Genomic DNA, 68,527 nt, shown 5'->3' with positions numbered 1-68,527 from the left:
CAGTCCTCCATCTTTGTCCCTTCGTTTATGTTCATTAATGTGAAGAGCCGCCATTGTTCCATGGATAATTCATTGACATGCATGGCAGCAGCTCCCATGTGTTTGTTTGCGCGCGCGTGTGTGTGTGTGTGTGTGTGTGTGTGTGTGTGTGTGTGTGTGTGTGTGTGTTCGCCATGGCGGGCAAACAGATGCAAAAGAGGCATGATAAGAAAATAACCTTCCCTCCCTCCCTCGTCTGTTGCGATGACGAGATGCCTCTCTCTTTCTCGCCCCCTCTATTTTTATCATCTTTACCCCCCTCCGCCATCTCTCTCTCTCTCTCTCTCTCTCTCTCTCTCTCTCTCTCTCTCTCTCTCTCTCTCTCTTTATTTCACTTTCTCTCTCTCTCTCTCTGTCTGTCTCTCACTCTTTCGGCCTCTCTGTCCTTGGGTGTCTGCAGCCAGCTGTGTCTTCGGGCCATTAGTGCCCCCCCCCCCCCCCCTCCATCCATTTTCCCCATCACTGATTCCTCCAGCAGACTTCACCCCCTCCCCCATCTCGCTCTTCGTCCTCCTCTCTCTCTCCTCTCCTCTCCTCTCCTCCTCCTTCTTCCCTCGTACTCCTCAGTCCCCGTGACCACTGGGGCTTCATTGTCACAGCAACCGCTGATAATAGTCCCGTCCTCAGTCCGGCATTCCGTTACGCCACTGCACCAAAATCCGACGGCAGATGTTTGTGCCGACACATCTGTAAATATCTTCACTCAGAGACATATATGAACACACACTGATTATAGGAGAGAGAAAAAACACTCACATCCAATAAATAAAAACATCAGTAACCACATGTCTAATTTTCGTATCGCACATTGTACCATTGCAACATGCACACACCCACACAACGCACACACGGCACCAAATCTACACAGTCAGCATCCTCCCCTTTCTGTTTATGTAAACATCTTGTTGTGCTGCGAGCCTCTTCTGCCTGCCGCCCGTTATGAAAAGTTATTGCGCTGCATAATGTAGTGCCATTTACTTCTCGACACACCAACCTCTAACCCACTCATCATAAGACAACCGTGATTGATTGACTTTCCCCTGTGGCATGCTGACGCTAATATATGTCTTCGGACATACAGCGGAGGAGAAAGAGCAGGTTTGCCTTTGAGAAAGTGGGCCACGGGTATCGTGTCCCTGCAGTATCTGTGCGGTAAGCAGAAGAGAGCTGCCCCTGTGATGCAGACCATCAGAACCGTGTTAGCTCGGATTCCTATTTCACCGTCGGGAAACTGGGAAAAGTGGCAAGGCCTTAGTGCACTTAAAATATGTCTGTGAATGACCATGCTTAGTAAGTTTAGTATGCAACACATCATAACAGCTTGCAAAGGTGGAGAGAATCTTCGTCTGGCCACCCCTCATATTTATCTTGTGACCTCCCAGGTTGAGAACCACTGGACTACAATCAGTTCAGGCAATAGGCTGGAATTAGGTGCGGGTAAAATTATCTCATTTTAAATCAAGGTATTGAGATATGTGATACGGTAGATTCTGCAAGAGTTCAAGTCGAGAAGATGTCACATTTTGGTATACTTCATCACATCGGTTCAACATTGCAACGTTGCCCACAACAGCCTGATACAACCACAACTATTGAAGAAGATTAGGAAGATTGAGGTATTGCATTCACACAGCTCTCAGCGTGGCAATGGCTGAGCCGCCAGCTAGCCTCTAACAGGGCAAACAGCACAGTGTTGACAGAGCTAACAGTGATAACCAAAGGGTGGGCGTTAATCTTTGAGCACCTTTATTAAAGGCAAAACTGTGTGTTAACGTTACAGCAAATTTATATCGTCTTCTAGCATAGAACATCCAACCTGTGCTCCAATAGATGAGGCAAGCTAAAGTTTTGGGGGAAAAGGACAACAATCCTGTGTGTGTGTGTGTGTGTGTGTGTGTGTGTGTGTGTGTGTGTGTGTGTGTGTGTGTGTGTGTGTGTGTGTGATGTGGTGCTTGAAGTGTTGTGGGGGCATGAATCCTGACAGCCCCCCCCCCCCCCCCCCCCCCCCCACACACACACACACACACACACACACACACACACACACACACTGTCTCGCGCAACCCATTTAGATCCCTTTTAAACCACTGGAGGACAATAAAAATGGGTCATCCAAAAAAAGGGGGGGGTGGGGGGGGCACTTAAACACAGAGACATATACACAAAATGATGGCATTGCAACATCTGCATCCCCCTTCCTGTCAGCTAACACCGCATCTCCTTTCATCCCTTCTCCTTCTGCCCATCCTTCCTTCCTTCCTTCCTTCTGCCCATCCTTCCTTCCTTCCTTCTGCCCATCCATCCATCACCGCCGCCCTATCTCTCCCTCCACCCCTCCAACCACTCTATTGATTGAGCCATTCAATTTCCGGCTGTAATTCAACTACCCTGTTGCACTTGAATATGTAAATGAGCCCACAGGGGTTGCCGGTGCTGTTGTTGTCATGGCAACCTCTCATCAAACAGAGAAACACACACACACACACACAGGACGCTCTCACAAAACGGCCTCCTTTGGCTTTAGGAAGGAGAGACAAGGTGAACTATGTGTGTGTGTGTGTGTGTGTGTGTGTGTGTGTGTGTGTGTGTGTGTGTGTGTGTGTGTGTGTGTGTGTGTGTGTGTTTGCGTGAGTGTGTGCGTGCACGCGTGCTGTGCTCATGTGAAACAGAAACTTTGACAGTGGCATGAGAATTGACCAGGGCTAAAATGACCTCACTGTACCCTTGTGTGTGTGTGTGTGTGTGTGTGTGTGTGTGTGTGTGTGTGTGTATGTGTGTGTGTGTGTGTGTGTGTGTGAGTGTGTGTGTGTGTGTGTGTGTGTGTATGTGTGTGTGTTGTGTGTTGTGTGTATGTGTGTGTGTTGTGTGTTGTGTGAGTGTGTGCGTGAGAGAGAGAGGGAGAGAGAGAGAGAAATACTCCATTGCCTGGCCTTGTGCTCTTTGAAGACTCCCTCTCTCACTTCCCTCCACCTCTCCCCCACCCCAGCCCACCCGACCCCCTCACACACACACACACACACACACCATGCATGTGCAGCCCTTTAATCGCACTGACAGGAGAGCAGCACTCTGTGTAGCTTCTGCCACCACGCATGCACAGAAACACACAGGGAGCATGAAGACATGCAGAATTAATACACTCACCATGTTTTTTACTTTCTCACACGTGCACACCAGCGAACTCCCACCAAAACGAACAAACAGTCACGCACTCACACACACACGTCCTGCTTCACTTGGAGCCAATGCTGCTAATGCGCTCCTCTCCCTCTGTGCCACTGTCTGTCCCTGTATGTTGCTTTGGGGACATTTTTAGGTCACGAGGATGTTGCAAAGATCTATGCGTGCGTGCGTGCGTGCGTGCGTGCGTGCGTGCGTGCGTGCGTAATGTGCGTGCGTGCGTAATGTGTATGCGTCCGTAATGTGCGTGCGTGCGTAATGTGTATGCGTGCGTAATGTGCGTGCGTGCGTAATGTGTATGCGTGCGTAATGTGCGTGCGTGCGTAATGTACTGCAATATGCAATTGCATCTGCGAATGTGTTTATAGCATGTGTTTGTGGTTTCAGTCAGTCTTTCTGTGCAGGCAGAATATTTTGGGCTTATATTTTTACGTTTTTTATAAATATATATTCAGTAACAATCAACGTTAAACTTCGCACACATCCGCCATTATCATTTTTTTATGTAGGGCTGTGTGTAATTTCTTTGACCGAAACTAGACAATCCCCAAACTATCATTCTGTTTTAATGTTGCAAAACAGCACGCACACTCTCAAGTGACAAAACCAAAACTGTTCAAACTCTTCATGGAGAAAAATCTAAAGTTTTCAGTGCCTCTACTTTCCTCAACATCGTGACGATAACAGCATCAAAGCGATTGTTTAAAATCACTTTCTCTCCATCTCCCTCAACAGATAAATTATGAACGCAACGCATTGAAGCGCGGGTGTTTATCTGAACAATAATACGTTATTTGATGATGTGGTTGGGTTAAAGCGTTCAGCTGGCAGCCGGGCTCCATCCCTCTCATGAACAATGACACTTCAATTTGGGTATGAATCAAGAAGGAAACATTTTCTCTCCCCTGCAAGAAACAAATGTCTCACATAGTGGTTTTGTTTTAGCTCAATTTTGGGAGAAAGTGGAAGGCCTCCTGGGCATATCAGAGTGAGTGCATGTACGTGTATGTATGTATGTGTATATGTGTGTGTGTGTGTGTGTGTGTGTGTGTGTGTGTGTGTGTGTGTGTGTGTGTGCGCTCACTGCTAGGCAAATGAGCTTGTCAGTATGCAGCGCAGGCTTCTCTCTGGTGGCAGGCAGATGACAGTGCAGTGATTGGGCTGATTTCACCGAGGACGTGAGGGGAAATCTGAAGGCTGCCTCGGGGCTCAGGTGCTTATCGCGTCCCCACACACTCACGCGCACAGATCTGGATACGTGTACGTACACACACAGACATCTACTATACTTCTAACTTTTGCAGTCCACCTCAAACAAACACAAATGCACGGACAGCATGCATACATGCACGCTCCAGCATCTCCTCCACTTTATTACAAGGTTAATTATCAGCAGTCTCTCGTGAGTCTGCGAGCCATGTTGTCTGCCTGGTCACCCAATGCCAGTGGTGCGTGTGTGTGTGTGTGTGTGTGTGTGTGTGTGTGTGTGTGTGTGTGTGTGTGTGTGTGTGTGTGTGTGTGTGTGTGTGTGTCAGATCAATTATTAGCAGGGCAGGTGGGTTAGGAGAAATTATAGTTTGTCTAAAAGTCTACATGCACATCCTAAGACAATCATTGACAATGAATCACAGCATAAGTGGCATTTAGTACATCACACAAACACAAGGTTTTGGATTAGGGCTTTTAGGAATTTGTCACAATAACAGTTGATATTATTACCGTTTCAAATCTCTTATTGGAGACATTTTTCTCAAATTCTGCTCCAGCCATTGTGGCGCCTTGAACATGACATGTGATTCGGTATAGAGTGGCATCTGCATACTCATCAAGCATCTGTGAGGTTAAAATAGGGCCGCTATGAGATATAGTTCCTGAGATATATGTTTTCAGAAAGGTTGTTCAACAAGGAAGACAAATTAGCTGTTATTTCATCTAATCCAACATTCAGATAATACTTTAGGCTGAACATCACTTATTTACACAAAGAGTTTTGTTCCAAACTGCACTCTTTCGTCGAATGGAATTTAGTTTACTAACTAATTTACAGCTTTGAGCTAGCAGAGGAAATGAACTTTTAAGTTTGAAAACACCAGTGGCAGGCCGTGCATTTCCTACCTAGGCCTGCTGTCTGGTATCGTATACATAAATACGCGCATGACGGGATGCTGTTCGGCGCGCACCCCTATCACATTGTGTCCTCCTCCGGTGTCGGCTGATGACTGCGGTTGATTTTCATCCTGCTCCAGGCGCCATACAGCACTTGTAATCGCATGCCAGACCAATGCAGCGATGCAGTTTCACTTCGGTTCACGACACTGCAGCAATTTAAAATAAATTACCTTTGATGGTTCACAATAGATTGAAATGGGGACTGTGAAAACAGCTAGAAAAAAAAAATTGACAAATGACAAAAGATAGATGGAGGGTTAAGAGACTGTGAAAAGTCTTTGGTATCGCTCCATTTGGTAAAAAGGGACTCAATAGCTGCTGTCGGATAGAAAGAGAGTTAGACGACCTGCCTATTTTCCGTCTGTCTGCCTGCCTGCCCTCTGTCTCCTTGTACATGTTGCTGTCAGTTTATCTCTGTCTGTTTGTCTGTGTTTCTCCAATGGCACACATCTGTCTGCAGCAGGAAAGACTGTAAATTAAACATCTAAGATTATCTCTCTCCCTCTGTCCTTGGCTCTTATATCCCCTTGCTCTGTTCCTTTCACCCTCCTCCCCTGTCTTGTGCGCTCACTCAGCCCTCCCTGGCTCGCCCCCGACTGTATTTCTTCTTCCGCCTTTCATCTCCGTCCTTCCCCTCTTTCCTCTTTGGGCAAGATAGAAAGAGAGAGAGAAAGGAGAGAGAGAAAGAGAGAGCGAGAGAGAGATGGTGTGAGGAGGCGGAGGACTGGGGGGGTGGAGATCATAGAGGAGATGAGGCCGTGTGGTGCGAACGGATAGACAGATGCATTGATAAGGGCTGCCGACTCCACAGCACGCTCGCTGCATATCCAATCTCTCTCCCTCCGTCTCTCTCCCTCCGTCTCTCATCTCTCTTTCTCATTTCAGGACTAATGCTCCTGTAGCCTTCAAATGTCAGTCCAGTATGGCAACCTATTAGATGGTTAGCCAGAGTGGCTGACAGCTCTCTCTCCCTCTCTCTCTCTCTCTCTCTCTCTCTCTCTCTCTCTCTCTCTCTCTCTCTCTCTCTCTCTCTCACACACACACCTTCTTGCACACATTCAGGACAGAATGATTGTCTGAGGCGTTTTGCCGTCATTCAGAACAGTGAGAGACACAGCAGGAGCCTTGCAGCAAAGGACTCTCTCACATCTCCTTTTAGAGAACACCACTCCACCTTGTAACCGACTACATTTACTCAAGCAGGCTACTGTAACGCTTTATTGCTTCCATCAATATTTAATTATCAACATGACTACTTGTGTGATGTGTGAAAGGGGTTGCTCGTTATGAGGAATCCGAAGAAATACATCATCTGACTGTGCAGTTCCCCTCGGCTCTCTGAAATCTAAAGCACTTTAAAGTAATTTTCTCCAGCTCATTGTTTTGGTTTTGCAGGCCGCAACTTTACAGTTTTGGTTCACTCTCACAGCGTTCAGCAACCAACGCTCTAAAAACCAACTGCACACTACCAGCTGAGCACCAAACAGCAGAGAGACACAGTTAACGACGAGCTGGTGAGCATTTAGCTATTAAAGAGACCAAAAAGAGAGTGAATATTGGACAAGGTGACCAGAAACACATCAAACGTACACACTTAAGTCGCTTTGGATAAAAGAGTCAGCTAAATGAAATGTAATGTAATGTAAATGAATGCTAATGGTGCTCCATGTCTACTGGATGTCTAAATTAACAAGAGTCTACTCACAAGGTATTTTATTGTATTAACTTCAACAGGAATCCAATGTTATCTAATAAAATGGACAGGCCATTCCACACGCATATTGAGTATACGTTATATACCCCTATATATATATATATATATATATATATATATATATATATACATACATGCATATGAATAAACAGAGAGACACAGAGAGAACGGCATGAAACAGAGGATTAGGGGCTTAGTTAGCTTGCATGAAATCCTCTTTTCCTCTTGCACCATACAAAGGGAAGACGATAATTGTCCACATTATACAAAAAGAGGAAGAGAGGGAGGCATGGGGGGAAGGGGGAGAGATGGAGGAGGATGGCAAAAAAACACACTGAATCTATCGTTGTTTTTTTATGTTTCCCCCGCGCTGCTCTGCATGGCTGCCGCCCCACCTATGACATCACATTTATCAACACAGGAAGCTGTTTTTTTTCTTCTTTCCTTGTTTGACAAAAGAGGGAGGGAGGGAGAGAAAAGTGACATTGGCCTTGAAACCTGCTATTGTCTTGCCTCCAGGACAGCCAGCCAACCAGGCAGCTCAGTCAGCGAGAAAGATGAGAGCGAGGGGGAGAGACAGAGAGAGAGGAAGGGAGAGACGGTTGCCATGGTTACTTCCCGGGAGATGCGAGCACACTTGTTTATCTGTTGGCCGAGGGAGCGTGCGCGGCGGGCCCTCTCGCTGAGCAGGTGTGTGTGTGTGTGTGTGTGTGTGTGTGTGTGTGTGTGTGTGTGTGTGCGTGTCTGTGCGTACAAGTGTGTTCATCAGTGTGTGTGTGCGTGACTAACACCAGGACTCATAAACTGAACCTTCCACGCCTTTCTTTGTAAACAAATCTGTACGCACACACAAACACACACACAATCACACACCTGACTCCAGCTTACCTACTCGGTATTATTGAGCCAACAGAAGTGGACTGGTGCAAGCTAAATGGCCTGGTGTGAGATGAGCACCAGAAGAAGAGTAGAGAGACAAAAAGAGAATTAAAAAGGGGAATAGAAAGATAGAAACAGACAAAAGAGAGGAAGGAGAGAGAGACATTGCATGCTGTGTGATGACAGAGAGGGGGGAAAGGAAATGAGAACAGAATGAGAAAAAGTTGGACAAAAACAAGCCAGCGAGAATGAGATGTGACACAGAAGATGTGGTGGAGAAAAGACGGAGAGGAAATTAGATGGGTGGGGAAGAAAAAAAGGGTAAGCGAGAGAAAGAAAGAGGCAGAAGCTCGGATAAAGGGCAAAGCAGAAGGAAAAAGAGAAAATGACAGCATTGTAAAGAAATAAAACGCGAGAGAGAAATTGAGACCGAAATAAGAAGGAATACCTAGCGAGAGAAGCGAGAAAAAAAAAGTAGACGGAAACCACAAGACAACGAGAAGATGATAAACCAAAAAAAGAAAATATCTGAAAAGGAGAGAGGGAAATGTGACGTGATGAGATGACTGATGCGAAGCGACGAGTGCAAGCCGAGGCGTGCTGCCACGTTAGCAGAGAGCAGCCCCGGTCCGATAAAGCAAGACACTGCAGGCTCTGGAGTATGTCAAATGCCACAGACCCAAAGTCACAAGGCTGCACCGCCGCTGCTCCCGCACGCGCACACGTCATCACACGTCATCACACGCAGACGCACAAAGGCACAGAGACTGCTTACATGTTTATGGAATTGCAGCACATGGGATTGATTTTGTTTCTTTTTTTAAAAACTTTTTTACTCACAAGATGAGATTCTGGAAGTAAAGGAAAAAAATGCTGATAAAAAGTGGAAATGAATACATCATTTTGACGTTCTATCTCATCATTTCTACTTTCTCATAATTATGACTTTTTATCTTTTTTTTTGTTAGTGGCGGAAACAGGCTTCCATATTAGGTCGCACAAAAAATAGAAAAAACAGAACAGGACCCCTCACATACAGTATTGGTTCCCATGGGCTCTGTGCACCAGCGGTGTCGTCTCCAGGCTCATACGATGAGGAGAACGCACACAAGGCGGTGTTGCGCTCGCCCATTACCCGAGACGGATAGACCTCTAAGGCTCATGCTGTCAGCTTCATTTGCACAGAGGCAACTTGTGTAGGTGTGTGCCTCTGTGTGCGCGTGTGTCCCTATTTCTTTCGTACACGAGGTGAGCACCACTAAAATAACAAGCTGGGCCTTTCCCTTAGGACAGCAGACAACCATCCTACAAGCTGCCCGATCCTGGGCCGCCCCAGTTCACTGCTCAATCCATCTCCCTCTTTCTCCTTCTGTCTCTCTCACTTTCACTTCATGTCTTTATCTCGCTCACTCTCCATGAATCACACACATAGTCAGCCTAATAAGCAGGGTTTCTTTTTGTGACTTTTGCCCAGCTTGTTCTACTGAAATGATCAAACATACAGAAATGCAGAATATCGGATATATTTGACACACACACACACACACACACACACACACACACAGGATACCACCTCCAGCTAAGCTTAATGAGCTCTCCTCCGGCTACCTGGCCTGCAAATGGCAGCGGTCAGCAGCCCAAAGCCCATCTATCCAACAAGCTCTAATTTTGATCAGCCTCTGCACTTCAGGAACAGATCCCTCAGCTCCTTCTCACTAGCTGTGCAGGGAGGCTGCGAGAGACGAGGCCTCATTCCCTCAATTAATAGCTTTCTGTGTGTATGAAACAACGCTGAAATACATGCAGTGCCAAAATTGGAAAGAGTGAATAAATGAAAGCGGCAAATGGTGTTAAGGACTTAGCAGTGTCTAATTTGTCACTAAAATGGCTTTTATTGCATATATAAAAAATGATTGTAAGCACATTTGTGAAGATATTGCTCAGAAGATGGAGAGAAGAATGCAGTCGGGACAAAATCTCATTATACCCAGGATGAATGCGTGTCTGCATCAGTGTGATTGTTTGAGACAACGACCGCATGAATTCTTCATGTGCTTATCTGGCTTGACCTGTATGTTTCTGGATCCAGGAATGTATGTGCATGCCTGGATTTTAAGGTGTATTTGCTTATAAACCTCTGTGTGTGTGTGTGTGTGTGTGTGTGTGTGTGTGTGTGTGTGTGTGTGTGTGTGTGTGTATGTGTGTGTGTGTGTGTGTGTGTGTGTGTGTGTATGTGTGTGTGTGTGTGTGTGTGTGTGTGTGTGTGTGTGTGTGTGTGTGTGCACGCGCATTTTCCTCTTAGTAGGTGAAGATACGAGGCAGGCAGGCCTGCAGGCATCTGGGCTGTATGGAAATTAGAAGAAACACCGCTGAGAAGCAGGTGATGGAGGAGACAGGGGGAGGAGAGGAAAGAGCGAAGGGAAGGAAGGAAGGAAGGAAGAAGAGGAGAGCAGTGGAAGGGAGTTAGATAATGAGGTTTCTGATGAGAAGGATGGAGAGCCCTGAATAGAGACATCCCAGAGATGGAAGAGTGGTAAAAAAGAGAGGGGGAAGACGGAGTGGTGGAGAGGGGTTATGAATGGGTGGGAGAATGGGAAACAGCTGCCACTAGTGGCGGCTGTGGAAATAAATAATGGATGTAGAGGAGGAGGAGGAGGAGAAGGAGGGGAAAAGATGAAAGGAGCATAGCAAAGTGAACAACAGAGAGAAAAAGGTTTATTCTGAGGTGAAGGCAAAAATGGTGATTAAGTAAAATAACAAAAAGGCTGTGAGGAAATGTGTTTCAATAAGATGAATGAACCACGGGAGACATGGTCAGGGATGTGAGATATTAGAGGAGGAGGGCAGGTGGAGCTTCAACTATTAAAAAGATGTGAGGATGAGAAGGCTGGGCAGAGTGGTCACAGGCATTAAATGAGAGGAAAGAAGAAGAAAAAACTGCACACTGGGGAGACAGAGCTAAAGATGGAGCAATTTAGACAAAACAGAGGAAAAGAGAGATGGGAGAAGAGCGTGAGCAGAGAGAGAAATAAATGAAAAGGGGATGAGAAGGGAGGAGGAGGGGGAGGCCAACCGACTGATACAGAGAGAGCAGAGACGGAGATGGTTGGGAGGAAGAGGAGGGTGGCGCTGGCAGTGGCAGGACACGGGTGCAGGCGTGGAGACTGTGGCATGCAGCTCAAGTTGGCATGGACTCTATCACTCACTCTCAGGCCTGGGCACGGGGCCCTCGGTGGCAAAAACACACACACACACACACACACACACACACACACACATAGATGTACGAGCACAAGCAGATCAAACACAAGGACATTCGCTTTTTCGCTAAATCTCTCTATTACACACACACACATACACGCACACAGCAGACAGAGACGGAGAGAAAAACATTGAGCTCAGACACAGCCTGACGCACGCACACACTCAATTAGTCTCAGCCACACACACACAAGGAGGAAAAAGACGGATGGATGAGCGTGTGCATGAAGGTGTGTGCATGTGTGTGTGTCTAATTGTGCCAGTGCTGCCCGAGCAGAATGAGGGATGGTGTCTCAGAGCTGCTGCTGCCGCTAATAGCCACTGACTGGAGGTGACAGGCTCTCGCTCTCTCTCTCTCTCTCGTTCACTCTCGCCCTCCCTCCCTCTCACATCCTTCTTTCTCTCTCTTTCTCTCTCTCTCCTCTTGTTTTCCATCCAATCAGCAGTCAGCACATCTGTCCTTCCCTCTTTTCCTCAACCCAATTCTGCTCATCCTCTCCCCTTTGTTTCTCCCTTCCCCTTCTCCCTCTCACATCACTCTTTTGCCCTTTTACCCTCACACCCCCAGCCATCCTCCTCCTCCTCCTCCCCCACCATGCTTTCATCTCCTCTCCTTACCCCCTGCCACCTTTCATCACTTTCTCCCTCCTTCCCCCCCCCCGGGTCCTCTCCACCCGGTCCTGATGATACACAGGAGATGGCTCACGCATGAGTGATCGCATACGTGGGTGTGCACACGCAGACACACACACACACACACACACACACACATATACATATATATAAAGACTGTTGTCAGCAAGTGAATGGTGTGTGTGTTGCAGGTAGGAAAGTTATTATTCCTGAAATAATTTCAGACCCCCACAAAAAGATCAAACAAAGACTAGAGGACGAACACACAAACATACACACACACACACACACACACACACACACACACACATACACACACACACAAACACATGCACACGCATATCCAATATCTTGCTGCCTTTTCATATCCCTGGCTTCTGCAGTTGCCTCACGTCTGGACTCTGTCCACGGAGACACGAGTGAGCACTGTTCTGTTTTCTATCTGCACCAGGTTATTAGACATTTGTAATTAGCGGGCTTGCGCAGGATAAATATGCCTGTTTATGTGTGTGTGTGTGTGTGTGTGTGTGTGTGTGTGTGTGTGTGTGTGTGTGTGTGTGTGTGTGTGTGTTTAGGGGGTTGGAGTATTTGTGTGCAATCAGGGACAGATTGTAAGGGATGCATCTGCGTTGGCCTTATGTGGAGACAAGGAGGGGGGTTGAGGGTTGTTAATATTACATAGGCTGCTGTGTGTGTGTGTGTGTGTGTGTGTGTGTGTGTGTGTGTGTGTGTGTGTGTGTGTGTGTGTGTGTGTGTGTGTGTGTGTGTGTGTGTGTGTGTGTGCGTGCGTGTGTGTGTGTGTGTGTGTGTGTGTGTGCCCATTTGAACTGGTCTATATAGTTCCTGAGCAGTACGCATAAATCATATCAGAACCTTGTTTATCTGTGTTTGATGTGCGTGTGTGTGTGTGTGTGTGTGTGTGTGTGTGAGGTCATCGCTGTGCACGGAGGTCCTCAAGACAAGTGGATGCGTGGGGAAGTGTTGTTGTTGTACCTTCAGTGTCGTTTAATGTTTGTGTGTGCGTGCGTGCATGTGTGTGTGTGTGTGTGTGTGTGTGTGTATGTGTGTGTGTGTGTGTGTGTGTGCATGGGTGAGGGGCATGCCGTGTGCCGTCCTTCCTAGAGGGGAAGGGGAGGGGGGGTTACTTCACAGCCAATCGGTTTTGCTCTGCTGAGGCAACCATCCATCGCCACCACGGCAACAACAACACCGCAGGAACACAGAAGCCCGGCTGCTGCAGGGGATAGATGTGCGATGTGTACGAGCTCCTTTGTTTTATTTATCTTTGTTTTCACCCCGCTTTTTCCTGATGTTTCTTTCTCCCATTTGGCCCATGTTGAATTTGTATACTTCTATCAGTTATCTGTTCTCTTTTGCCTTCCTTACTCTCCCTTTCTCTCTCTCTCTCTCAGATATTTCACGTTAATGGGGCCTTTGCGGGAGCTCTCTAAGGTGTGACCTAAAGGGCAAGAACAGAATTGAGAGCGAGAGAGAGAGCAGCAAAGAGAGTGAGAGAAAGAGAGAGGGAGGTTGCAGTCGCAGTTTTCTTCCTGAAAGGGCTCTTTTTCATTTATTTTCATCAGCCACCGCCTGCCTGCATATCTCGCCTCTCCTCCTCTTTTTCTCGCGCACACAAATCCCCATTCTCTTTAGCTCATATGTATGCAAATAAGGCATCCTATGCAAATGAGACAGGTAGGGGACTGGCAATGGAGACGGAGCAGAAATGGGTTTGGGGGGGGGGGGGCAACGGAGGTGGAAGAGGAAGTGATGCAGGCGGTTCACCGCTCTGAGGTTGCAATCTGTGATTGCAAGTCCTGGCTGCCACTTCACGTTTCTATTACATTTTGGTGCAAAATGAAATATTATGGTGAATTTGAAATTATGGTTTAATGAAGCATTTTGAGACTTAAAATGTGTATAGTTTATGCATTTATGATTTGCTGTCAAATCCTCCACATGAACAAATGTTACGAGTCTCAAAATGACATTCATGTTTTCCACAAACCTCGTTGCTTTCTGTCACAAAGAAGATGTGGCAACTTATCCCACCTACCTCTCCCTCCATATGCATTTGTTTTCTCTTTCGTTTTACTGAAAAGGATAAACATCTTGGAAGGCATTTCTTCTATCGGCCTTTCTCTCTTTCTTCCACCATCTGCCGTGGTGAGAAATTCTGAAAGCTCTGCTTTTGCTGGAAGAGGAGCAGCTCTTGGTTTCTGTGGCGTAAAGCAGTCCAGCATTTCTTTTTCTTCCAACCCTGTTGCACACATTGAAAACTGCAGCCAATCATCTAATCGGTTTGTTTATCACCGGTTTACAAATGTCTCAAAATTCTTTTTTTAATGATCTATTGGTGTCCAACTGACTGGTGCTAGATGGCACAAGCAGCTCTGCTTTAAGTGTATGGGTCACACAATGGATATACGTTAGGAGGAGGCCAGTGGTGTGTTGCCAAGGAAACAAGGATGATTTGGCACTAATTGGCTATAGGTCGGGTAGGTGCTGAGAGCAGCAGATAAGCTAGCTAAGTTGCGCTGATAGATGGACGGAAGGTTTGCGTAATTGGCTTCTCGATAAACATATTCTCCATGTCTCAATGTCAAACCACCTTCTGTATTACCTGCCCCCGTCATCAGAGCTGATACCGGCTTCCACCACAGACCTCCCCTGTCGGACTTCCTGTGTGTGTATGTGTGTGTGTGTGTGTGTGTGTGTGTGTGTGTGTGTGTGTGTGTGTGTGTGTGTGTCTTGTAGTATCATCCACCCATCAGAAATGTGTGTACTAGTCTATATGAGTGTGTTTCTGTGTGCGTGGCTCAATGCTATCGCAGACCGAGCTGCCTTGTCGTCAACCCCAGCACACATACACCACGGACACACGCTAACTTTTTTATGAGCTTAATGCTAAAGCTTTAGGCTACTTCAGCAAACACATTGGATTTGATGGATCATGTGACACGGGATCATCATAAATGTACATATCTGCTGTTCCCTAACACGGGAATTGTGAAAGGCTGCAGTGCTGACAGGCCAAATGAGTGAAGCCAGTAAATGTCTGTACTATAAGCAGATTTTCTATATGTAGAAACGTTGTAGCTGTCAATCTGTCACGTTTGTTCCCTTTTCTGTACTTCAGGTCTCATTCGCCAAGCATTTATCCTTCTTTTCTCTCCCTTCTTTCCATCCAGCAGCATCATTTCACACCCTCCGAGTCAGTCAGCCTCTCTTAGTCCCAGTGCCGCTTCTGCCTGCAGGAGGGATGAAGTCATGCACCGCAGGCGTAGTGCAGATCCCTCTCCGCTCGCTGTACCGTCCCCGTGCCCGCCACTCAGTCACAAGCATATGGGCACATGGTTGTGCCAGCGCCCCTCCCAGAGCACCTGACTCTGTCACGCATGGCGGGCATTGCGCACACACCAACAGACAGGACAGACACACCTACGCACATACTAAAACACACACCGCCAACCTTGCATGACGGGCATATCCTTGATTGTCTCCTGATGTTCCCCACTGCGCACCTCACCACCAACTGTGGGTAATACGCACTGTGAAGACACCCTTCACTGTAGCACGAGCAGTCTTTACAGTTACCGCACTGGGTGCTGTTACTCCGTCTTTTGTTCTGGCTTGTGACTTAACGGCACAGATGACGGAGTGTGGCACTAACGCGCTCAGAGTTTAGAGGGTTTGATTCCCATTCGAACCAGCCAGGCTAAAAATATGTACACTCACTGTTATCGTAAAGTAGTTAAGATAAATAGTGTTCCCCACATAGCGTATGCTTAGCTCCCTGGTCCTGCATTGGCACTGCAGTATTTACACAATAATAACATCCTGGGATATTGGAGCAGCAGTGGCAGCAGTTAATCTACAAAATGGGGCCTCTATGATGGCTAATTTGGTTGATGCCCTTCACAACTCACCACCTATGTTTGGATTAAAGGAAACGTTAAAGCATTAAAACTCTACAGCACTGCTCCGCGCAAAAGAAAGTGGGAAGCACCTTGCATTTCTGGGTCTATTGTTATTATTTTTGCTTAGTAATGCACTTGCCGTATCTTTCTGTGGCAACATTGATATTTCTTGCATAGCTACAATTTAAAAACACTCGGAAAAAACATCTGGTTTTGGTGTCAGACAAAGAAAAGCATAGAGGAAGCTTCACTTTCCAGAACATTTTCACAGACATTCAGCAATCATACTGTGAGATTTCTGTTGCAAACAAGGCATTGATGGAAACTCAACCGGGAAAAATGTGGTTATTGTTCTCTCTTACATGTACTGAACGCAACAGGCACAATGTCTGAGAAGCAATTCTGGGAAGCACTGAAAATAGAACATTTTCTCTCCAGTAAGGTTTTGAACATGACAGAATGATGGTCTATATATTTTATTTTGAAGGGGGATTTGAACTTTTTAAACAGAAGTAGCACCTACATCTCGTGATTCTTAGTGTTTTATCTGACAAATGGGTACATTTTAAAAAAACAATGGATTGCAAAATAGAAAAGGCCTTTGTGCATTAAATCATCCAAACTGCAAATTAGAAAAAGCTCCAGACAGCATGTAAAGTGCCATGCTTCCCACCTATTTGTTATGTATAGAAATATAATATATTCCACTCGACTTCATGTCTTAGTCCTCATCGACCTCAGTTGTCTCCATCGTCTTCCTCTCTGCTGTGATATGAGAACATGAAGCTAGTAGCTGGTAAATATCACATGTTGGGTCTGTTTTAGGATTTTGTACTTGTTCATGCTCGTGGCTCATTCAAACCATACATACACATACACACACACACACACACACACACACATACACACCTACAGACCCAAATCCATGCATACACACAACCTGAGAGTCAGGCTTGGATGGGATGCAGGTAGGAAAATGGAGGTAATTATCGTTAGTTCTTTGTGATTAACCAAGTGACACACACACACACACACACACTGTGTGATGCCCTCTACTGTGTGGCACAAAATGGCGGAGTGTGTGTACTTGTGCGTCCTAGCAGAGGCTGTGTCTGTGGGGGAGAGATGGGAACGAGGCCAGGCAGAGGAGGATGCGAGGACTTGGCTAGCATCAACTTTGTGCGTGTGTGTGTGTGAGTGTGTGTATATTTGATAACATTCAGGTGAGAGAGGGAACATTGACTGCCTCAAAGAGTGAGGCCTCAGCCGTCTGCTCCATTTACAGCCACAGTGCCCGCTATACACAGACATAACGGCACAGATGTAGGTGTAAATAAGGAGGATATGGAGAAGAAACAGAGGGAGAGAAATATTTTTGCCTCTGCAGGTGTAGTGTGTGACCTTCACTCCAACTCTCCTTTCCTTCATCTGTCCATCCCTCCCTCCACCTCCCTCCCCCTCCCTCCTTCCCTCTCTCCCTGTATCCTTGAAGTTCAGTGCTCAGTTGCGTGGCAGGTAATTTGCGCGCTATTGGAGATTAAAGTTTAATTAGTGAGCGAGGAGTCATTTGGGTTTTAGTTGAGCGGAATAAGGCAGCAGTGTGTGTGTGTGTGTGTGTGTGTGTGTGTGTGTGTGTGTGTGTGTGTGTGTGTCTCTTGCTCACTCGCTCACCCTAACACATCAAGGCTCATCACCAAGAGAGAAAGCGGGAGTGGGAGTAGAGGATCCAATTCCTCCTTTCATCAACGAAGAACAAAGGATGGAGTTTTTTCTTCCCCCTATCCTCCTCCTCCTCTTTCTCTCCATTTCTTTCCGTCTTTCTCTTTTCTTCTCCTCCTTCCTCCTCCTTCACTCCCCCCGGCTCCTAGGCTCAGTTTGGCAGAGCTCCACAGCCATATTCACACTTCCCCGGGTCCCTGGCGAGACACACTCACTCACACATCACATCCACTGCTGCCACCACACTGCGCCACATGCGGAAAAGAAGGGAAAAAAAGGGCACGCTAAGTTTGTCTCTCTTGATCTACCTGTAAGAAGTGACCGATGGATCTGTCACCTGAAGTGAGAGATGTATCACCTGAGACATCATGGCTTCTCTTTTTTTGGAGTATCTTTTTTTTTCCCAATCATTTTCTCCGACAGTCTGCTGGTCACTCCCTCAATCTGTTTTCCCGCTCCCTTCAATCTGTCTCTTTCTTCTTTAAAGTGTTATAACTTTGTCATCTGTCTCCCTACTTTGCTTTTTTACTTCTCTCTTGGTCTTAATCATGTGGACATCAAACGTGCCATATGGTCACACACCAACAAGGATGCACGCACGCGCCCGCCGCACACTCATGGCGTCCTGAGAGCCGTGTTTTTGCTAATGACGAGGGAGTCTGCATCCCAGCACCGCTGTTATTTCACCGGCTCGAGACACTAACGCAAATCAATAGGCAGCACGGCCCCGTGATAACGATCTCCGTTTCTCCTCTCCTCCCTGCATCTCTCCATTCGCCTTACCGCTGTGCCCGTGCCACCCTCCTCCTGCTCCTCCATCCACCCTCACATCTGCCTTGATCTTGCAGCTTCAATCTATCTCTCCCTCCCACTCTTCCTGTCTCTGTGCCCTCTATCTCACATCCTCTCCTCTTCTTTCTCTACATCTCGCCTTCTCACTCCCCGTCTTTTTCTCCCCCAGCTCCCTTCATCTCGCAGCATCTCTCCCCCTTTCGTCGCCTCTCTTGTAGGTCTACTCTTCACCCTCCTTCACATCGCGCCACTAACCTCACCTCTCTCTCTCACCGCCTTTTCCTTCACCCGCTTATATTTCCCCATCTTCCTTCCCGTCACTCCACTTTCTCTCACCAATCCCATCAGTCATCCAATTCTTCCCAATCTCCCACATCTGCCTTTTCCTCTCCTCCATATTTGCCCTCCATACTCCAACTCTTTTCGGCCCTATCGGATCAAATGGCGTCTTCTCCTCGATCTCTACTTGCTGTCCTCCTCTCGTTTCAGCTATCTGCCATCAGTGTATCTGTGGCTGGCCTCCTTTTAGTGTCAGTCTGTCTGCGTCTGCAAATGGAGTAAAGTATTCCCCAGTCTGGCTCTCAGGTAACAGTTGAGAGGAGAGGAGAGTATAGAGGAGAGAGTAGACCATCAAGGACACCTTTCTGGGACGATGCTTGGAGGCACAAATACAGACATAGCTCATAGCTTTTTTTATTTTGAAAGAATCCAGGAGGATGACTGCTATCAAGTGTGCATGCGTGCATACACCCCTAAAAGCAGTGTGTAGGGCTTTTATTTCCCACTGTCTTCCCCTTTTTTCACATTGAAAACGTGTAAACCATGTGAGAATACGTTACTGCATGAGGTGAAAGCAGGTGCTCTACAAACAACAGTAGGTTAATTAGTTATCATTTGATGTCCATCACAAATGAACGTTTGTAAATCCGCTTAGAAATCATGGAAAGAAAGACGCTCCTTACACACCAGAACTCGCCCGAGAATCATCACATTTCAATTAAGTTGTTCTTCAGTGTCAAGAGTAATCCAGTGATAGTTCTCTGTACCTCCATGGGCACATTGCAAACAGGAACTGCTAATAGTTAATTCAGCATATTTTTTATTTTGCAAAGCAGCTAAAATGTTAAAAGATATGAGCAAAAAAAAATGGAGCTCAAGTTGTAGCAACGGATAGTTGTAGACCCCTTTGTTTAAACTGATTCCTTGGCATCATTATACTTCCTGTTTATATCCCCCAAAGCATTATGGGAACTTCTGCACCTTCTCTTTAGTGCAGAAGAACGGCAAGTTCTCTCTCTTGGATCAGAGTGCCCTTTCTCAAGAGAATGTAAGTGAATATACTGGTGTTAGCACATCAAGCTAGACCTGAGTAAGCTGTTAAAACTTAAGTACATATTTGTGTTTCTGCATGTGTGTGCCAGGGTGAGATAACCACACACACACACAAACCAAACCCGATGCCAACTTGCAAGGCTTCTTCAATATGCAAATGATATGAAGTCAGATACATGAGTCACCAGTGAATGCATTAGCTATGAATCCCCCCTTCTGCCCCTCAAAGCAAAGCATTCGTTGGTTATGACTTGTCTTTTTGCATAACATGGAGGCAACCTCACACAGAAGGACAGTCATTCTTATTTTTAGACAAACGAGCTGCTGAGGACAATATCTGAGGCTGCTCATCGCCACTGCAAATCTCTCCTTCAGGCCATGGGTTCAATTTGCCAGACCAGCAAGCTGTCTGCCCTATCTCACCTAAGACAAGGTCACAGGCACACATATGCAGACAGTCACACACAGCACGGCCAACAGCTGCACTGTGGCTACAGAGCGAGTAAAGGGTAAAGATAGAGGACAATGGAGGACACGGTACAACTTAAAGGACACAGGGAGGAAGAGGTAGGGTGTATGTGTGTGCGTGTGTGAGTGTGTGTTTGTGCTAGAGAGAGACACAGCATCATCAATTAGATGAACCGAAGTGGCACAAAGAGGGAGCAGGTGCAAATCCGTGTGTGTGTGTGTGTGTGTGTGTGTGTGAGTGAGTGGGTGAGTGAAGTTGTGCACACGTGTGAGGTGTGTGTACGTGTAAATGAGTGGAGGGATCGAATACATGGGAGTGGAACACCGTGAGCCCCAGCAGGGATGTCACACCAAACCTGCTCCAACACCGCTCCCTCTGCTTCAGTGGAGCGTTCTACCCCATTACCTGCAAAGGGCGGATGATTGTGTGTGTGTGTGTGTGTGTGTGTGTGTGTGGCAGGAAGCTTTGCTGGACCAAACCAAAATGGGTCACTGTGAGATATGAGCCGTTTCCCGTCTGTTTTACAACCTCAAAACTCAGCACCTTTGCTGCAAAAGTATACCTCTCTGCATCTGCTTTTGAAATAAGTTTAGAATAAGCATGCAGATTGGATTTCAGAACTTAACCAGACATACTCGCTTCCGAATGCTGCGCTTTTGTCTTCTTCTCTCGTCCCATCTTCCTCCTGCATTGTTTCTTTCTTTTGCTCCACAGTCTCCCTTGCTGGAGCATTCTGATGGAATACCAAGTAGCTCTGCGGCCCACTTTACAGGACCTCAACTCCTCTGTGCTTGTGTGCGTGTGTGTGCGTGTGTGTGTGTGTGTGTGTGTGTGTGTGTGTGTGTGTTAGGTCGAGAGGGGGAGAGAGAGAGAGAGAGAGAGTGAGAGAGAGGGAGAGAGAGAAAGAGGGACCGGTAGGGAAAAAAGCAGAAAAAAACGTGGGCATGGATGAGGTTATCAATACTATGAGAACATAAACCCACAGAGCATCTCTCTCTCACTCTCTCTCTCTCTCACTCTCACACTCTCTCACTCTCCCATTCTCTCTCTCTCTCTCTCTCTCTCTCTCTCTCTCCTTCTCTCTCTCACTCTCTCTTTGTTCCTCTTCTTCTTCTGTCTGTACGTCTCACTCCCTCTGCGTTCTGGAAGGTTAACAGGAATACGCCAATGCCCTCGAACACGCACACGCACACACACACACACACACACACACACACAAACACACACACTGCGGGGGCATTGTAGGCAGTCAAGCTTGATCATGAAGGCTCTCATCAAGCATGTTCACGCTAAATGCTTTCACGTATGAGCCCATATTATCAAACGCTTGCACAAGCTGAAAATGATTCATGTTTATCGCCGTCTAGCTCCACATTCACTCACATAACCCCACAGACAAAAAGCAGGTAATGAGCAATCAGTTTTCTTTTTGCTTGATTTTTGTCACATGCCAGGTATCCACGACAACCTTCGCCGGGAACAAGCAGAGCCTATGTGATGTGTATGTGTGTGTGCACTTGATTGCCCACGTGCCTGTCATTTTCTCTCCCTCGTCCCTCTCTCCCTCTCCATTCTCGCCCGTCTCGGCGCTCCGTTACCATGTAAACAAAGCCAGGTTTAGTCCTTCAAAGGGCAACGCTCGGCAGCTGCCCGCTGGAGGTGACCGCGCCGAAAGACAGAGGGAGACGCAGAAAGGGAAGATGGATAGAAAAAGAGATAAAGGGGAGTTGTGTGGAGGAGCAGAACAAGAGAGGGATGAGTGATTTTCTGCGCAAGGCTAGAAGTCTGGAAAAGGGAGATATTCAAAGAAATAGGTCCACAGGATTTGTCCTTTCACAGCCCACATGCTCGTCTTTCGCCTATTGCCGAACGGGAAAGTGATTCAGTGTTATGCCCTACCACGCATATAAAGTGACATACTGTATGTAGATGGAGCAGACTTAAATCAAAACTCGTCCTTCAAAAGAGCGTGCAAGTCTGGATTGTGTGCCACTGAGCACATCTCTTTCTTCTCTCTTTTTTTGTGTTGTACAAACTTATCAATATGTAGTTCTCAAAGATGCAGCAATGAGGAAAAAGAAAATCGCCACAGTAATACCGAGGACTACAGCAAGGTTTTCCAGTTGGTGAGTCATCTGTGGCAGAAAACATATAGAATAAATGAGTCAGAGCAAATAATGTATCCCTGAAACAATTCATTAAAGAGCCTCCTCTTTATATTCATTTTGTATTATGATTTTCTGCTTTGACACAATTCAGACTGGATGTACCATGCATAACACAAACCTCATCAGCATCATAATCCAACTTTTATTTTGAAGATTTGTCAAAAAAACATTCCCATCCAATTGTGTTTGGGTGTATGTTTGCATGCATGTGTATGTGTGAGACGTTCTGATTTCCAGCATGCAACACAAACAGTGTGTGTTTGTGTTGTGTGTCACCTTTGCCTAAAATATCCCATCTATATACACACTCGCTCAGCCTCCCCAACATCTTCACCAGGTTTACGTGGGTGATTTCTTCACGCCACATGCACACACAACGCTTTCCACTTGCGTGGCTCTGCCGTTGCCAAGGTGACAGTAGACCCTGTTTGTTTTGTTTGTTTGTTGTTGTCTTTAAGGCGTAACACATCACAGTGTGACGTTGTTCCACTGAAAGGTCATTGGACAACACCAACCTGTCACAGAAGGGCAATGGAAAGCAATAGATGCATATTATCCACACGTCAATTAATAAAATGTCTCCTTTTTTTCACCCCAGAGACTAAGAGAAAAAAGAGAGGATGTTGTTCGACAGAATAGAGGATAACATCGCCTCTGCGCTCTGATTTCAGAGCCAAATAGGATTTCTGTACCTAAACCACAAAGTAGATAACTGTAGTGGCTGATGCGTTCCTCTCTCGCTCACATGCATCTGTCTCTCTCTCTCTCTGACCTTTATTTATTCTTGCATGTTGAAGCTGCAGCAGTGTGTGTGTGTGTGTGTGTGTGTGTGTGTGTGTGTGTGTGTGTGTGTGTGTGTGTGTGTGTGTGTGTGTGTGTGTGTGTGCCTGTGTCTGTCTGTCTTTGTGCAGTCAAAACTCCCCTCTTCTCTTCTTCCAGTTCATGCATGTGAGTAATGTCTGCATAGAGTGTGTGGTTGGTGTTTATGTGCCATGCCTGTGAATGTCGATGAGTCATCCTAAACCCAAGAGATCCGACAGTTGTACCTCTCTCTCTTGCACACACTCACACACACACACACACACACACACACACACACACACACACACACACACACACACACACACACACACACAGACCCTGCATCACATTAACTGGCCTCACTCACGGAACCAAAATGGTCTCCCAGATCGGCCACGGTAAGGCTCATTTCCCTTCGTTTCAGATGCCATTGAACCGTTTCTGCCTCGGATCTCAGTCAGATTTCAAAAACCTCAAACTGGTTATAATTAAGGGGAGACAAGTGACTTGGTAGGACAATACAGAAAAGTGCTAATTTCCATTGAAATGTGTTTGGCAATATTGTTTGTTTTTTTTAAACTGTGATGCCAGTGTATCACTGAGGAAAATAGGCAAACAGATGGAGACAATGGATACCAATTTATGTTTTTGATGTTATTTGATGGAAATTTGCCGAACTTAATGCATGAGCAACGTGCTCAATAAAATTAGACGGCTTACATCAATAATTAAAAGCTTCCGCACACAATAATCCCTCGGCATTAGCCCTCCAATCAAGTTAATTTGCTGCATGTCCAGTAGCCTCAAAGTGCCATATGTCCGTCTGTGAGTGTCAGCGGCCGGTCTCCGCCCCCTCTATGTCTCTTCCTATCATCCATGTGACTGGCTGCCGGTGACCCCCGGTGACCTCCAGCTGTGTGTCATGACAACGGGACACTGACAAATGTCAGACCAGATATTGGCTTCCTCCATCTCCTAAGCCTCTCCCTTGGGTAGGAACCCACCCACACAGCCCGGCCAGACACTGCAGATGAGAGGAGAGAGACAGAGGGGAGATGTGTGTCTGTCTGTCCATCTGTCTGTCTGCTTTCCCAGTGGGTTGAACTTGCGGTTATCAAGGAAAAGGGCACAGTGTCCACCGAGAGGGGAGGATGCTGGCAAATCTGAACAGAGGAAATGATTGGAGGCATCTGAATGCCGTCGTGTTGAAGTGTGTGCAATTAGGATGGGGGATAGCGGCGTGCTGATTGGGAGCAGCAGCAGGGCGGGTTGCTGTGTTATTTTGGAGCGTGCTGTGTTAAACAGGGTGTTAAAGGCAGATGTGTTAGACGTGAGTGTGTGTGCTGAGGTGTTGGGGGGGGGCGGGAGCCATGGAGAGTGGCATGTTTGGGTTATTTTCAAGTGCGTAGTCGGGTTTGTCGAGGAGCATGTGAGCTGTGCTTTGGTGTGCGTGGTGCTGGGGCGTGTTGTGATGAATCCAGAGGTGGTGGTGGAGTGCGGCTGTTTGAGAATATGTGTGTGTGTGTGTGTGTGTGTGTGTGTGTGTGTGTGTGTGTGTGTGTGTGTGTGTGTGTGTCTATTTCCTCCCAGGCCGCTCCACCTCCCCAGCAAACTGCCTCTGCATGCATAATTAACCAGGATGACTGTGGAGGTAAAAACGTACACAGGGAGAAGTTCCATCCTGTGTGTGTGTGTGTGTGTGTGTGTGTGTGTGTGTGTGTGTGTGTGTGTGTGTGTGTGTGTGTGTGTGTGTGTGTGTGTGTGTGTGTGTGTGTGTGTACATGTTTGTGCATTTGCATGTGTGTATGTGTATTTGTTTGTGTCAGATAGACAGAGAGCAGGAAAAAGATTTGAAGCGAAAGTGCTTCAGAGCCAGAGATGATGTGAGAGAGCTGTCTGTGTGTGTGCATTAATGTGGTGTGTGTGTGTGTGTGTGTGTGTGTGTGTGTGTGTGTGTGTGTGTGTGTGTGTGTGTGTGTGTGTGTGTGTGTGTGTGTGTGTGTGTGTGTGTATGTGTGTGAAGATAAATCCCATCTCAAGCTGCCTCTGAAGATGATGCGATGAAAGAGGGGGAGAGAGGATAAAAAAAGAATGAAGGGGGGGGGGGGGCAGTAACCAGTCGCAGCTCAGCGCATTATGAACCATCCAGCGGAACAATCAGATTCACCCTCCTCTCTTCCTTCACTCTTCCCTCCATCCTCCCCTTACACTCATTCCCTCCTGTACTTCCTTCCTGACAATATTAGATTTACCGACAGACACATTCTGATGCTGCAGATCCGACGGCCCTCCTGGTCACAATGTTCTTCAGGAAATACACATGGAAAAGCATATTCGAACACTCAAACTCTGATGTCACTTTAAGGTTTACAAATCTACAATAACAATGAAGCTGGTTATGAAGGCAGCTGCCTAGATGAGATTTGAAGTGGGCAGAGCCCAATATAATCAATCACACGTCTAGCAGCTCATGTTTGCCTGTTGTGGTGAAGCATTTGACTAATTATGGACCCCACTGCCTTGTAAGCTTGCGCACAATCTACCATTTTGCATGTGCCTCTGTGCGCGTAAAGTGTGCGTGTGTGGCGATTGCTGCGGCAGCTCATATTTCCCAGGAGCCCAGGTTGTAAAGCCCACTCAGTAAATCATCTATCCTCCTCTGTCCTCTGCAGCCCCTTCTCCATCATCCTCCTCTTCAAACTTATCATTCTATCACTTCCATCTAGCATCGCCCATCCTCAATCTCTCCCTCTGCCTCAAATGACTCCTTTTCTCTCATCTCCCTTAAGACCCCCAACGCCTTGTTGTTTTCCGCCTCCCGTTGGCATTCTCCTCTCCAGTCACAGCACAGGGCCAGAGGAGGAGATCTGAGAGTGGAAAAGAAAGTTAGAGGAGGTTAAAACAGAAGTAGAGATGAGAGAGAGGTACCCTCTCCACACAGATAACATTGTAACAAATGCAGTGTGTGTGTGTGTGTGTGTGTGTGTGTGTGTGTGTGTGTGTGTGTGTGTACTATGTGCACACGAAGGACAGACGGTGAGTGATGCGTGTTTGCTTCTTCTTCATCCCTCCTTCTCTGTGCTCAAGCAGCAGCAAAATCAATGCTACCTAATAAACGGACAGACAGACAGACTGATAGATAGACAGATCAACAGAGAGGATTCAGCGATCTCAGCATGTATCCATCGTCCTCTCTCTTCTTTGACCCCTACCGAGGCAGGGAGCAGCGTGACATGACGTGGTGCATCCACAAATACGGCAGTCGGCCGGCTCCATAATGCCGGGGCTCTCTGTGGGTAGATAGAAGCGGAAGGAGGAGCTGCAGCGTGGAGGTGGAGTGGAGACGTGATAAGAATGTAGATGCCACTCACATATGTGTGTTTGAGAGGAAGAACAGAAGGAGGCAGGAAGTAAATTGATTTACTTGGCTTGTTTGCTTTGTTTTTTTAGTGAGTCACACAGCAGGTAAAAATCCAATGAATTATTCTTCAAAATATGCTATTGTGGAGAAGAGTGGATGTGTCAGAAACACATGGCATCACAACACTGGATCCCAAAAGTGGCGTGTTTATCGGTCCATCCTCTCTGCTGTGCTCGGCATGCTTGGTCTGGCAGAATCGCACATCTTGTCCCCTATAAGCATGTTATTTAGGTCATTGTGTAAACAAGTGTCTTCACACACACATTCACACACACACACACACACACACACACACACACACACACACACACAATCACCATGGGTGAAGCACTAGGCTGCAGGCAGGGGAGATAGAAAGGTAGTAGGGAGGACAGAGAATCTCCAGGGGAATCTGTAGGTGTGTGTTTTGGTGTGTACGTGTTCGCCTATGAATGTGTGTGTTTGTGTGTTTATTTATGGGGCAGCCAAAAGATGTGGGCCTGCATACATAAACACAAACGGACCTCCACTCACTCACAGACACATTCACGCACACACAAGAATAAATACACACAATACCACACTGCTTCGCCTTCTTGCACGAACACACACACACACACACACACACTCTCTCTCTCTCTCTCTCTATCTCTCTCTCTCTCTCTCTCTGTGTGTTTCAGAGATGAATAATGCCACTCTGCGTCTGGTGGGATGCACCATTGTCCCTGGGGTGGGTTGAATGCCGGGATATTGTGCTGGAAACGGCTGACACACACACACACAAAAACACACACGGACATGCACACAAGCTCAGTGCTCCGTCTCCAGGTGACTCTGTTCCTTTTATAGAGCAGAGCACTCTCCCACCTTCTCTCTTCCTTTCTCTTTTGTATGAATGCATAAGCACACACTCACACACACACACACACACACACACACACACACACACACACACACACATGGTTAAGCAGGCAAATTATTACAAACATTGCCACGTGCACTCATACACTGGAAGAAACACACCAAACACACTCTATGACACCCCTACTGGTGTACTTAAAGCATGCACATAAACACACTTCCCACTTCCTGGAGTTTGCATCTGTGCAGGAAAAGACAGAGAGGAGAGGAGAAGAAAAATAGGGCTCAGTGAAACCTTTTATGAAACACTGCATCAAAGAAAAACCAGATAATATTGCTTTACATTGTTTGTTTAAGTAATGAATTTTAATATCTCAGAGTGTTTAGAAAAATGGGGCTAAGTCGGGGGATCATATTTGATCCAAAACAACAATAATGAATAATGCATCATACAAAGTCTGCTGGAAAGCTAAATAGCCACAGAGGCACTGGACGTGAGTGTTATGAACCAACGTGGATGCTCTTCAGATGTCATCTTATTGCTGCGGCCTGCTGTGTTTGAACATTTGCCCGGTTTTAATTATGCACTCTGACATTCTAACACACACATCTACACTGTGGTTGTTATGATTACTTATTTATTACTGCTAAGTAATTAAGTTCCAACATCTCTCTTTCTAGCTCCTCTTCCAGGCATGTCAATCATTGCACCAGAGACTGCCTCACTTGTCTGCCCCTCCATCTTGAGAGGCTGAAACAGATTCTGGAGCCAGCACCATTTAGGGGCCATTTTCTACACACACACACAAAAATGCATATTCACAAAAAACATGCAAATGTCTTCAAATCTGGTGAAAAAAACAGATAATACTACGGGATGTGCATAGTGTGTGCTTGAACGTGAGTGTGATCAAGTGTGAAAAACGATATCTTCAATGGTTCTCAAAGAGGGAAAGAATTTAGCTTTGACTTCAAGTGGATGTTAAAGTAGAATTAGACATTGAATATTAGAGGATACAATGTGAGATAGATTAACCTGAAGCTCAACAGCACTAACCATCACAATTTTTCTCTCTTTTCTCTTGCCCCCCCCCCTCTCCCTCTCTCCCTGCCTTCAGAACCCCAAACCCCCCTTCCCCCTTTCCTGTCTCACCTCACCTCCCCCTCCCAGCTCTGGCTGCAGTCGGAGGGAGTTATGCAGTCCTTCCGTGAGCGCAGCGGTGGTTACCACAGCAACCAACCCTGCTACCAGCAGGAGTCCCATGAATTATCCCGCCTGGAGACCTACCGACAACACCCGCATCAACCCCACCCCCAGCACCCGCACCCGAGCCCCGGTCCACATCCAGGCCCAGTCCCTGGTCACAGCAGAACAGGCTATGAGGCTCATTCACTGGCGAACCCCACGAGCATGACTCCGGTTGGAGGACCGGTAACTGGAGGACCAGTAACTGGAGGAGGACCCAAGGACTGTTACAGCCAGCAAGCCTACCCTGGTTACCCAGGCAATGGTGGAGGGAATGGGAGTGGAAATGGGGGCGCAGCACCTTCGCAGACAAAGAAAGCCTACAGAGGAAGCAAAGTGCCCCCACCAAACCCCAGTCAGCACCTACAGGGTCCCGGGGCCTATAGTACCCACATGGGCCCTGGGAGTTACTCAGCCCAGTATTTAAGCGAGGGCCACCTCCAGCAGAAATGGGAAGACTCTGCCCAGTTAGCACAGTTTGACCAGGAGATGGTGGGGCGTATTGAGGCTGGTGGTACCCCTGCACCTGGCTCCTCCCAGTACATAGACCAGACCATGCTGGCCCACTCCCAGACCCAGTGCCACCAACCCACCACCCCTGCCTATGCCAGCCCCCACCATCAGGCCCACCCCGCTAACCCTACCCCCTCCCCTCTCATGTACCCCCAGAGTCACCTTCACTACCCCCAGCACTCACCCTCTCCTTCGCCATACATGGAAAAGTGCAGCCCAATGCCCCACTGTTATAAAGGTTATAGCATTCCCCCAAATTCTCAGTATGGCAGACAAATGAGCAGCCACAGCAGTCTGAAGCATGGGGTTTACAGGTCGACCCAGAACAGTTATGGCTACCAGCAGCCTCCCTCCCGGGGTTATGAGCAGCAGCCCCCTTTACAGGCCATGACCAACCCCCAGGAGCCCCACCCTAAATACCAACACTACAGCCAACCCCAACAAAACTACTGTCTCTCAGAGTTGTCTGTCAGATCACCAGAACAGTATTATCAGACTTGTAGCCCCTCCTCAAGTCACTCTCCAGCCCGCTCTGTAGGACGCTCCCCCTCGTACAGCTCCACCCCTTCACCACTAATGACCAATCCAGAGTCATTCCAGTATGGCCAACCTCCCATGACCCCTGGGGCAGCATCCTCCTCTTCATCCTCTTCAGCTGGCATGCAGGAGCAAGCCGGCACCAATACTATGTTGATGCCCCCTCGCTCACACCCCTCGCCCAATGTGCCCCATGCAGCCCCCCACAGCTACACCACCACACCGCAGGTCCCCACCATGAAAGAACGCTTCTCGGAGAAGCTGTTGTCAAACCCCAGCTTGTGGAGTCTGAATGCCCTCACCTCTCAGGTAGAGAACATCTCTAATAATGTCCAGCAGTTGCTGCTATCAGAGGCCCTGGTGGCCAACAAGAAAGGTGGTAAGCGCAGCAATGGAGGTAGCAACAGCAGTGCTGGAAGCGGAGCATCCATCAAAAAGGGTGAGGAGTACAAAAGTCCTCCATATCCAGATGGTGGTGGTAGTGGTAGTATTGGTGGAGGCCCCATGCAGGACCCTTACTCTACCCCACAGCACCAGCCAATGCCCATGGAACTCCATGAGGGAGGCTACTCCAGCAGTAGTGATGAACAACTGGAGAGGGGTTACTACTACTGTGGCCAGGGCAGAAGTCCAGCACAGGCTCCCAATAACACACAACTCAACCTGGACACAGCCTCTTCATGCTCCATGACATCTCCAGATGATATGTCCACCAGGTCTGGAGACTCAGGTCTGCACAACCTTACCCCTGACCCTACTCGATGTCAGTCAGGGCAGAGAGGGGATGGCATGAATACTCCAGTAAAGAGCATTGGTGATGAGAGGTCTCCTACAAGCATTACAATCCCCAGTCCGATGAAACAAGAAAGGGACTCCCCTTCAGATATACAGCATATCAACGAACCTGTCAAAGAGAACTTTGAAGAATCAGCCTGGACAGAAAAATTAGCTGACAAAGAGGAGGTGTCAACAGAGAAATCTCCTGACAGCGAGAGAGATTCAGACACTAAATCTACAGATAATCTGGAGAAATGGTCAGATGAAGAGAAATGTCCAGCTCTTTACAGCAATGTAAACAAAGGAATGACAGAAAAAAGATATTGCTACAAGGAGACATTGTACCAAACAGTCCAGAGCAAATATGACCCTGATACAAGAGACTCTGTTGAACAGTCCCCAGCCACTCTCTCTGACTCCAGCCACAAGGAACACTTTGTCCATGAAATGAAATCAGAAGCGTTCAAATCTGAGTCTCCAACTGCATCTGAGAGCTCAGTGAAAACATTGCCTTTTATATCTAGGGGTGACCTTGAACAGGATCAATATTCCACAGAGAAGGAGGACAGCTCAGAGAACACCTCTCCAACCCCCCAAGTTGATGCCTTGGACGAGAGCAACTCAGTCAAGAGAGAGAGCAGAGATGAGGAAGATGAAGAGGAGGGGGAGGGGAATGAGAGTGCACAGGATGAGGCAGATGAAGAGGGAGAAGAAGAAATACAGAGACAACAGCATTCTATTTCCCCTCCTCTGTCTGTAGGGGTTAGGGAGGAACTAGAGGAGGGGGATAAAGTGTCATCGACTGAGGATCACATTAACAGAGATGGGCAAGAGAAGTCATTTGTGGATCTCTGCAGCAGGACAGAGAGTCAGAGTACAGAGCTCCATACTGACAACGAGCCTGCAGGGGCGCCTGCCCATCCAAATGCAGCAGCAGCAACAGCAGCAGCAGATGCTCCTGCAAGGGAGTCAGCCATTGGTGACACTGCTCCTCAGCCTCAGTCTGCTATGCCAGTTTTCTCAGCGCTCAATGACAAGACAACACCTTCAGCTCAGGCCAGGGATCATATTGATCACAGTGATGCTAAAGTGCTGGAGCCAGACTCTCCTCAACTGCCAGGGAAGTCGATACTTCCCTCAGCCCCTTCCTGGGCAGACACTCCTCCCTCCCCCAAAAAAGGCGATGAAGACATGGAGCCAGGCATCAGCTGCGCTAGTGCAGTGACTCCCTTGGCCAAACCAGAACCTATTGCCCCATCTGCTCAGCCGAGGGCATTTGGACGTAAGCATGCAAGGGGTAGAAGAAGAATCATGCATTCAGGTGTGGGAATTAGGCGACAACTAAGCTTGGAGGGAAAGGAAGAGGAAGTAGCTCCCTCGCTTACACAGAAACCCTGCATGCCTCCAAGCAAAACTATGTTATTCTCGGATCCAATGGACCTAGCTCATCAGGAATCTATTGTACGCCAGACTCCCAAAATGATAACTGATGGTTTTCGTTCGAGAATGTGCACTCGTTCATTCAATGCACCAGATTTGCCACCCAAAGTTGAGCCTCATGTGAAGAGAAAACCAGGCCCAAAACCAGGTTCAAAGCCTGGGCTCAAACCAGGGCCAAAACCTGGACCAAAATCAGGGCCAAAAACGGGGGCAAAGCCAGGTCCAAAACCAGGGCCTAAACCTGGTCTTAAGACTGGACCAAAGCCCGGGCCAAAACCTGGACCTAAATCAGGACCTAAACCAGGACCAAAACTTGTGCCAAATGAATTAGAGCCGCCACAGACAATTGAAACACCTGTGAAACGAAAACCAGGACCCAAACCAGGCTCAAAATCTGGGCCAAAATCTGGATCAAAACCTGGACCAAAACTTGTTCCAAAACCAGCTCTAAAGCCAAGTCTAAAACTAGGACCTAAGACTGGACCCAAGCATGCAGATGATTTGCTTCCCGATGACACTGCACCCATCAAGGCCTCAGTGGGTCGCCCTAAAGGCTCAGTTTCTAAGGCAAAGTTGGGACAACAAGAAGAAACCATTGAACCTTTAACAGGACTGCAAAGCAGGGCCAAAAAGAGCCCAAAAACTTTAATATCACAAGTAACCCAGGATGCCAAACCAGTAAACGAGGATGAAAAACAAGCAAACCATGAGGTTACGGCTCCAGAGAAGGAGGGTAAGAACATGGTCTTAAGATCCAGAAAGCCCTCGCAAGAAAAACTGTCAAAAGAAAAAGTCACAGGGGAAGATTTTTTTCCCCAGACACTAACAGAAATTAAAGCTACTGAAGATTCTCCAAAAGTAGAGGAACCTGTTAATGTGGAACAAATTCCAACTTCCATTCCTAATGCAGTCAAAAACACAGATGTTTCAGCAGAACCACCTGCACCACTTGCCACACCAGTCCTACCGGAACAATCACAAGAAAAGACATTACCTCCATTAAAACGGAAACCTAGCCCAGAACTTTGTACAACACCAGCAAAGAAAAAGAGGGGTCCAAAGCCAAAACCAAAACCCTTACCACCTCAACCGTCTCTAGTGGAACAGGTTGTCTCTACACTGAAAGAGAAGGGTGTCCGTGGCCCCAAAAGAAAGCGGGGGCCATCCAAGAAAGTCTCTGTGGTCACTCCCCCACCCAAAGACACTCCTCCAAACATCAGTGAGATGGACATCACTTGTGATGTGCCTGTGGTGCCTCCTCAATGCCCCACGAAAACAAAAGTTCTCCCACCACGCAAAGGCAGAGGACAGAAATACGAGGCCATGGTGCAGAAAATTACATCTCCAAGCTCAAAGAAACACATCCCAATCCCCCAGATGGACAGCAATCTAAGTGAAGATGTGACAGCCAAGGCTTTGCCTCAACTTGTCCTAAAGGAAGGTGACCCATCTATGCTCATAAATAGCATTGAGGTGATAGAGGGAGAGGTAAAAAGCATAGATTCTAGAAAGGAAGTACTGAAACAACGTGAAGGAGCAGTGAGAAAAAAGGAGATGGCACAAGGAAGAGAGGCATCAACAGCAGAGGAGATGAGACAAGGGATAGAAGATGAGATTGTGAATAAAGAAGAGACAAGGCAAGAACACATGAAACCAGGGATACAGCATGGTGTCAGAGCTGACAAGGGTTGGAGCTCAATGGAGGCTCCAGGTGAAGTCAGGTCTCTAGGAGAGTGGACACGTCAGGCCTCAAAAGGTGTATCATTTGCTCCCACTAAGTCCACCAGAACTAAAAGGAAGAGATGGGCCATGGTGGAGAGCACCGATGCCTCAATAGTAGCCTTGGAAGCAGGGAGCCTAATAGTTACAACACCAAGACTAGCCAAGCAGAGGGCCATTAAAAACAACCATGAGATGCATCTAAAACAGAGGAGAAAGAAAAGAAAAGGCCAAGCCGAAGAAACAGAGACAGTTGAGGAGAAAAATATTGAATCAGTAGAACAACAGGAGAGGGTAGAAGGGACGGTAACCCCCACCGAGTCCACAACACCTGTGCCAATCGGAGCAGATGAGATCACAGAAGCCCCCAAGGTAACCAGCAAAGAACTCACTCAGAAACCTAAAAGAGGCAGAAAACCATCCGCAAATCCAACTCAGAGGAAACGAGGCAAAACCACAGCAGAGCAAATTCCTGGCAAGCCGATGAAGGTCCACAAAAAGCCCGGGCCAAAACCTGGGATGAAAGACGCCATGGAGGTTATTGAAGCAGTAGTAAGGGCTGCAGGATGTGAACGGGACGAAAACGAGGAGAGAGAAAAAGAAGAAACGGAAAAGAAGGAAAAAGTAGAAACATGTATTGTGGGTCCTGTGGTGACAATATCAGAAAAGCAGACTGAGATCATTTCTGTGAAAAGAATCAGGCGCAAACCAGTCCATCAAAGTTCTAAACTGTCTTTCTGTCCTTATGTCCGGATCAACAACTCCAGAGACTTTTCTTCCTGGTGTGCCATCGTCAACAAGCCTGAGGATGCAGTGGTGTTTCAGAGACGTAGAAAAAAGGGCATACTTAGAATGAGGAATCCTTTCACAGTTGCAAAAATAGTGCCACACACTGCTGCCATGCTGCAAGGACCCTTGGTGAAAATAAATCTCATTGACAGGTGTCTTACATGTTGCCTCTGTGGAAAGCCAGCAAACTACAGAGACCTAGGTGATTTGTGTGGACCCTACTACACAGAGGATGGCGTTCCACGGAAAATGTTGACGATGGGGCACACAGAATCTGTCAGAGAAGAATCACAGAAGACCAATGACAACAAGAGTAGCAGCAGTGAAGAACCCAGCTCCTCAAAGAGCGAGGGTGAGTGCAGCACAGAAAAAGAGGGCAATACAGAGGCTTTCACTCAAGAGGGCAGTAGTAGCAGGCACCATTGGCGCTATCGGAGGGCAGAAAGAGCAGAGAGGACGGGTCAGGAGAGTGGTCCTCGAAGATTAACTCTCCGCGAGAGGTTCAGAAGGATGAAGCAGCTCCAGGCCATTGGCACAGGAGCCTCAAGAGACCAAGAGGGTGGTGACAGCATGTTCAAAAGGCTACAAGTGGAGGCAGAGGCTAAAGAGCACTGGGCCCATGAAAACTGTGCCATCTGGACCAAGGGAGTCATTATGGTAGCTGGGAGACTATACGGACTGAGGGAGGCTGCCAGCAACTCGGCCCAAACGGTACGACAGCAATCAACATCTATTCTAAAATGCATGCTTAAGTTAAGTTAAAAATTAAATGGAATAATATGCCGCTTCTTGGAGAAATTGATGTTAACATTTTTACATTTTTTCCTCTTTTTACCCTCTTTGTCCCTCTGTCCTTCTATCGGTCAATTTGTTTGTTTCTTTGTTGAATCTTGGTCCATATTTCCGTCTGTCTGACTAACCCCAGAGCTGCTACAAGTGCCAGATTGTGGGGGCGTCCCTCAGCTGCTGTTGGAGAGGCTGCTCTCATAAATACCACTATGTCTGCGCCAAAGAGATAGGTAAGAGACCGCAGCGAGAGAAGGAAGAGAGCAACAAGGGAAAAGCCAGGGATAGGGAGGAGAAATGAGGAGGGAAATTGGGAATGGGAAATTGAACGTGGGTTTAGAGGGTTGTGGGCAAGCAACAATTAAGGCAGGTAGAAGAAAAAAAGAGAAACATGAAAGTAGAGGGAAGAAAGTGAGGGGGGGGATGTGGGGAAAATACATCAGGAAGTAACATTATTGAGTGTGAGAATAGCTGTCTGAGAGTGCTAAGAGAGAGCAAAAGCGGGAAGGAGGGAGGGAAAAGAGGCAAGGAGCCTTGAATAAAAGGGATGATGAGGGAAAAGTGGGATCCTGGAGTGAGCAAAAGGAAAAGATAGACGGTGGAGGGTGTGCATGTGTGCATTATTGACCACAACCTCTGTGGCTCTGTGTGTGTGTGTGTGTGTGTGTGTGTGTGTGTGTGTGTGTGTGTGTGTGTGTGTGTGTGTGTGTGTGTGTGCGTGTGTGTGTGCGTGTGTGTGTGCGTGTGTGTGTGCGTGTGTGTGTGCGTGTGTGTGTGTGTGTGTGTGTGTGTGTGTGTGTGCCCTCCTGCCTCCTGCCTGAATGCTGGCCCTAATGCTACCCTGTGTGTGTCTTACAACCACACTCCCTTCAGTGTCTGAGTGTGTGTGTGTGTCCCTGGTCATTGTTGTCAATATAAGTGAGTGTCTATGTGTCAGCAGAACATGTGTTGTTGTATGGCTTCCCCTTACATTACCTCATGCCAAGGAAGTACAGTGTGAGGATTAGAAGGCCTGCCACGTCTGCCTTTAGCCAGCACAGGGAGCAGAGCGAGGCCCTTTTTAATCCTGCTGAGTGCACCGGCCATATCTGACTGTCTGTCTGCATCGCAACTTATCCACTCAGTGTCTCTCTTTCTTCTGTTGCTCTCTCTCTCTCTCTCTCTCTCTCTCTCTCTCTCTCTCTCTCTCTCTCTCTTTCTCTCTTTCTCTCTCTCTCTCTCTCTCTCTCTCTCTCTCTCTCTGTCTGTGCCTCTTTCTTACTCATTTTACTTTGGCTGAGTTGTTGTGTGCATTCGCCTCATGGTATTTGTTTCATTCATTGTTATTGTTGATATCTAGTTTATTCCTTTTATTTTCTTTCTCTCTCCCTGCCTAGGCTGCACATTCCACGAAGATGATTTCTCCATAAAATGTCCTAAACATGAGGTAAGAAAAATAAAAACCTTTAAACTATTGAATACATTTATATTAATCATTATATTATCAGTTGTTAGGGTTTAAAATCTTTGACGAAATTATTACTGCATCCTGCTTTCACAGTGAGTCATGCATAGAATACATAATGAGATGAACTGGTATCACTCATTGTAAAAACTTCTCAGGTGTTTTCATGTGTCCATGCACAGTTGTAGTTCTGTGTTTGTCCCATTAGAACTTTCTGCGCCAAGCTGTGTGTTTCAATTGTATTGTTTTTCCCCCCATCCCTCTTGCCAAAAAACAGAGAAAGAAAATGAGTTCACACATTGCTGTCACAAGCAGCAGCACCATAGCTGGATATATGATACAGTGCAGAGCAGAAAACACAATTGTCAGCTCTTGTCGAACAGAGAAAGAATCCAAAAAAGAAACACGAGGGTTCACGTTGGTGTTCGTTGTACACCTGTATCAAGTCCCCTGTCCATTCCCATGCCAAAATAGTCCGGATCTCATCTCGGACTGACCGATATTCTGTGACCAAATCAATATGTACTCAATGACCTTGGCAAGCTGAACCCATATCAACCACCAGTAGTTGTGCGAACACTCACCTATCAGCCCTTCATGTCGTGCCGTCACTCAGCAACCACTGTTATGACTGCAGACCACCGCTGCTGCAATGGGTCACCGTTTTTTTGTGTTATTCTGAACAGCCCACACCACAATCAACTCTCCTGCAAGACAGACTCCATCTGGTGGTGGCGTGTTTGCACTGCAGCACAAAGAGGAAGGTCAAATGCTGAGGGATGGGGGGAGGGAAGTAGAGATGCTGACATTCAGCAGGGAGCAGCGGTGCATTGAGGCAGCAGTGGCAGTAGCCTCCCTTCCTTCCTTCCTCCCTCCCCTCTCTGCATCTCTCTTTCCCTCCCTCTTCCTTTCCTGTTCTCCTCTGTGCAGACTGACAGGGATGAAAAGCTGGCTACTGATCAAAACACCCCACCCAGCATCACTGCCTGCAATCCTCCCCACATGCTCTCTCCACCCTTTCTCTCTCCCTCTCCCCCCCCTCCCCCCTTATTTTGCTTGTGTGATTCCCTGCTGTTCCAGCTCCCTCACTCTCTTCACCCCTCATCTCCTGCATGCTCCCTTTTTCCACTCTTTCAGTCATCCTCCCTTCATCCCTTCCTCCATCTTTCTCTCTCATCTCCTCTCCCCGCCTCTCCTCACCTCAACTCCCACGTCTAAGCGGCAGAAATAGAGTATGTGAAACAGAGAGAAAAAGGAGAGCAAGACAGAGAGAGAGAGAGAGAGAGAGAGAGATTGTTGTTAGCGGGCTGAGGCAGAGCTGTCATCAGCTGAGGGATCTGAGGGTCTGTGTGTGGGTCTGTGCAGCGCCAATTTACGCTGAGCAGCCTAATCAAAGGGAAGAGCAGGCACATACATACATGCACACGTGCACACACAACCACCCTACCCATGGGTCCCCTCTGAAATTCTCCCTCTGCATGTGTTCAGGACTGGAACACATATATCAATGAAATCACACACACACGTGTTGCCTACAGCTGTGGCTATCTAGAGCTAAGGGACACACACTGTGTGCATCCACACAGGTTCATTAACGGGGTACCTGTAAACTCACACACAAATACACAGAGAGACAGGCAGAGAGAAGAAAAAACTGTTTTGTGCAGCGGCTGAGTGGGAACAAAAGACGAATGGGGGCAGTTAGATCAGAGAGCGAAAGCATGAAAGAGACGGGGATAGAAAGAAAAAAGAAGGGCAACAAGAGAGACAGGCAACACTCGGCGATGGAGAAAGTGAGAAAATAAAACAAGTGAGATTGAATGTTTAAAAGAGTTCCTCCAGAGAGGAGAGCAGAAAGAGGGAGAGATAGAAGACAGAGAGAGTGAACGCTGCTGGTCTGAGTCCAGGCCATAAGGATGGGCAACTGGCAGTTCAGAGGGAAGACGGAAAGAGTGAACGAGAGATGCTGGGGTTCTGCGGAGGAAGATAAGGGGAAAGAAAGCGCTCCACCACCACCACCACACCAGCTCAATTAGTAGGCGTTCCCGCTGTGTCTTTCACAGTGGAGCTGGTTCACCAGCCAGCTGCATCCATCTCCTGCACACAGCAGCCAGCTCACTAACGTGTCTGCAGACCTGCACAGGAACTCTCACTACGCTGCATGTATAGCACATACATGTGAGCTCCCACCTGCAGTATACCTTCATGTCCATGTATTGCAGCTCTTTCCATGAACGCATATACTGCACAGTTTAATGGTTTAGACTTAACAGCAAAACATAAAGGTGCATGTTCTGCATTGCTGTGTAGCAGTACCTCAAAGCCTCTGGCACAGCTCATACGGTTATTCATCTCTGTGCATCTGTAACTTTAATTCATGTCAGTCTCTCTTTCCCCTTCCCTACAGGACCTGTAAGATATTCCAATTCACCACCTCCACCACCAACACCACCTCTCAGCCAAGCAAGCATCACCTATCCAGCAAGGCAAACAAAGATGCTGTCCATACAGCCACCTACACCTAAAAGATACGGTGATGAGTGATGAGGGACAGGCACGTCTGCCAATGGGGCTGGGAGAGGATAAAAGGCTGCGATGAGGTGGAGCTACACACCCTGGACGATGGCTCCGCAGAGAATAAGCTGCTCCCTGAACTCGGCCTGGAAATGTGTTTCCCCGACTGAACCCCTCACTGGAAGGCAGAAGGCAGCGGCGCTGTTTAACAGGAGGATAGACTGCGCTTTAGAGGCTGTGTGCCTAGAGCCCAGTGCACAGGGGGGCTGTTTGAAATGCAGAGCGAGGAACGCGTGTGTGTGCGCGTGTGTGTGTGTGTGTGTGTGCGTGTGTTCTGCCTTCGGATGGGTTGCTATCATATTCAGACACCTGGCGGACACTGATTGGACGGGAGCATCCCTCTGGCCACCTTGTCTGTGGGCCAAGAGGTGTGTATGCGCGTGAGTGTGTGTCTGTGCGCGTGTGTGTGTGTGCGCTGCGTGTGTGTGTGTGTGTGTGTGTGTGTGTGCGCGTGTGTGTGCGTGTGTGTGTGTATGTGTGTGTGATAACCACAATGTCATTCTACAGCCACATCATCAGTGTGTGTGTGTGCCTCATGTGTCTGTGTAAGTGAAGAAGTTCATCTCTGATTCAAGATGTCATTGCATCAAAAAAGCAGCAGCCAGCCACTGGATGTGCTCTCTCAATGTGCGCGTTTGTGTTTAAAACAAGAGACAAAACGAAACTAAAAAAGGAAACTGTACATGATGACGTGCTTTACAGGTTCTAACTATTCTGATATTGAAGAGTGAGGAAAAAGAACGGACCCAGTATTTTAATATAATGCTCTTATCTTCGGAGATGTATTTTGATGTGCATTATGACTATACGACATCATCGCGTCACCCTTGGTATATGTCAGGCTTTGTTGTAATTCAGAAATTTAAAAAAGAAGAAAAAAAAAGAAAAAAAGATAACTCTGTTTAAGAGTGTTACTCCATTTCAACTGTATGCACATTCACTATGTACAGAACGCCGCGGCATCATCCATTGACAGGTTGCAGATCAGGGCTCCAAGGGTCCGACCGGGGGTCAGGTCGTCTCACTTCACATCTATGTACAGTCCAGAAGTATTACTGTTGAACATTGTCATGATGTATGATTAGTTCACCAACCACAGCAACGCAGAAAGATATACGTTCAACCCAGATTTCACAACACACCCGTCTGTTTGTGTATCTCAAATGTAGCCTCTTTCACTCTTCCATGCTATGTAACAATGCCCCGGACAGGGTGTCAGTTTAAGTACTGGTCATATCAAAAAGGAGACATATTTAAGTATTAGAGCATAAAAGAAAGTGCAAAAACGCCACACCAAACGTTCCCTTTTATGAAGCTCGTTATTTAATGGTGTATATAAGTATTTGATGCTGTTTAAATGTAAGATGTGATGTACTAATATAATTGTGTATAGTATTTCCTAGAGATGTTTATTTTCTATAAAATGGAATATGTTATTGCTTATAAAATGTTATTAAAAGAATCCATTGATGAAAAAAAAATAACGACCTTTTTTGGGAATGTCACTTGTCATAAGTTGGAGCATGCCGTTTTATTGATTTTCATGTCAATTTGTTTGGAATCGATGACACAGCATCACTTTGTTTGAAATGTTTTTTGTAACGCCAATGTTAAATATACCAGCACCTTTCAATGCTGCTATGACCAACGCCTGCTCTTTTTGTCTTTACTGAACGTGCACTGACATTAACATACATGGAGAACAGCAATTTTATTTATTTTTCGCTCGCCAGGTAAAGTGACCAAAAAGTCAAATTTCCATCATCACAGACACATTAACACATCCCATCATCAGTCATGTCTCAAAGATTCCTTTCTGATAATAATAAAATGCTAGGTATTCAAATATGCATCTATTACTGATATCAATTAACTTTGGCCTTTGCTTTCAAAAACACTGTTCGAGATTAATTACAGAATTACCGTATTAATATTTTTAACCTTTTTGCGAAAGTTGAATCCTACTTTACATGTAAGACTTTTATTACTTTTAACATCATCATGAGGCATGACACTATTTACCATGAAGCATTCAAAAGAAAAGCAACACAGGAAACACGATAGTCTTCATTACAAAATGCTTTAATATTTACATCAGAAAAGAATGAACCCAAAGAAGAAGTGATAAAAATATGTCAGTTACAGGACACGTGAATAACACCTTTAAACATGGTTCCATCTCATTCATCTCAATCTAACATCTTTCAGTCTTTCACATTAGTGACACACTATAAAAAATAAAACATACTTATTCTGGGACAAAAATCACATACCAAAGTCATTTTTTTAACACTCCTCTTAAAATCAATAAACAATGGTTCTCTAGGAGCATGAAGCTATAATGACTGAAAGAGCAAGTATTGCGCTTTATGTTGAAGCTACAAAGGAAAAACCAGAAGATTCACTACAGGTCCTCTTGGGGAAAAAAGGGAATTACTTTTGAAATTGTCTGCATCATGTAACTTGTTGCAAACGTGCCAAAGGTTAATGTTTTATATTTCCAGTTGTCTGTAGGTGATGCCAGAATTGGACGCTGCCAATTCCTTTTGATATCATATCATAGTTGCATACGTGTGCAACAGTGCAAAAGGTCAATCGAGTCACACAATGTGACACAAATAACTTCATACTGTCTCCATAACACAGTACAGTAACCATATAATGTAGGCCTGTTCGAAAGCTACCAAAGAAAACAGGTTTTAGGGAACAAAATAAGCATTTATCACTCTGCTTATGCAAAATACTGCTTAATAAAAATTTCATACAGGTTATAAATACATTTTAAAATATGTACACTGCAAAAAAAAAAAGAAAAAAAAAAGACCTCTATGAAAATAACTTCATAAAGCCATATTATTACTTATCTCATTGAAATCAGCCACGCAGGGCTAGTGCAGATAGACACAGAGCTTGTACAGTGGGGCACCTCTCCTTAGATTATCACCGATAAAAACATGATTCAAATCAACTTTAACACTATTTGAACAACCTGCTTCACACTGAAACAGCCCACGGTCGGACCAATCAGAGCTTGGTCTTTTTCCTCCCAAAAACAAGAGACCCCTCAGTCTGCAGCCAAGCAGGGGAGACCTCCACTCCAACCCAGAGCTCTTCTGCCGTAAAAAGGTGCATCTATGTCAAAAATATGGTGGGTGGGACTATACTGAATAAGTGCAGGGCAAGTATCTCCGTCATGCTTCTCACACACACACACACACACACACACACACACACCAGTCACACTGCACCGTCCACTAAGAGGATGTGATGGCTCCCCTCTGTGGTCAAACTGTGGCACTGCAACACAGCCTCATGAGGGGGTTCAGCTCGGTAAGTAAGCTTCCTTTATTCTTGCAATAATCCATAGCAACAAGAATGTGAACTCTGAAGTGCTTGCTGATGAGGGACAGTCCATACAGAAAATGCTTTCAGTTTGATATGAATCTGGATAGTTTAAATCAATTTGTTCAATAGCTGCACGCCAGAAAGCCAGAGACTGTGTGGTCTCTGTGGGGGTTTCTTTTCCGTCAGTGTGTTTTTGTATTTCAGAGATGTTTTTATATACAGTGTCCATGCATGTCCTCAGCACCATGCCCACCTTCCCTCCCTTCCTCTAGCTGTTGGTGACGGTGGTGCCGCTGCCCAGCTTGATGATCATTTGCTGGCAGTCGTGGAGGGTCCTCTTGTCTCCCAGCTTCTCCAGGGTGCGGGCTGCGTCCGCCAGCATGCCCACCCTTTGTCCGGGAGCCGACAGAAAGGATGGGGGAAGGTAGCGGCACGCCAGCATCACAGCCTCCGCCTGCTCCCGCTGGCCTGGACGCGCCTCGCACTCCTCTGCACACAAATACACAAATAATGTCATTACCCCGGTATCTCGGGTGAGCTTTTTGATGTCGTCAGCCAGCAGCGGCCTATCAGACTGCAGCGGCTTCTTATTTAATTACTGATGGGATTAAGCGTTGAGAACAATTGGGCAAAACAAAGGAGAAGCTGATTAGAGCTACGCATTAGTCCTTTAATGTCCCTGAGCTCACTGCAACTTTATTTAAAAAGGAAGAAAAGACACATCTAAAAAAATTGATGCCGAGAGAAAAGCAGAGTCTACAGATGAAGTTTATCAGTGAGTTGGAAATTGACTTTAAAGCTACCTGATTATAGCAACAAAACAAATTATGATTATGAGCCTCTCATGCTGCCACCAATACCAAGAGAAAAAACAGACACTGAAAGCCTGAACTCATCTTTTCAGTGAGAAATGATGTATCCACATTCATTAGGTTTAATAGGTAAATCATAAACAGTAAATACAGCAATTACTAGAAAATATCACAACTGAGGAAATTATGTTTGCTCTATAAAAATAAAACAGAAATTCTAAATATCAAGAAGCAAACAGCTTATCAAACCAATCTACCTGCAGACAGAATGTATTGTGCTGAGTGGATGGAGAAAAAAAAAAAAAAAAAAAAAAAAGAAAGAATCTACATAAGTGCGTCCAAACACACCTGTCTTGGCTCCGGGCGTTGCCCTGCGTCGCAACGAGCGATCCAGGAGCTGATGCGTGCGGGTGGGACTGGCTCCCGCCATCAGCCTTGCTGTAGCTTCATGAAGGAACAACTGGAAGGGAGGAGGAAGAGGAGGGATGATGAGTCATACATAATATTCAGCTCTACCTCAGAGAGACTTTGAAGCCTAGTGAACAACGCAGCTAAGCACTTGCCTCAGGGGTGTCTGTGTGTGTCTCTGTGTGTGTGTTTATATACATCTATATGTGTGCTGCAACACCTCCCTCGTAATTTCAACAGATGCATGTATTGTGGACTGTCTGCAAATATGTGCACAAAAAGTATTTAGATGTATATATGCTTCTCTTAATGTTTTGCCATTTTGTCTGACCATTCCAGGAAATGTGCAGCACGAAATAATCTGTCTTGATGCCTGTGAGCCGATCTTCTCCAAGTGAGGTCATGACAATGAGTCATGGTTTTAAATGCCTGACAATGTAAACAGACAGTGTGTTCAGAGTGTCTGTCAATGACATTGTGGTGGACGGCTGTTTGTGTGTGTGTTAGACTGAGAGGAACTAAGATTAGAAAACAGTCTCCAAAAAGTAAAAGTTGAATATATGTAAGCAACGAAAGCCCCAAATTTTCTAGAAGTCTGAATTTCTAAACATTAGAGGTCAATACTGTTTTACGTACTCTTCGCATCGCAGGCCTGAAGCTGTGTGCCAGCTTGCGTAGGGAACTGAGGTCTTGCTGAAAGCCTTGGAGCTCCGGTGGGGATGCCTGGTGGACCCCCACCGGGCCGCTGGTACCCACCGACCCCGTAGGACCGGCCCCCTGCTGCTGCAGGCGCCACACATTGGTCCTCATCACCAACAGGAGATCACACAAGAGCAACTGGATAACCTAGAGAGAATTACGCAAGATTAGGACACATTTCAATAGTTTGTAACTGAGTGACAAAAAACTAAAAGCTATTTTTATAATTGTGGTATAAAGTGTATAATGTGTCTCAGCTTTAGATCCTATATTGAGGGATATTCTCATGAAGAAAAATTGTTTCTACATTTTTATCAAAGCATAATATGGTAAAGAATTCTTGACAAAGACAAAACACAATATCTAAAATTTCCACTTGATATTTCTTATATTGGACAGTGAGATGTTATGTCAAACCTCAGCTGCCATTCTCAAATATTCCCGGGGTGAATCTGACTTGGTAATTACATTATAGTGTTAGTGTGCACACTAATTCTATGAGTCATTATTTGTTTTGATAAAAACAAACATTTAGTGATTAGAGCGATAGCAGACAAACACACAGAGATATTGCCCGGCACCAACTACAACAAAGCTCTACTCAAAATTTGAGGGCATTTTCCACCCCCACAAAGCGTGTGTGTGTTCTGCCGTTAGTGGCCCAGCTCTGTGTTGCACTGCAGGTACATTGCACTCCGCTGAGACACACATGCAATGCAACTACAATGCACCACAGCTCCGGCCGTAGACACACACACTGAGCTACCTATCCACCAGCATCACCATCTGCTGAACACCAGAGGGTAGGACACCGCTGCATCACAGAGAGGAGTTGCTCCAGGGGGATTCGCAGTCTGTGGTAAAGTGTGTGGCTTTGTATTGTGAAAGGTGTGTGCACGTGTGTGTGTGTGTGTGTGTGTGTGTGTTTGTGTGTGTGTGTGTGTGTGTGTGTGTGGACAATTTTCTGTGTTTACAATTTGATACACGCACATTTGGGAACATCTGTCACTGAGCATTCGTGTGTATGCATTTTTTTTCCAGCTTTCTAATGCAGATGCTGTCGCCCTTACAAAACCTTACCTTGTCTAAACCGGAGCTGTGGCAGTGTGGGCCGAGGTTGAGGCTGTCTCGAAGCAGGGCGCTGGCCTTGTCGCTGTAGCTCAGACTCAGCTGGCAGTTTTCTGGCTTGGACAGCAGCGCCCGCACAGCCCTGAAAGTGTTCAGACACGTCTTGGGCAGAAGACTCCTGACAGAGCGAGGGGGGAAAGAGACGGAGGACACAGGTTAAGGAAGTGGAAATGTCTGCAAGTCCTCTGGAGACAAAGGTTTTGAAACAGTCCTAGTCTGGCTGCAGATGTTTCTGTATGTGTGTGTGTGTGTGTGTCCAACTTACTCTGCGTTCTGCAGACTGCGTGGCAGGTGCTCAACAGTCGGATACAGTCTCTCGGCCGCGGCGTCATCTCCTTGGAGCCAGTTGATGATCACCACAGTGACCGAGGACCACCACTTGGAGTGGGGGTCGCAGCCTGGAAGTTGAAACAAAAATAGTCAAAGGCGAACAAACAAAAATGCTAATATTTGAATCCCCCACTGCCCACTTTTAACATGCACGAGTGCACACACACAAACACACACACAGTATTTTGACCTCTGAATCAATCTGTTTGTCCCCTCTGGCATAGTCACATCATGCTGAGAGAAAGCAGCCATTTTGACGACTCCCTCATGAGGGAAAACTACTCCATTTAACATTGGGACACACACACACACACACACACACACCTAATAGTGTGCGCAACCTGAGGCTCTGCCAAGAAAAGTCTCTTATTAAAATCCCTGCACAGTCTCCCGTTCCCTCCCTCCTCTCAAGGTGATCACCGATTTGACAGCGCTGAAGATAGATGAAGCAATCTAGTGGATGCCTCCCTTTCACCTTCAACCGAGTGGAAATCAAGCCACTCAATCTCAAAAAGTATAAAAATTAACTTTATCTCGGTGCGTCTTATTTAGCAAACACATTAAAAAGGAAATCAAACAGTCGGGGCAGGTGACTGAATGATGCGGGAAAAGCAAAGGCAATCTAAAAGGTGCCTTGAGATTTCCGTAATGTTCAAGATAAAGTGTCTTTACAGTGGTTGGTTTCTTGATTCTTAGACAAAGAAATGCGTTGGTGAAAGAAATGCGTTGGTGAAAGAAATGACAGCGACTTACCGGTCACGGTGGCCATGTTGGAGCCAATAGCGAAGGACTGGGAGGTAGCGCCAGCTGCATCTGATGCACTAATCAGCAGCTGGAGGTACTCCAGGGCATCAGCATACTCCCTGAGGACAGACAACCACTGAATAGTTACTTTTCTGCCACATGTACACACCAAGACATTTCAAAATCAGTTTTTTTATATTTTTTTAATAGTCTATTATGCTATCCTCATTGTTAATTATCAAATCAACCATGAGATTCCAATAAAAGATACATATGGTTGACAAATTCCAGTGGGGTGTGCAGTATCAAACAGTTATTTGGAAATGTGTTTTATTCTCTCACCCCTCTCCCTGGCTGGGGCTTTTCTCTTCGTGAGGTTGGGCCACACAGTACAGAGCCTTCTCCAGGAGATGCTCCCTAAAGGCCTGAGTCACCTGGGCCAGAGGATCCACTGTAAGAGGACCAACAGACTGGTTACAACGGCCTCAATGTGCATCTAGCAAACGGGTGTTTCGGTCACGTGAAAGTGTGTGCTATGTTTTGTCTGCACTGACCGGTATTGCCAGCCTGGCTGTAGATGCTTTCTTTAGGAATGCTGCGAATAGCCCAATCCCCGTCCACAAAGAAGCGGTGACCTAGTGGGTGACACAGCCACTGCATGGCTGGAGGCACACTGCCACTGGAAGACAGGCACGCCTGACGAGCACTGCTCAGGAACACACGCTATCAGAATAGAAAAGTAAGTTAAGTCCTCCACTCGCATGTAATAAATTAAATGTGGACAGAATCAAGTCATTAACAAACAAATTAACCTAATGTCAAATCAAGAGCATTCAAACTCTAAACAGGATAACGTGCAAGTAGTTCAGCGTCACTCAAAAACAATTAAATAAAATATGACATTTGCACATTATAAAAGACTGAGCGAGGCGGTTGTGCGTAAGCAGCTGAGAGCACTTACAGAGGTAAAATGAAGGATCCTTGGCATGCTGGCTTTGACCCGTAAAGCTGCAGAGACGTAGACCTCAGCCAGACTGGCTACAGGCAGACAGGAACCAGCACACTCTGCCAGGTTCACTGCACTGAGAGCCATGTGCACTGCTGACAGGTGGCTACCATTCAGCTTACCTGTATGCACAGATATAAGACAAGAACATGACAACTTAAACTGACTCTTGCAGCAAAAAGGCTGAGTTCCTCTTTAATCGACTGAGATTATGTTGCTTCAATATGCCACCTTTCAGTGTTCAGACTCACACAACACTGATTTATTTAGAAACAGCGTTTTTTCACACCCGCTGACCTGTCATGCGTAGCTGGTGCAGGCGGTGGTAAACTAGGGCGGCGTCGCGGCTGCTTTTGCTGGCGTCCTCCTTCAGGGGGCGGTCCGATCGCAGTCCTCCAGCCTTGGCAGCCAGCCAGCGGCCCACCCAGAGACGCTGGAGGCAGAATCTTAATAGGGACCAGAGTGCAGCACAGCCCAGGTCCAGCTGAGAGATGGGTAAGGGACGACCAAGAGCCTTCAGACAGGTCCACAGGTTCTGACTGGCCTGGGCAAAATCTCCCTGGGGAGGGTGAAAGAGAGCAGTGAGGATGAAGAAGAAGGTACAAATATAATATTCTTTTAAATTGAGATGTTGCATTTTAAAAAGGATCAAATGTTTCCATAAAGATCATTAGATTTGATCTGTAAATAATAAATAACATACTCTAGCTAGGTCCAGATCAGCCTGCTTGCGGTGCCTCCAGAACAAGACAGAAGATCCAGAGTGTGGTCTGGTTACAGGTTCTCCGTACACTAACAGTCGGATCAGAACGCCGGACACCAGAATACCGTTCAACAGCCACACCAGTATAGTTGGCAGCATCCAGTCCATCCAGCCCCACGAGTCCGCTACAGAAAAAAAACATTTGATTTATCATGCAATACATCACATGAAATCAGATTCTTAGATCATTTAAAAAACGTTTTGTTTTTGTGACACTCCGACCGACGGTGGCTTCCGTTTACCTGCGATATCCACACCCAGGACGCTCCTTCCTGCGTGATGGCTGGCAGCGGCTGCTGCGCTTCCAACTGAGCTGCTGCCGGATGAGCAGAGCAGAGCGGCCAGAGGGTTGAGGGAGAGGAAGAGGAAGGTGAAGGTGCACAAAGCCATGCGGGAACGGTCCAACATGCCGCCGGCACTGCCTCCTGCTGCCGAACCGTCTACCATGTCCACACTCGGCTGCTAAATGAAGAGACCACAGAGATACGTTTACGTTAGCTACACACAGACAGGAACTACATATTTTATTCTGATGAATACAGCGATGGTTGACTGACGACTTTACCCAATACTAGATACTATTGTTATCATGCATACCTTAATGTCCTCCCCCATTGGACTGTCAGGCTCTGAGTCACTGCCACAGTGGGAGAAGGAGGTGGGGGATCCCACGTCAGAAGCCGGCGGGGTCGGCAGCTCGTTCTTCACATCAGCCGGTCCATCCACCTCCATGGCAACCAGGTCCTTGAGAGACTCTGAAGAAAAAAGGAAAGGAAAGATGAGGAGAGTTAGGAGGTCAATCAGTGGTAAGAAAGTAAAGACATCTTCAACCTTCAATTTCACTTTAGTCATTTCAAGATAACCGTAGCTATCAATAGACCTCATCACAAAAGGTCAACTGAATGACTTGCTTTCAAGAAAAGAAACTGCAGCGAAGCGTTTATGGAATAACAAAGACGGGTTTTTTAGCACGTACTGTTTTTCTGGGCTGCCATTTTAAAGGCCATGTTCTCCTGTTTGAGTTTCTGGTTGGTCTGCTGCAGGTAACGGATGTAGTCGATGACTTTCCTCAGGACTGCAGACTTGTTGAGCTATAAGGAAGTAGAAATATCAACAAAATATATAAGATAAGCTTCTTTGATCTCTGCAATGTTGTCGATTGTGATGTATTTAAATAAAACCCTTTCCTACCTTGGCCTCACTACCAGCCACCAGATCTTTGAGCTCGAGGATTTTGTCATTAATAGAGGAGCGATAGCGCTTCTCGATGGCGTTGTGGGCTGTGCGCTTCTCTCCCTTGGGTGGCTGGCCGAACGGCTTACCGCTGATGGCGATGCGGTTGATAGGCAGCTTATCACCGTCCACCATGACAGGCATCGTGGTCAGGATGGTGCCACCGCCCATAAAGGCCTAAAAGAGGTAAATAAGGTAGCCAGAAAAAAAAAAATACAGACAGTTACCGAAGGAATGCAGAGTAAAATCATATTTTAAATCATTGTTTAATCTCAGTATTGAGTTGCACATGATCGGCCTACCTGCAGTGAAGCACTCTGTACTGGGGTGGTGGAAGAGGACATGGAAGTGACAATGCAGGGGTCATGCTTCAGAGTGGTCAGCAACAGAGACTCAGCCTTGATGAACTGGGGTTGCAGCAACACCTGAGAAGACGTACACAAGTACTGTAAAGATATACAGTTAGGGTTTTGGTTCAATAACACACAAACAATACAGAGTACACTTCAATTATTGTATGTATTTTGTATGTTTTGTATGTACATGTACGTTCAGGTACTCACAGGAACTTGCTGCACGTGGGGTGCGATGCTTTGAACTGAGGGACTCACTGACGTGGTCAGGAGAGGAGACGTGGTGGTCAGCGCTTGGAGCTGAGCCTGGATGGTCACCGGCTGAACACTTGGAGGTGAGGATGACAAGATGGTGGCGGTTTGGCTTACGCTGCTGGGAGTGACAGCTGGAAAATAGTTTAAATCAAAGCATGTATGAAATATATACACACACACACACACACACACACACACACACACACAACTATCAACCTCATTACCTGCTTTTATTAAGCAACTGCACAATAAAGTAAATAATACAGTGCATGAAGCAATTGCTGAATTGCTTCCATCTAATTCTTGCAGCAACAAAAAATACATTTGAACATTTCTGTGGCATCAGACTTGAGCAGTCAAACAACAAATCTTGACTGCAATTTTGTAGTTCAATATTATAACAAAAACAAGTATGATATCAGCCAATATAAGCTTTATCAATATGAAGCAATATCAAATAGGACCAGTATTCATTTTACTGCCGTGATGTGGCAGTTTTCGAACACTTTTTGATATTCGAATTTTAAACCGGTTGAAAAAATTAAAAATTATGTTTTTAACATAAATAATTAAGAGATTAAGAGCGAGCAAACATTATAAATGCATTCAAAAATTGGAATAGCAAAATGTTATACTCCACTGTGATGAACAGGGCTAGCAAGCCAGATTTAAAAAAAAATACATTTGTTTCCACTGACCAGTAAGGTACCTGTCCTTCCACATAACCACTCTATGATGGTAAAACAAACAAAAAACTATTAGATAGATTTATTCTTCAAACGTATTATTGTTTATTAATGCAACCCTACAAGACCTCATCTCTGGGTATGTAGGCCAATAGGTGAAACACAATCTCATTGGAAATAAGTGTGGCAACATTCAGTGTGTCACCTTATATTTCTTATCAGTTCCAACTGGGCTAGCTATCGCAGTCACCAGTCAGTACAAGGATCCGGCGTTTTATAGGAGTAATAAACATGTATTGCATCTAAGACGCAACACTCAATTTACTATTTTTTCCCCCCACTGTTGTAAAAGAGCGTTTCGCTACAAACACTAAACACAGTGCATATGGTACACGCCGCTGATCAAAGTCTATTAGAATTGAACTTTGATACGAGTTCAGCTGAGGTTGAAACCTCGCTACCTAGCTTGGTAAATGCAATACACGTGAGGAACCACCTTGCTGAGGCTAATACTGGGGTAGTTCAGTGATTGTAAGGTTGTAAGGTAATGCTTTGGGCTCGTGGGTTGGTTTGTGTGTCCTGTCCTCTTGAGCAATAATGCATGCAGGAAAACACCCACAATTGTATATTGAGATGGACTGCTATAGAATGATCACTGAAGAATTTACATTGTAGATGTAGATCTCCTTTACTATCTAACGTATAAGCAATAGAATAAACCCTCATCGCCATCAAAGAGTGCTTACTTGTGTAGCTGTTCTGGTTGGTGTAGTTGATCCGGACCTGTTGCGACTGAGCCGGAGGTTGTGCCTGCAGCTGGGGTTGAGGCGGAGTCTGGGGTGCAGGCGAGGTGAAGAGGGCCTGGGGTGTGATGATAAAAGATGGGGTTGGTGCTGGTGAGCCATGAGGTGAAGCTGCCCGGGCCGGGGCAGGCGGGCTGAGAATGGGTTGGGGCTGCTCCACCTGGGGCAGCCTGAGGCTCTGAGCCTGCGGCGGAGAAGCTGGCTGCTGCCTCTGTGTGGAGATGGGAACCTGGGCCAGCGGGGACTGCTGGAAGGTCGGAGGCTGAAAGACCTTGTCTGGGGTGGAGGAACTGCGGGTGATGGGAGGGCCCAGGAGTGCATCCAGGTGTGGGCTACTGCTTAGGATGGAAGAGGACGATGGAGGTGGGGGTGTGGTTGGAGTTGGAGTTGGAGCTGGAGCTGGAGCTGGAGCTGGAGCTATAGTGATGGACTGGGACAAACCAGGATGCTCTTGGGTGAGAGGAGGCCCCGTGTATGGAGGGTTATCAAACAGTCCTCCAAACTCCATGTCCTGGTGGCTAATGAGCTGTAGCATGTCTGAAGAGGGAGAGAAATCAGAATCACGGTCACTGCAACTGACCAAGAAAAATATATAAGAATCTTCCAAGATAGCACTCAAAGTCTGCAGTTGTGAATTGGAGTCCCTTTAAAATTGATGAGACATCGAAATGTCATAGAAATATGGTTTTCAGTTTGGCTTATCGAGTTCTACAACTTCTCGGTTGTAAACTGGATCTCTTCATTTCCATCTACGCTGGTTAACCATTTATCAATCCACATGTACAGTGTTTATGCTATGACGGATCAGAGAGAGCCCTGAATGAACTCAAGAATACAATAGTTATGCTTCAAAATATAATCACTGTGTAAAAGATAATGTCATGGAAGTAAACTACATCTAACACAACTTGTATTGCAGCATGGGGTAAGAATGCACTATTTTGCTCCAAGACCCAGCTAATGTCAGAATGTAAAACAAATACATAAAAAATTAAAAATACAGAGAATATTTCAATTTTTCTTTATTTCTGATTTTTTTTTTACCCCAAACCAGAATTACCAAATAATGTGAATAAGAAAAATGACTGATGGGGCAGCTTAAAACTGATCAAATAAAAGGAAGTGTTTACCTTAAAAACATTTTGGTTGCTTTTAATTTAAAAAAAATTATCCTGAATTAAAACCGTGATCCAAAAATAATCTAAATTTCATCTTAATGGATACATTAAGGAATCCTATTCAGAATACGTGCTGACATACAAAGTACAAAAGTTGTGGGCTAAAGTATTACAAAGGACGAACAGAAAACTTGTCAAATGTACTGCATTGCTTGACAAACATGAACTATTCATGTTGATTATGTCTCGCAACTATTGACTCATGGGTTTCTCAGGAGCACGATATGAAAATAGAATGTTTAAGAATATAACGGCACTGTACTATACATATATTCTGCTCTTCTCTCAAATGGACAAAGTATTTTGTAGTCTCTAAATTTGACTTGATAAAGCGCAGCAGGATGTATCGCAAAAAAACAACAACAACCGGACACTCTTGTGTGTGAGTGTATGTTGTGTCTGCAGTGGAAACGCAGCAGCCTGATTTTATAGTCCAGTGTTGTGGATGAGGTGATCGCTCTTGGCCAATCAGAGCGCGTCTCGGAGACTCGCTATGCCGATCAGCCAAGACAGGGAGGCGAGAGAGAGAGCGCGCGCGCTGTCTGTGGCTCCGCGCGAGGTTACCACAGAGCAGCAGCACGGAGGGTTACTGCCGGTCAAATTTAGGAAGGCGCGAGCACGTCTGCGGGATGTGCATTGCGCAGTGGTGCACTAATATCCTTCGACTATTATCATAAGAAAATACGCATTAGCTATTACTGTAAAGAAATATATAATAATAATATTATGTGACCTTAACACATTTGAATTGCTGTGCCAGTATTTAGTTAAAGCCGTTATATATATGAAATATATATTCATTAAGTATACAACATTAATGCAAACTTAAACACGCACGTGTTTACAACAAACATAAGCAGGGGGCAAATGTGTCAATAGAGCACGTAGTAATATAAAATATTGTACATCTTATTTATTTCTTGACAAAAAGGTATATCTAACATGTGTAAACTCGGTCAACTGAGGCGGTGAACCCAACTCTGTGTGATGACCGACAGTAACCTCCCGTCTCTGGAGCAGGAGGGGGCGTGGCCACTCGCGTTAGCTACTAGCTCAGCAAACCGGCTCCATTAATCGGTTAGTACGAAAAGATTATGATGGCGAGTTCTGAATCGTGTGTGCGAGACACGACTCAGTGGAAAAGAGCTACTGGTATCACCTCAGACAACATACACAGGATACTAGCTCGCTAAACGGCCAGCGTTAGCTCCCCACTCGAGCTAATGGAAGCTAACGCTACGACGTGAGCTGAAGCCCTTTAAATTGCTCACTAATGGGGGTTAATGTTGGTATAAATTAGGCTTTTAGACTGAACATTATATGTAAAATACAGGAGGCGAGTCAGACTAAACACACGTGGCGTACAGGAGATAACGTTGTTGTATGTCACAAGCAGTGTTGTGGGTTTAACGCGACTGGGTGAGCTAGCAAACACTGGTGTATTGTCTTACCATCAATGTCGCTTAAGAGGGCCGTGTCAATGTCGCTGGGGTCATTTAGCGACAGCGTTGGATCCAGATTATCCAGCGACGGGTCGTCAAAAGACAGGCTGTTCATCATTACTGTTGTGTCTGGCTTTTCCCGATAATATAGACTTGACTTGCTGTGGAATCTCTCAGAGACGAAAATGGGGGAACTTCTCCCGTCCCTACATTTGCCAAAAACGTCCGATCCCGAGTCCACCTGAGACACGCGAAAACTGAGCTGCAACTTTGTATTGATGTGTCAACTAACTACTCACTCCTACCCCCATGATGGTCCAGGGAAACTTGTTAAACCAAGCCAAACACTGACGCTCGTTCAGTACTAACATGCTTACGGTGGCCGCCGAAAGAACCCACCCAGTCGATGTTGATTGACAGGCTCGCCAGCCAATCGCTGCCTGTACTGGATTCCCACGTACCCTGTTTCTCCGGGTTGTTTTGATTATTTGACTAAGGAGGTGTCATAATGGGGAGCATGTGCCACCATTTTCTAACACAACGACGTACAATGAAGCATGAATTGTAATGTACTCAACAAACTGGTATAATGGCTTCAAAATGTCAATATTAATCTAATTTATAACTATTATGATAGGATTATCTACGGTGTCTAAATGTAATATGTTGTATAAATAATAAATTAGCCCGTGCTATTCATCCCAGTTCTGTACATACGTATTATTATTCGGCATATACTGTATTTCACCACACTGTGTATGTTGAAGGGAAACAGCATGGACGTGTTTATTGTGGGTTCGACCCCAACAGCCAATGAGAGACGAGTGGGCGTGAGCTAATTAAAGACAAGTTTGTTTGACTCGAAGCAGCAGCTCCTCCTGTAGAACCAGTGGAATCGACCAATGGGAAGCTCAGGAGCCGAGTGGGGTGATCTGACGTTACATCTCCGAGTCTAGTGATTACATCATGTGTTTCTATCTTAGAATAGTAGCAGCAGCAGGAAAATTACCTGGAGGGATACAGGTGGCCCAACAGAATAAATGATGCGGCTAAATTGTCATGTTTGACCAAAGAAATGGATAATAAATACCAAATATGTTCCCTCAGTACAGTTATATATCTAATTTAGCCTGTATATAAAATACACTTACATTATCAATATTGGAAACAATTAGCAACACATACTTTATTTACCGTTATATCAGTTTTAGCTTTAAAAAAAATAATATGTAAACACACTTTCACATGAACACTAAGGGGGAACCCTACAAAAGCATGGTGGGGAATCAGGTCAGTGACCTTGAGTAGCACTGCAAAGTTGTTGTCAGTATGATGGAAGTAGAGTAATATTAACAGCCAGTCAGCAAACCTGGTATTGTTGGTGATGGGATTTGTTTAAATAAAAGGTGCATGTCTTATTCACCTGCTTACTTAATTTTGGAAAACTGCCAGTGGCGCCCCGCAGGCAACAAGGAAGCAAAAAAAAAAATGTATTAAGATTTGTTGACACTTTATGTGCTAATCTTTTGGAGCGGAGTGGATGAAATGTCCATGAACCTACATATGGGAGGGGGTGAGAGGCTCATCATGTGACATAGATGACCAGTGCAGTGCAAGATTGAGAATGGGTTGCATCAGCATGTACACAAAGAAGAAGAAGAAGAAGAAGAAGAAGAAGAAGAAGCAAGAGATTGTCCCACAGCCCTTAATTGTAAAATAACCACAAACAGTTGTGAGGTAGAGGTCACACATTGCTAGTGTTTTATTGGGCAGTTATATACGTGCATTAGGTCAAACAAAAATCTGACCATTAGTAATGACAGAAGACAGCACAGCCAAACAGACATGGGACACCCACCGACAGAAAACAAGACTCTCTTCTATGTCCACGAAACACCCGCTCAATGTTCTGCTTCATCAGTATTAAAAGACATTCAATAACCATTTTGAGATAGCATGTTGCGATCAGGACGTAAGCTTCATAAAAGCAAGTAACACAATACACTGTTACAGATCCAGAGATACGTAACATACAAACAGAAAATTACTCAAGTTCCCTTTGAAAAGATCTCCCGTTACATTTTTAGTAATCCTTTTTGTTCCGTCTGTATGGTCATTTTTTTCTTTTTTATAAAGTGAATACAATGTTTGATTGTAAATGTAACGCTATTATCTCAGTTACCTGGCAACCATATTAAACAAATAAACCATATGTAACCATACAGCATAAAAAAAAAGTTAAAGCTCGTTAATCATTAATTTTCCAAAACCAAAATATTTTATCACAATGATTACACAGACACAATTTCATTTCAATGTCACCATTGCAATTATGTTAACAAAGTACAACAAATCATGAATATTTCCCTCTAGCGGAAGGCCTATACTGACGACACGTAATGTTGATGCACGATTAGGCTTTTACGACTTGGGATGCCTTGATAGGCAAGGCTTTTGGTCTTAAATGGATAATAACAATCTTTCAAGTGCAGAGCAAAGTTAAAACAAACAAGCGACAAAAATAAAATAAGAAGCAAAAGAGCTGGAATGGAGGCAGAATTGCTTTTTACAGACAAAGACAAACTCCAGTCGGAGCCACTTTGTTGAAATCAGCCAATAGGAGGAATCATACCAGGAGGAAAATACATCAAGAATGAAAGTACGGCTTAGACTGTACAAATCAAAGAAAGTACAATTGTGATAGTTTGCTGCATGTTTCAGCCTCAACCACAAACAGATAAACGATGAAGGGTTTCTTTTTTTTTTTTTTACATGAACTCAGGGACTTAAATGACACATAAACCTCTCTGCCCTCTGGATATTACTATGAGCCTTAATAACTTTAACCAGATACAGAAACTAGTATTCTTGTATTGTGAGGTATATAGAGTACATCGTTTAGAGTAAGTGAAGATCTACCTACATCAATACTGCCTTTAATACAGTACATTATTGTAAGCTTTCCTTTTTGTCTGTTAGTTGATTATGGTGCCAGTGCTAAGTCATGCTGATCCTTTAAATAAATGCCATATTCTGTCTTGCATCTGCATGTTATTTTTTAAATTCGTTTTGCAATCACAACATTGAACTGTCCCTCAATCCACTTATTTGTGAACAAGACCTGCAATAACACAGTGACAAAAGTTAAGTGCAAAATGAAGTCACTCTAAAGACCATTCCCCATCTCCTAGAAAAATAGTAACCATCTTGTAAACACAAAGGAAAAAATATAGACTTGTTTTTGCTTCAAAGTGCACAGACATTAATATATCGGGGGAAGGAAAGTGTTCATGATCCTTTTAACATTTATAACACATGAAGGTGACTGCTGTTCAACAGGTACAATTTAATACTAGTTGGTCATTAAAGCCTACACTTTCTTTGGAATGGCTTAAAGTATTTGCAATTGTTCAAGAGCAGCTAATTTGTTGCAGCTTTTCAGAGGACTGAACAGACTGGTGGGAAATATTCCATGGGCACATTCCTTCCCTTTAGCCTTTTAAAATACATAAAGAATCCTAACCAGTGATTCTTAGAGTTTTGTTTTTTATTCCCTTTGGTAAAAGGAATGCTGGCATACACTCATCAAAAGTAGCTATGATTGATCCATTATATCCCTAGTTAGCTAAATGAGCCTGCTAACATAAGCCTTTTGTCCACACCGCTTCAGGCAAATTGGGAAATAAAACCTGTTGCCATTCCACATACATCTCAGTATGAAAAGCAAGACTAGAGTTCTAACTGGAGTATTTTGTGGAGAGAAACCAAAAAAAAAAAGCCTGGATCGACCATAACCACAGCGCTAGTACATAGTAGAGAACAAACCATTCAAATAATATAAGCATAAATTAGCAATTAGCTGGATGTAGTCAAACAACACAATGTAATCCTAATCGTATGCTTCCATAATGACTCAATGCATGAACCTGCAGTGGACTTCTTTCCATTAACCTCGCAGTAATATACCACATTTTAAAACCACATCAGACAAGTTAGCTCGTCTTCCTTTGGTGGTGCGTTACAAATGAGATGTAGGGCTGCGAGTAGTACATCCCACACGAACGGATTAATACATCCATATATAGTAAAACGCAACGCAGTCGTGCGCAGTAAACATGTTGGACCTCTGCATGTTAAAGCAACACCGAGGCAAGAGAATGACAAGGGGGTGGAGATCACTTGCTACACCACTGCCAGTCAGCGAGGGACTGGAGGGGCCGTTAGGGAGGAATCATGGAGGGCGAGGACCTTTAGATGCCCCCGGAGAGCGGCCGTGGTTCTCTGAGAAGAGTTTACAAGGCAAAGAGGGCGTCCTCCGTCCGTTCAGCCTTCTTGTGGGAGCCAGCGGGGGTACGAGCGGGGTGAGCAGGGTGAGCTTCTGGGGGAGACGGCAGAGAGTCTGGAGCCTTTGCTCGCTCCTCCAGGAACTTATCAAATTCTGAAAGAAACAGATTGATAAAAGGGTGAACAACACCACTTCACACACACATTAGTGGGAGCTGTACACATGCAGCTGTGATCAGTCTTTACCTTCACTGGTCACCCCTTCCTCGGCCGCATCCCCTTTCTATTGAAAGGAGAAAAGTAATCAGATAATGTACACAAATTGGCATCATTAATGGAGTATAAACCTGAGAGTACAGTACAGTCAGCAATGCGTTATGCTGATACACAAAAGCATCACGCAAGTCAAATGCCTGTCAAGTTCACACAAACTCCATATTCTATTCAAAGTCGCGCATGAAGAATCCATCAATCATCCTTCCACACTTTTCACAGGTGAAGACAACAAGGAACCTTCTTGAGCCTTTGAGTCCACGCCCTCCACATGCACATGTTAAGGAAGCTCATACCGCCCATTTTCACTTGACCACCATTGGCACTATGTTAGCAAACCTCAAACTGTTATATGCAAGTCATTGGTGGAAACACATTAGTTTAGAGTGAATGAAAGGAAGTGGCGTGAAAGGAAACTAAAGTCAAATGTATCCAGTTATATGAGACGGATGAAATGCGCTATCGAGAAAAACAAAACAAAGGGGAGAAGAGAGAGAGAGAAAGAAGAAAAGGATATAAATCAAGGTAAAGAAGTCTCACCACGTCAGCACAGAGCCACTCCTCTATGTCATCCATGACAGAGGACTGCGATACGGGGATCTATGGAGCAAAGCCATGGACAAACCAAGAGGGCAGCGCCGAAGCCACACAACAGAAAGACACCCAAAAAAATAAATAATTGTAACACAAACAAAAAAATAAATAACAAGAATAGGTGTCACCAAAAGCTCGGAGAGGAAGATGGTTGAAATGAAAACAAATCAAAATGAGAACACAAAGATTTGCTCAAAAGACACTCAACCCCTCTCAAGTCTGTGCTCTTACTGTTTTATCATGTGCAACAATCTGCTACTCAGCTATCTTCAATGATTTCAGCAGTTCCCAGGTTGTGTATTGTTCTCATTAGTTCTGAAGCGCTGACATGGCTTAACAGCTGCCGACTAATGTCACACAGCAGCGTTAATTATTCCACATCATTAGTTAATTAGCAAATCGCTTGAACGTGATTAAGAGATTGATTGGCTGGGAAAAGCTGAAAGCACAGGGACCGTCGAGAGGCGGGGCAATCCCACGGCATACACATATATGGAGCACACCACACTGCACACACGAACGCTGCGTGGCGAGCGTTGACTGATGATGCAATGACGCCACGTCGGGGGTGGGAGGGTTGTGCGTTTGCGTTTATGTTCGTGTGGGCACCAAGCGGGCCCAGTGAATCAGGACTGCAAGGAAAGTGTGTTGCATTATATGACGTTGAAAAAGGAAACTTTCACAGTGGCTCGAGTCCATCCATGATGAGTAGCATTCTGGGAAATTTGCAAAAGATGCTTGCATGCTTTTTGTTAAAACACATTTCTTAAAAGTCTTCCACGTCTGGTGAAGTCAAAGTCCACATTTGACATCAAACCGGTGTCAAACGTTAATAGAGAAAACAGAAACCTTTTCCTGAGACCCTGCTATACAACAACGCAGATGGGGTTTCCTCGGGAGATTAAAGTTAACGCAATGAAGGAAGCTTTTTAAAATAAAAGGCCAGGGGAGTGAAAGTCATTTACAGGAAAAAGAAAACACATGCAGCTGCTTGAACAGGAGAGAAAATGCTCAAAAAGTTCAAAGTGTAATCCTATATACTCAAATATTCAGTCAAAATATTAACTTAATTGTTAGTATTAGAAATATTAGAACTACTGATCCATTACGTTAGTTGATCTATTTCTGGTTAGGGTGAGATGTTAGTTACATCTAGTGTATTATTTAAGATCCAAAGACCGTTAGAGGACAACTGACAAATACTCTCCACTACACAGCAGATCACCATCCATGTTGTTACGCTTGGATAATATGTTATCAGTACTTTAACAATGTTCATCATTGTTGATTTAACCGTGCTGTGTAGCAGAAGTATCTGCACTTCACATCTATAAAGTGCGGCATTACGGAGGCAAGCATCAGAAATGGGTTTAGCGCCCATGTCAGTGGAGTGCAATGAAGGTGGGCAATATGGATAATATCCTATACCATTATACAGGTCAATTTATATCACTGGAGCAATAAATATTGTTTTCTGGAAATTAAATAAATAAACTGCTGCTATCAATAAAATACCAAATAATGTATGTTTTTGGTGAATCCAATGAATTAAATAGTTAATACTGAGATAGTCAAGCGGTGAATATATCCTAAATATAGCATACACTTAAACTAATATAGATTTAGTTAAAGATAAATATTTTGGGTGAGTCTTTCTTTTAGATGGATCAATATAGATATACCTTTAGCTGCTGCCCCGCCGACAGCAGCACAGTGCTTTGCTCCGGTCTGTTTTCTCAAAACTGGGCGTGTACCAACCACCGTCTACTGAGTACCGGTATGGATAAGTACCTCAAACAACTCACTTCAAAAGATCTGAACTATCCCTGTAAGGTATCATCATATTGCTCAACACTAGAGTGCAACATCTGTACTGACATGGAGGTGAAAAAACTAGGTCATGGTTTCCTGACATGGGCTTGTTCGGGCATTCCAGGACTGAGCAATGACATGAGGCTAAAAATTAGAGCAGCTCATGAGGGTTATGGATGATGCCGCAGGAGGTTGAGAGCAGGGGTGACGGTGGACACGAGGGAGGGGTAGGAGGACACACTGAGGATGGAGTCCTCACCATTCCTTGGGTAATAAGCCAGCTGTCTATGGGCAGCTCCTGATCTGCTGGGTTATCATCCCCTTTTACACTCAGCTGAATCAACAACAGAACAACACCTTACAAAAGAGAAGAAATGTAGCACGCCCGAACACAGCATAGCACACAATGCAGAGAGAGAGACAGAGGAGAAGTAAAATATGCAAGAGACGTCATTTAATAGGGGAGAAAAAGAGGTGAGAACTTAAGAAAACGGTGAAAGGTTGATTCCATAAAGATGAAAATGAGGAAAATAAGAGGGGGGTGAATAAAACTCCCTCAAGTAAAAGCACTGTACGAGGCATTGGGAGCCGGACGTACCTAAAAAAAGAAGTGGTATGTGCAATCACCACTGTGTGTGTGTGTGTGTGTGTGTGTGTGTGTGTGTGTGTGTGTGTGTGTGTGTGTGTGTGTGTGTGTGTGTGTGTGTGTGTGTGTGTGTGTGTGTGTCTGTCTGTGTATGGCAGTTCAGAATAGTCTGTGTACATAGTACAGCCATGCAAATATATTGCAATGTGTGCTCAGACAGGAGGAGCGACGACAAAAATCGAAGTTTGCTTTTGTGTACAAAGTGATAGGGGGGAGTTTTGAAAAATTTAGTAAAAAAAAAAAAAAAGACAAAACAGCTAAAACTTGTATTCAAAATTTAAAATCTTTTGAGTACACACTTAAAAGGCACGCGTAACACTTGAACAGTTTCCACATTGCAAGATATTTATCTGAGCTATTCAGTAATTGCAATAGTCAATTCACAACCCTACGCCCTTTTGTTTGATCAAAGTTTAAGTAACACTGCACTGGACTGTGGAACATACAGGCTCACAGACCATCACATGCAGGGAGAGACCAAGGGCTGAGGACAGACTGGTACGGGAGAGGCTCATCAGCACCCATACTCTATATGGGTGAGCACTGTTTCAAACTACATGCATCAGTGTACTCACCCCTCCTGTGTTCTGTTGTCTCACATCCAAAGCTGAGGCCAGGCTACCCAGAGCCTGAGGGTCCTCGTACTTTAAACTGGGCACAAAACATAAACAGCAGCGTTAAGAGTATGAAAAAACACGGTCAAAAACAGTGAAAGAGTTAATAATCAGCAATGGTCACACCTTTTGATTATAATGGAATTTTATTTCATGAATATCTGGTCAAATATCTGGTCACATTATGTGGGATTTTTTTCTTCAAGAACAGCAACAATGGTAAGAGATTTCATATTCATGACGCAGCACAGTGGAGAAAAAACAAGATAATGAAATGCATCAATGGTCTCCGGCCAGCAGGGATGTTTTATTTGGCGAGAACCGCTGAGACACCAGATATCCCAAAACACCATTTTGCAATTATGCAGCATTCATCAAGAACAGGAACAAATCCATACTACTGGAGAAGGAAAAGTAATCAACAATAAAGTGATGCAGCGAGGATGAGAAAATCTCACTTCACACATTGTTCTCAAATGGAAACTTGTGTGCCTTGCCGTTACTGTATCACTTTTATCGCAAAAATATAATTAAAAACATGAGGATCTGGGCTGCCCCTGAAGAAAAATGAAATCTTGACCTACTTTTTGCGCTGCTCGGCCAAAGAGCTGGTCCTGGTCTGGGCAAACATGTCAAAGTCGTCCTGGTTGCGGCCCGGTAGAGATGACAGGGTCCCGCTCATGCTGTCTGAAGCTACATCTGGAGAGGGACGGCGAGAGGAGAGCAGGAAAAGGGGGAAGAGCGAGGAGAGGAAGGAGAAAGCAGAGATGGAGGATTATGAAGAAAGATTCAGAACAGCTAAATATCTAAGCTTTAACAGCATGCAGAGCCTTTCTAGACACCAACAGGGGAGCTGGCACTGAATGAGTTATGTAGCTGGGCTCACTTTCCATTAGTAGCCAGATTATGAATCTTTTTTACACTCTGCTGCTTCTCCAATGCCACGTCTGCAGAGACTGGGGAGGAGGGATGTTATAGCTCTGGTAAGAGAGAGCGTACGTGATTGTTCTTACCAATACTAGCGAGTGCAGACGAAAGAGAGGCCGTCGTGGGGTTATGGGCTGGGGAGGCAGTGGCCCCGGCGGTTGATTTGGGTGGAGGGCTAGAGCTTATCCCGGGCGTGACCACAGCAGGGGAGCCGGGGCCAAGGTCTATCAGGTTGTCCGCTGTGGCCTCATTCAACATCTGAAAGGGAGCACAGAGAGCAAAGGAGAAGGCCGTCAACAATTCAGTTCAAGCGGAGAATTGAGATGAAGGAAGCACATGAGCGTTTGCCCTTGTATACAGAGAGAATACATTGTATCTACTGAAATGCTACACAATCGACTATTTATACAATTTGAGACAACATTGAGGGTCAGTAGTTGGGGATCGGAGGCACAAGAACAGCACTGAGGGTCACATAACTATTGGCACAAGACTTCAGATGTGTGACACAGAAGGACGGAGGGTAGGGAAGGACATTTAGTATCTAGCTTCACGCAGTGCTACTGATGGGTCTACGCTTTAGCTCCATCTAGCAGACGTGTTAACATTCATCACTCTGTTCAATCCCAGCACGTTGGCTGGGATTGAACCTGGTACTGGCACCATACTTGCCTCCATCAGCTGGCCACAACACAAACAGACAGAGCACACCGAAAGATCAACAGAATGCACAAACAGCTATGTGGGATGAAGTGAGAGATGCCCCAACCCTCTGGCAAATCACTGGTACTGGCAAATGTACACTCTAAATAGCAGATTGGGACTTGTTCTGCTTTGCTCTTCCAGTTTTGATGAAGCTAAGAATGCCATCCACTTGCATTATGGGTTAATTCCACAGTGGATTGTGGATGCCATTATACATTATAATACATAATTCCCACACAAAAATGGCTATGTGGAAGGATTTGTCTGAACCACCCCTCATGGCATCATTAACTACCACAGGTGATGCAACTGCAGATGCCAAAACAAAACAGGCGATCCTTAGGGAGTATTGGGTTTGATTTCTGCTCTTTGAACACAGACTGTGTTGATGGTACTCACCCCGTTGTTCTGAGCGGCTCTACCCGACCTGTACCTCTCGTACCTGGGAGCACAAAAAACCTTTAAATGTTTTACCACAAGCTTTGTGGGGTTCAAACGCTTACACATCTTTCATCTTCAGAACCCTCTTGAAAGAGACATGTTACCAGTTTGAAGCCGCAGAATGTTTAAAAGGATCGCGTCTTCACACAAGCGTCGTAACTTTGTGGTGTTTGAAATTGCAAACATTTTATTAAATCTGCGTTGAGCATGCTTTCTCAACAATGTATGTTTCTTTGGCACGCTGGGGTCTAATTACAGCTAAAGTTTGAACAAAAGTTGTTTTAATGTTCCTGCAAGAATCAATGGCTTATTTATTTAACATATTGGACCAAGTCTTCATCTCACACATTGGGCTAAAACATCTAGTTATGTTGGCAGAACTAGATGCAGGCAGACATTGTATTAATATCCAAGATGATTAAAAACAGTTAATAATAATAATAATAATTGTTGTATAACGGTGCCCTTCATCGCACGCAAGGTCACCTTACATCACAGACAATCAGCATGTTTTTCTTTCTCGCACTTGATTATTTTTTGCTTGAATGTGCGCACACGTCCCTCTTCTGAAGCCCTTGTTGTGCTAATTCTGATTGAGCGTTTGATTAACCTTACCTCTCATATCGGAGGAAAATGTTGTTGAGGTCGTCGTTGACGTGGAGCAGCTCCTCAGTCACTTCCTCATTAGAGACCCGTGAAATCAGCTCGACCACTCTCTGCTGCATAGCCCTGCATGTTCGGTTCAGCTCCTTGAGAGATCGGCACGACAACAGATTGATCAATAGATTCATTGACGAATGAATAGATGGAAACATACAGCGAAAGAGTGAGACTGTTTATTGTTTAATGTTATGCACTACTCGCCATGACAAATTCCTTGTATGTGAAAACATACAAGGCAATAAATGGTTCTGATTCTGATATAGAGAAGCAAATTATTATCAATTTTGAGAAAGACAGAAATATTTGTTTCTCTAAAAAAAAAAAAGCTTAAGAATCTGTGAATGTTTTTTCTTTAGCAGCTGGGGGAATAAAGAAAGAAACAAAGAAAGAAAGAAAGAAACAAAGAAAGAAAGAAAGTAGCACCTGACAATCACAACTGGAATGGGAATCTTAGCACAGAGCCAGATCCTTTAAACTGACACACATACCTGAGTGGATTTGCTCTGAGGAGATTAAACTCTGCATGAGTTTCTCTACGACTAGTTAATTGCCAATTCCAAGAATTTGCCCACAGCCAACCGGCTCTTGATATGTTATGTGCGAGTTGAGCGTTTCCACTGAAAACTAAAAGCACTACTCCCCCTGGTGGTTGGAAATAATTCCAGCGCTTAACAGTGGACGTGCCATGTTGGAAAGCTTTCTGCTTTCTGAATTAACATATTTTAGTGGGTTGGGAACTCATATTTAATTAGCTTGCCTGAGGCTGTATTCATTTATATAACTTTAGAGACCCTTACAACTTTACTTGCTCATTTACCTGTTTAACTCAAAATCCACATTAAAAAGTCAGATTTATTTCTGTTATATTTCACTGTGATGAAAATGTTTAATACAGTAGAGCTCATTATGCATTTATGCGCCTCTTACCTGAAGCAGTTCTAGGTCAGAGGCATTTTCCTGCCCAGGGACCATCTCTGTTAGCATTTCGGACATGACTTTGGTGTTTCCTCTCACTACGTCCAGCTCACTGCGCAGCCGGGCGATCTGAAAGCACAGAAGGTCAGAGGTCATTAGGACACATTCAGTATCAGCCGTGCTGCAGATGTTCTCACAAGCAGTCGTTGAGTTGGTCATGATGTCCAGTAATCTGCTTTAATCTATATGCACTTCAGAGTTTAATTGCTAAAGTCTGGAAAAATCTGCTTTATTGACAGACTGGTGAAAATAAATACATAAAGTTTCACAGGTGCAGCATAAAGTCAAATGTTTGGGGTCATATGTTGCTGCTGAAGCCCCTCACCTGTTCAGGGGTAGCTGTGATGGGGCTGGGGATGAGGGCAGCCTCTGTGGCAGATGCAGGGGTCGGGGCCCGGGTCGGGATCGGGATCGGGGCAGGATTAGGTGGCCCGACGGAGGGTGAGACCGGGGCTAGGTACTTGATCATGGCCGGGTCCACCTCTGCTGTACCCTGGAAGAAAGAAATACCCCTAAGGATGCTGCATTGTGAATATACATGCGTGTTTACGCTGTGTGTGTGTTTCTTCCTGCTCACCCTCTGTGGTGTGTGGATGGGAGACAATGCATCCAGGTCTGCCATTGGGAACTCAATGCCTTTCCTCTTCAGTTCTTCATAAATGTGGACCACACCAGTTAGATTGGGGCAACTCCTGAAGGCATCGGCCCATGCCTGCCAAATACACACACACACACACATTGTTTTTCATCCTGCCCTGTTGGCAAATCCTTAACACAAAAAGAAAAACGAATGGTCAAGGAACTCGACAACACAAATAGCTCCAATACCTGTATAAGCGCCAGTACTTTGTCTTGTACGATGGTTGGAGGATTGGTTTTGGGGGAGATGATTTTGACCAACACACCATCGATGAACTCTCTGGTGGCCACGTGGACATGAAACCTGTGACCGCAGTTTTTCACACATGTCTCCAAAACCTGCAGAGAGGGAGAAGATTAAACACAGAGACAGAAGACTGGCTAAAAAACAAACAAACTGGAAAGCAGAAAAGTTTGAGAAAAAAAAAAAGGAAGACTTCTCCGTCAAGAGCGCTTTCATCACGCACAGGTGCTTTTAACGAGCAGAGCTATCAAAGATGTGGGATGATACGAACACAGCTCAAAAGGCATGGCTGCCGTGAACAACATGAAAGATGAGCGATATAAGACAGAAATGCACAACCTTGACGGTGGCCAGGATGAGACAGAGTGGAATAAATTGACCAAGAACACAAGACCCGGAAGGGTCCAGATTTTATGCCAAGTGCAATCTTTTAATGTGGCCTACACACGGAAAAGCAACAAGAACTTGTTCTGGTGAAGTTTATATGCCAGTTTTACGGAAAAAGAAAAGAAGAAAAAAAGCTCAGAACTCCTCACAGTTAGCGCCAGCATCACTTCTCTGTAGTTCTTGTTGCCCCCAAGTCTCTTCTTCAGTGCCCGCATGGCGTCTTTTGGCCTGCAGGGAAACAACAGCGAAGACACAGCTGGATTAAGCACCCGAGCTGAGAGTAGGCAAAACATCTTTGACTTTGTTGGAATGAATTATTTTCTGTGCCACAATAACAGATGCCAGTCAGTCTGTCAGCGTAGCTGCTTGACGAAGACAGAGAAGTGCCGTCACACCATCTGTTCCCCTCTTTTCTTTCTGAGTGACGGCTTTCCCTGGAGGCAAGAACAAAGCTGTCCATGTGATAAGACGTCAGGTTGGCTTTCTGCCACACACTGCCCGCCTCTTCACTGCAGATGAGGCGTAATACGCTTTTATAAACTCCTTCATGAGCTATGATAAATGTGTTTTAATGAGGGAGCTGAAGGAGACAGAAATGGATAAAGATGGCGCACAAAGTCGAATAGCTTCCTCGAACCACACTGTGTGTGTGTGTGTGTGTGTGTGTGTGTGTGTGTGTGTGTGTGTGCGCGTGCGTGCGTGTCTGAGTGGAACAGAGAGGGCCCCATGTTTCATACCAAGACAATGAGTGTGTGTAGGCATGAAGAATGTGAAAAGCAGGGGAGAAAAGAGAAAGTGTTGAGGAAAAATGGAAAAAGACAGATTCCATTATTCCTCATGAAAAAAATAAACACTCTCTGCATAACGACTATATTGGCTGGAATCCCTTGACGATTCCATTTAAAAAAACGTCAGATTATTGTGCCTTACTGTAGGTGCGCCAACAACTTGTTCTTGGATGCATAACCGCAAGTGA

General features: G+C 45.4%; 3 protein-coding genes across 3 annotated transcripts in view; 1 reads left to right on the top strand and 2 right to left on the bottom strand.

The window, feature by feature from the left end:
* Window positions 1–28,532: 28,532 nt before the first annotated feature.
* rai1 (retinoic acid induced 1) lies at window positions 28,533–39,113 on the top strand (the record flags this gene model as incomplete). The annotated part of the gene is made up of 5 exons (XM_079232858.1): window positions 28,533–35,069; window positions 35,284–35,377; window positions 36,521–36,570; window positions 38,652–38,713; window positions 38,996–39,113. The coding sequence occupies 5 exons, from the start codon at window positions 28,533–28,535 to the stop codon at window positions 39,111–39,113; spliced, it is 6,861 nt and encodes a 2,286-aa protein (XP_079088984.1).
* Window positions 39,114–41,234: 2,121 nt separating this feature from the next.
* Window positions 41,235–54,462, bottom strand: srebf1 (sterol regulatory element binding transcription factor 1; the record flags this gene model as incomplete). The annotated part of the gene is made up of 19 exons (XM_079232623.1): window positions 41,235–42,996; window positions 43,668–43,779; window positions 44,364–44,573; window positions 45,507–45,672; window positions 45,820–45,952; window positions 46,638–46,747; window positions 46,971–47,079; window positions 47,183–47,351; window positions 47,590–47,756; window positions 47,932–48,193; window positions 48,338–48,522; window positions 48,640–48,859; window positions 48,995–49,152; window positions 49,374–49,488; window positions 49,589–49,807; window positions 49,933–50,055; window positions 50,194–50,369; window positions 51,671–52,264; window positions 54,357–54,462. The coding sequence occupies 19 exons, from the start codon at window positions 54,460–54,462 to the stop codon at window positions 42,776–42,778; spliced, it is 3,555 nt and encodes a 1,184-aa protein (XP_079088749.1). The 3' UTR covers window positions 41,235–42,775.
* Window positions 54,463–58,564: 4,102 nt separating this feature from the next.
* The window catches only part of tom1l2a (target of myb1 like 2 membrane trafficking protein a), a 15,029-nt gene continuing 5,066 nt past the window's right edge, over window positions 58,565–68,527 (bottom strand). The window contains exons 3-16 of the mRNA XM_079233289.1: window positions 67,701–67,779; window positions 67,110–67,259; window positions 66,859–66,993; window positions 66,607–66,774; window positions 66,234–66,350; window positions 65,259–65,392; window positions 64,602–64,644; window positions 63,584–63,755; window positions 63,155–63,269; window positions 62,532–62,607; window positions 61,570–61,644; window positions 59,445–59,504; window positions 58,878–58,914; window positions 58,565–58,785 (exon numbers count right to left, since the gene is read on the bottom strand). Coding sequence (XP_079089415.1) covers window positions 58,640–58,785; window positions 58,878–58,914; window positions 59,445–59,504; window positions 61,570–61,644; window positions 62,532–62,607; window positions 63,155–63,269; window positions 63,584–63,755; window positions 64,602–64,644; window positions 65,259–65,392; window positions 66,234–66,350; window positions 66,607–66,774; window positions 66,859–66,993; window positions 67,110–67,259; window positions 67,701–67,779 — 1,507 coding nt within the window. The 3' untranslated portion in view covers window positions 58,565–58,639. The remainder of the gene's footprint in view (window positions 58,786–58,877; window positions 58,915–59,444; window positions 59,505–61,569; window positions 61,645–62,531; window positions 62,608–63,154; window positions 63,270–63,583; window positions 63,756–64,601; window positions 64,645–65,258; window positions 65,393–66,233; window positions 66,351–66,606; window positions 66,775–66,858; window positions 66,994–67,109; window positions 67,260–67,700; window positions 67,780–68,527) is intronic.

Source organism: Taurulus bubalis (assembly GCF_910589615.1).
Source record: "Taurulus bubalis genome assembly, chromosome: 17".
Classification (NCBI taxonomy): Eukaryota; Metazoa; Chordata; class Actinopteri; order Perciformes; family Cottidae; genus Taurulus; species Taurulus bubalis.
Note: the sequence above shows the minus strand (reverse complement) of the source record. Positions and strands in the feature narration are given on the sequence as shown.